Source organism: Salmo salar, chromosome ssa01 (assembly GCF_905237065.1).
Source record: "Salmo salar chromosome ssa01, Ssal_v3.1, whole genome shotgun sequence".
Lineage (NCBI taxonomy): Eukaryota > Metazoa > Chordata > Actinopteri > Salmoniformes > Salmonidae > Salmo > Salmo salar.
The window spans coordinates 39,518,321-39,590,409 of NC_059442.1; the positions used below are offsets into that span (position 1 = coordinate 39,518,321).

At 42.8% G+C, this 72,089-nt stretch overlaps 1 long non-coding RNA gene across 1 annotated transcript; it reads right to left on the bottom strand.

Moving 5' to 3' along the window:
• Positions 1-27,336: 27,336 nt before the first annotated feature.
• On the bottom strand, positions 27,337-37,434 carry LOC123726742 (uncharacterized). The gene is made up of 3 exons (XR_006758866.1): positions 37,352-37,434; positions 28,243-28,376; positions 27,337-28,163 (listed from the first exon to the last, which is right to left on the bottom strand). It is a non-coding gene; the product is annotated as an uncharacterized lncRNA (long non-coding RNA).
• Positions 37,435-72,089: the final 34,655 nt, after the last annotated feature.

Genomic DNA, 72,089 nt, shown 5'->3' on the forward strand with positions numbered 1-72,089 from the left:
CCAGCCTCCCTCCCTCCCTCCAGCCCCCTGGTGAGAAAACAAATTGGTCTCTGTTCCTGTTCACATCAATTGATGTTCCATTAGAACCAGATGGCCTTGATAGGCACAAACCTGTCTTGCAGAAAATACATACACAATGTCCATCTCCTTTCATTCTCTCTCTCTTTCTCTCTCTTTACTCATGGGGGCCATTTTGCCATAGGCTGATGGCAAGCGCCCAAAAAGTAGGACTTTAGATCTTCTAGGACGGGTCTTCTTTCCTCCCGTCAAGGTTTTTTCTCTCTCTCTCTCTCATCCTATTGCTCTCTTTCAAAGTCATATTTCTGTCTGTCCCTTTCTATTATACACACATAGCCATGCGCACACACATGCACGCACGCACGCACGCACACACACACAGACACACACACACACACACACACACACACACACACACCCTATTCCCCATCTAGTGCACTACTTTTGACCAGAGCTTAATGGGTCCTGGTTAAAAGCATAGTGAACTACATAGGAAATTGGGTGCCATTTGAGACACATCCCTATAGCTATGAGAAAGAGTGAGCTATCGTCCAGAGGTATTTACCAGTGACTAGATAGAGACACCTGTGATGTGAGTAGAGCAGCATTGCAGTGGATTATACACCATACAACTAATCCTCTTCAAAATGCGGTCAGAGACCTAGAGCAGCGCTGTCCCCTCAAGAGCATAATATACAAGGAAATTCTCAAAGCTGCTAATGAGAACGTTGACGACCTTGTACCTAGCCGGTGGAGATTCCGGTGGGGTGCCCCCACCCAGGCAGTGGCAGTGCTGGCAACACTATCTGCAGTAACCCATGGGGAGGGGGTCACACTGGGAGATTCAGAGAGGGGGTATATTATTGTGGCCCTGGTGGCACAAAATCAAAAGTCTGACTGCATGGAGATGCATGGGAATATGGTCAATACGGGGGACCATGTGGTGGAGGTGTTTCAGGGAAAAGGTGTACATTTGACCTCCATCATCTAGGACGTGACAATGGTTAATAAAATCTCTCCATTTCGGCCCATTTTTTTTGCAGAGTCTTGCCGGCCTTCTCATACAGCTGCAGCTGTTTATGCATTCGTAAATCAAGACCTTTCTTGAGTTGGGCTCTGGGATGGTGCAGCTGTTGAGAATGTGAGCCTATGGTTGTGTGGGGGAAAGGGGTTGAGTGTGTATGAGTGTGTGGGTGTATGTGTGTATCCCACAACTGTTGCGAGGTAGTAAAAGATGTTGGGGACAATATAGGATGATTCACAATAATTGTTTGCTAATATAATAATTGCTTGCAATAATGTAATTTTGGTAATGGCAAGACTGGTGAGAGGTAAAATCATTTGCATAAATTGCCTACATTACTACAAATAATAATAGCTAATTATGGAAAATAAGATAAACAGGATTTAAAAAATATATATATTCTTTTTTGATGGTTATATATAATACAAATCGAGGTGAGGGCGATGGAAATGCATTTGGCGGTTGATCTACTTCTGTTCTGTGAGTGGCTGTCACGATCGTCGTAATAACTGGACCAAGGCACAGCATACGTAGAGTTCCACATGTTTAATCAATGAAACTCACACAAAAAACAATAAAGAATAAACGAAACGTGACGTCTGGAGTGCTCACAGGCAACTACACAAAAACAAGATCCCACAAACACAGGTGGGAAAAATAACTATTTAAATATGATCCCCAATTAGAGACAACAATTACCAGCTGCCTCTAATTGGGAATCATACAAAAACCCAATATAGAAAAAGAAACTAGAACACAACATAGACATAGATATACTAGATCACCCCCTAGTCACGCCCTGACCTACTACACCATAGAAAAACAATGGCTCTCTATGGTCAGGGCGTGACAGTACCCCCCAAAGGTGCGGACTCTGGCCGTAAAACCTGAAACCAAATGGGGAGGGGGGGTGATTAGTGTCTGTGGCGGCTCCGGTGCGGGCGAAGTACCCACTCAGCTCGCGGATCTGCCAGCATCGGTGGCGGCTCTGGTGCGAGCTGAAGAACCTGCTCATCCTGCGGATCCAGCCATGGACCCGGGCTGAACACTGTGCCTGGACTGACCTCGGTGTCAAGGAAGGTTCCTGCCATGGAGCGGGACTGGACGCAAGCCCTGGCCTGGACATCGGTGCCGATGAAGGTTCCTGCCATGGAGCGGGACTGGACACCAGCCCTGGCCTGGACATCGGTGCCGATGAAGGTTCCTGCCATGGAGCGGGACTGGACGCAAGCCCTGGCCTGGACATCGGTGCCGATGAAGGTTCCTGCCATGGAGCGGGACTGGACGCCGTATCTGGACTGAGCACCGGTGCAGAAGAAGACTCCAGCCATGGAGCGGGACTGGACGCCGTATCTGGACTGATCACCGGTGCAGAAGAAGACTCCGGCCATGGAGCAGGACTGGGCATCGGCGCAGGGGTAGGCTCCGGCCATGGAGCTGAGTTGGCCGCCGTGCCTGGACTGGGCACCGGCGCAGAGGAAGGCTCCAGCCTTGGAGCGGGACTGGACGCCGTGCCTGGACTGGACATCGGCGCAGAGGAAGGCTCCTGCCATGGAGCGTGCCTGGACGCCGTGCCTGGACTAGGCACTGGCGCAGAGGAAGGTTCTGGCCTTGGAGCTGGACTGGACGCTGTGCCTGGACTGGGCACCGGCGCAGCAGAAGGCTCCGGCCTTGGAGCTGGACTGGACACTGTGCCTGGACTGGGCACCGGCGCAGAGGAGGGCTCCGGCCTGTGGACCGTCGTAGGAGGTTCCGGACTGTCGTAGGAGGTTCCGTACCGTGGGCCGTCGCAGGAGGTTCCGGACTGTGGGCCGTCGCAGGAGGAAAGAGTGGCCAGACTGAAGCCACTCCTCAGTAAAAAGCACACGACAGCCCGCTTGGAGTTTGCCGAAAGGTTCCTAAAAAACTCTCAGACCATGATAAACAAGATTCTCTGGTCTGATGAAACCAAGATTGAACTCTTTGGCCTGAATACCAATCGTCACGTCTGGAGGAAACCTGGCACCATTCCTATGGTGAAGCATGGTGGTGGCAGCATCATGCTGTGAGAATGTTTTTCAGCAGCAGGCACTGGGAGACTAGTCAGGATCGAGGGAAAGATGAATGGAGCAAAGTACAGAGAGATCCTTGATGAAAACCTGCTCCAGAGAGCTCAGGACCTCAGACTGGGGCAAAAGTTCACCTTCCAACAGGACAAGAACTTAATCACACAGCCAAGACAAGGCATGAGTGGCTTCGGGACAAGTCTCTGAATGTCCTTGAGTGGCACAGCCAGAGTCCGGACTTGAACCCAATCGAACATCTCTGGAGAGACCTGAAAAAGCTGTGCATCGACACTCCCCATCCAACCTGACAGAGCTTGAGAGGATCTGCAGAGAAGAATGGGAGAAACTCTCCAAATACAGGTGTGCCAAGCTTGTAGAGTCATACCCAAGAAGACTTGAGGCAGTAATCACTGCCAAAGGTGCTTCAACAAAGTACTGAGTAAAAGGTCTGAATACTTACGTAAATATGATATTTCAGTTTTACCTTTTTAATACATTTGCAAAAATGTCTAAAAACCTGTTTTTGCTTTGTCATTATGGGATATTGTGTGTAGATTGATGAGTAAAAAAAACTATTTATACTGTTTTAGAATAAGGCTGTAACGTAACAAAATGTGGAAAAGGTCAGCGGGTCTGAACATGCGGCGTATATGTTTTCACATGTCCCCAGTTGAATAGCCCTGGGCTAAGAGGAGAAAACAGCAAACTAAATATAACACTGTATTTGTTGTCCCCTGCCTCTCTTCTGTGTAAGCTGTAGCCATGTGTTCCTGACCATGTCTTCCAAATTAAATAAAATCTAATTTTTTGTTGTCACATGCTTCGTAAACAACAGGTGTGGATGAACAGTGAAATGCTTACTTACGGGTCCTTCGCAACCATGCAGAGAGAAGGAAAAGAGTGAAATAATAGGAAAGTAAAACACATAATAATAAAAGTCATAATTGATCCACAATGAGTAACGATAACTTGGCTATATCCAAGGGGTACCAGTACCGAGTCGATGTGCAGTGGTACAACAAAGTAATTGAGGTAGATATGTACATATAACTAGGAAGAAAGTGACAGATGAATAACATTATCAGCAGCGTATGTGATGAGTCAAAAAAGTTTGTGCAAAAAGGGTCAATGCAGATAGCCCAGGTAGCTATATTTGTTTAACTATTTACCTAACTATTTAGCAGTCTTATGGGGGTAGAAGCTATTTCAGGATCCCATTAGTTCCAGACTTGGTGCATCGGTACCGCTTGCCGTGCGGTAGTAGAGAGAAAAGTCTATGACTTGGGTGGCTGGACTCTTTGACCATTTTTAGGGCCTTCCTCTGACACCGCCTGGTATAGAGGGCCGCCATACCAGGTGGTGATGCAACCATTCAAGATACTCTCAATGGTGCAGCTGTATAACATTTTGAGTACCTGCGAGCCCATGCTAAATCTTTTCAGCCTCCTGAGGAGGAAGAGGCGTTGTTGTGCCCTTTTAAAAACTGTGTTGGTGTGTTTGGGCCATGATAGATACTGAGTGATGTGGACACCGAGGAAATCAGCGTGACAGCGTTATTAAGATGATGAGCACGAATGTGTGTGCGTCTAAGTCTGTGATGGTGTTAAGATAATGAGCCCATTTTAATTAGTCTAATTTACAGCTGGATGAAGATGTGTCCGAGAGGTTAATGCTGTGGATTCCACAGGAGTCGATTGGCCTGCAGTATGTAAGCTAGCCAAGTGACAGAGGTATTGCATTCTTCCTCGAGGAGAAATCCAAACATTTGTAATTACCTAGTGCACTAAAGGGGTACATTTCCTCAGACCTTTTTATTAAGTTCGCAAATTGAGGTCAGGAATTGGAATGCTTCTAGGTATGCCACCAGGTCTGCACAGTATTTTTTACGGGGGAAAGCGTCTCAGCCTCTGCTTTAAAATGCATGCAGCTTATGCCTTCCGCAAACGTAAATCCATCTCAATTAAAATATAAAACCTCTTATTTATTTTTGTTCTCCTTTTCAAATCTCACTCAGACACATTCATGTTTTATTGTAGTAGCCTGCAATTATCCTGGGAACTCCCGGGGGTGGAGATCGGTGACGCTATCACCTGCCCTGATGGGTAACTCTTGCCATATCCCAAATGGCACCCCATTCCTTATATAGTGCACTACTTTTAACCAGAGCCCCATGGGATTCTCCCTCCCTGAGCCTAGCAGACTCCTTTTTCACCCACTACCCCTGCATAGATACAGTAAGAACAAGAAAAGGAACCAGCTATATTACTATAAAGAAAAAGCGTCAACTTATTTAAATTCCCCCCTTAAAATACATAATCAATAGTTTGCTCTGAGGGGAGCGACTGCATGGGGTTAGACCAAAATGACAGGGCAGGGTAAAACCAGGCCCCTGGTGAACAGGATGTTCTATGGGCTCTGCGGTGTGGTGCTGGCCACACACCACCTCTACTTAGCTTCATACAGCCCTCTGCTGTTTCATCTGGCTGCAGGGAAAGCCCTGCTAGGCCCCAGAGAAAACCTGTATCCTGTTACTAAACACCAGCTAAGTGACCACTGGCTCTGACCAGAGAGACTTCAGGGTAAATGACCAGGGAGCTGGGGATCTATTGACTCTCTGGGGGAAGATGAATGGGCTGACTCAGACAGAGCTGGGGAAACTGAGTGCTGGATGGATATGGATTGTGAGTTAATATTTGAGGGGGAAGGGGGGAGGGGATGACAAAGAGAGGATTGACATAAGTATCTTTGGAAATATAGCACATTATTCCAGGTTCAGATGAACCCCCTAAATATAATATTATGTCTGTTGTTCTCACTTTCCCCCCATTTACTGTTTTCATTCCACTCCGCTTTTACAATAAGTGCTGCTCCTAAGGTTTGCTCACCTTTTCAAACATTAATAATTCAAAAGGCTGTGGAGCAGCACATCCTTTCAAAACAGAGGTCAATAGTCACCACTCAAGAGTCTCTTCGCCCATTCCACGGTCACCTTGTGCTCACATGCCAAGGACCAGACTGCACTTCACCATTGGTTCTTTTGTTGAGGGAGACAGGAGGAAGAATCGTGTACTCCTCTGGCCCACTGTTGTCTGACGGGTTCTCTCTCTGTCTCTGACATGGACTGTCCTTCTCTCAACCTTTTCTGACTCTCTCTGGTTCTCTCTGTCTCTGACCTTCTCTCAACTTCTGTCTTTTTCTTCTTCTAGCTGTTCTCTCATCTGGCCTCCCCTTACACCTCCATCGCCCTTCTGTGGCTCCGCTCTGACTTTGCTCGGGCCATTATATCTGTTTTTTTTCTACCTCTCCATTGTCTCCGGCCTGGCACTATTGCAGTGCCCCCAATTGGCCCATATTTGTCACTTCCTCGGCTGCTATCTGGCCCAACCTTGGATTCTCTCTGGGCTTCTCTTCCCTCATCATTTCCCTCATCTCTATTTTGCTGTCTTTTCTCTCAATCTTATCTGTTACCCTTTCGGCCCTGCATAAGCCCTTCTCACTGGCCTTGCCCTGACATTTCCTATATATTGGCTGTCTTATTCACCATCTCTTCTTGTCTGTCTCTGGAATTCATTTTGGCCGTCATATAGCCTTCCTTTCGATCTCTCTTCTCTTGCTGTTCCATGGTTCCCTCCTGGTTGGTCCAGATCACCTGGTCCAGAAACCCAGAGGTTAAAGCAGCCAGCTTGTCCTATTTGTCAGAACCACTCGGACCTGTTCTGGAGGGTTTTATACTTCATAACTCACAGTGGCATACAGCTAGACCAGCACAGGGCCTGAGAGAGAGCGACTGAAACATTCTATCCTTCCCTCTCACCATCAAGAGAGGCGAGGCGGGGGCTTGTGGTGTTGTCCTAAGCCTGTGGTCAATGGAAAGTTCTTCAGCTCTTAAAGCAGCCACCCCCTCCTTCCCTCAACCCCCTCGCCCACTCCACCCTCCATCAATCGCCCACACCACCCTCACTCAACCCCCTTCTCCACACCACCCCCTCAGACCTTCATTACTCTCAGAGAAAAGTGGAGCCCTTTTACATTTAGATTTTGACCTTAGATGAGGCTTTAGAGAAGGGGAAGGAGAGAGAGAGCGAGAGAGAGAGAGAGCAAGCGAGAGGAAGACAGAAAAGACAGAGAGAAAGAAAGGGAGAGAGGGAGAGAGAGAGATACAGGACGTACAGACATCTAACTCCATTTGAGCAAGGTTCAGACTAACATAGTGAGGTGGAGGGGGGGCACCCAGGACCAGAATTGTGTGTTTCAATCTTGCTCATTGTATTTGATAAGCAAAAGCTCTTACCGTTTGCCAGAGAGAGCCTAGCAAAAACCTGTCCCAATATGTATATATTTTATTTAATGATAACATCTTTTCTTCCATTTCATTGTCTGAGCAGTGAATTATCATTACATATTTTTTCTTCTCTCTCCCTCCATCGCTTGGGCTTGCATATCTGCAATCTGGGCTTGCATATGTGCGTCAGCGAGATAAGTTGACCTTTTGAAAATCTGGGCTTGCGATCAGATTGAACGGTTATTGCAATATTCCCATGTAGGCAAGATTAAAAGAAAAAGGGCAGTTTGCGAATGCTTTGTGGTATTTGTACATACTTTACATGCTATCAAATGGAGAGTTCCCTCAAGCTTTTCTCTCTTTCTTTCTCCTTCCTTCCCTCTCTCTCTCTTGCTCTCTTTCTCTCCATCTCTCTTTCTCTCTCTATCCCTCTCTTTCTCTCCCCCTCTCTATCTCTCCCTCCCTCCCTCTCCCTCTTTCCCCTCTGTGCATGCCATTTGGTCTGATAGAAGCGACCACATTCCAGCGGAACAAGACCAGACAATGGTACCGTGATTTACAGGAGACTATCATTTCTGAAGGGGGAAATATTTGCTAGACAGGTTGGACACATTTCACAGGGATCTCTCTTTGTGTCTCAGTCTCTGTACTGTAAACTTATGGATGTGTCCAAAATGGCAGCATATTCCCTATATAGTGCACTACTTTTGACCCAAACCGTGCACTCTTAGAAAAAAGGGTTCCAAAAGGGTTCTTCGTCTGTCCCCATAGGAGAACCCTTTTGGATCCAGGTAGGACCCTTTTTGGTTCCAGGTAGAACTCTTTTTCATTCCATGTACTGCAGAACCCTCTGTGGAAAAGTTTTTACATGGAACCCAAAACGGGTCTTCCTGGAACCAAAAGCATTCTACCTGGAACCAAAAAGGGTTCTTCAAAGGGTTCTCCTAACCCTTTTAGATTCTAGATAACCACTTCTTTCTAAGCGTGCATGGGCAGTGTTCAAAAGGAGTGCACTACAAAGGGAATATGGTGCCATTTGGGACACAGTTTATGTCTTCTTGTTGGTTGAGAACAAACCATTTCCGGTGCTACTAAAGGATTAATAAATAAGCTATTTACTGTAATGCTTGAGAGACTCTTCTGCTATTTAAAGTGCCTACACATGTTCGCAAGTACTCATTCAATTGTTGCTAGTGGCTGCACTAACATTGCACAAGTTGCTTTTGTTTACAATGTGAACATAGTCAATGTAGCTAGCAAGCCAGCGTTTCTGCAAGCTAGCTTACTGACTTCGTGAAGTAAAATAACCAGTGGTGTATAGTCGAGGCTATATGCAAACAAAATCAACAAATTCACAAGATAGAATGAACAGGTGCGTCAGCCATAGAGAATTGAAGCGCGGCGATCCTTGAGCTTGGACGTGACACAACGCAAGCACACATGGGCAGTATAGCAGCTTTCATTGATTTCAAAGGAAATATTCTCTCAATGGCTGATGGCAATGCCAGATTGCTATAGTGTAGCAGGGCCGTTAGCCAAGTATTTTTCAGAAGACACCTTCACTGGCTAGTGTCATAGATAACATGTAATGGCATAACACAACAGATTCGATAAACTGGAACAACACTCTCACTCATGGCTGCACAAAAAGAGCTGTGATCAAACTACGCCCCAAAATATTCTAATGAGCCACCGCCCCTACAATAACACTTTTTTTGTACTGCAAAGAACCATTGAATGGCTCAAAGGTTTCTTTGGGTCAGTATTGTTCCATATAGAACCATCACCCTTTCCAAAAAACCCTTGAGAAACCCTCATTGTTCTGTGTGTACACCACAAAGAGAAAGTACAGTTAGTCAACCTTGAAGTATTGTCTGAGTATGAGGATGGATGATGTTCTGAAGATTGTATTCACTTAAAACATACATGTCAATTATCCTATAAACAAATAACATGTTTTTATGAACCAGAAGTACATTGAAAGAGCTTACACAATCCCGGGCCTGATGCACAGTTCACTCCTGAGACACAGTACAATCTCTGGTACACAGTAGAGTCCTGGGCATGTGAGGAGTTAACGCTGCAGCATCATGCCTGGCAGTGTGCAATATTAGGATCGGAATTATCTGACCTGCCCACGTCCACATCTGACAGGCATTCTATTCAAAACAGGCCACAAAAAAGAGAGGAAGACAGAAAGAGAGAGAGCGGGAGTGAAAGAGAGAGGTCAGAGCAACAGCCCAGATATTGGAAAGGAGGTTTACTCAAGTGCATCATTAGCCTCGCTAATAAAAGGCATCCCCCTGTCCACACCTCGCCTCCCTCTCTCTCATCCCTCCATCCCTCTATTAATATTCAGCCAGGCTGGCTGGCTGGGCTGCGACCTCCTTAGGAGACGTTTCCATGAGTCAGACCATCCCACAACGCACCGGGGTTCTGATCTTTCTCACGTAATTAGGGTGATAAATAGGCCTCCCTCCTCTACTCATTCTCTCCCTTTCTCCTTCTCTCTCTCTCTCTTGCTTACTTCTCCTTTCAGTGCTGTGATCTACCTCTTTGAATCATTACATGATCATGAAATTTGACACATGCTTATATATATATATACAGTACCAGTCAAAAGTTTGGACACGCCTACTCATTCAAGGGTTTTTCTTTATTTTTACTATTGTCTACATTGTAGAATAACAGCAAAGACATCAAAACTATGAAATAACATACATAGAATCATGTAGTAACCAAAAAAGTGTTAAAAAAATCTAAATCTATGTTAGATTTGAGATTCTTCAAAGTAGCCACCTTGATGACAGCTTTGCCTTGATGACAGCTTTGCACACTCTTAGCATTCTCTCAACCAGCTTCACCTGGAATGCTTTTCCAACAGTCTTGAAGGAGTTCCCACATATGCTGAGCACTTGTTGGCTGCTTTTCCTTCACTCTGCGCTTCAACTCATCCCAAACCATCTTAATTGGGTTGAGGTTGGGTGATTGTGGAGGCCAGGTCATCTGATGCGCACTCCATCACTCTCCATCGTGGTCAAATAGCCCTTACACAGGCTGGAGGTGTGTTGGGTCATTGCCCTGTTGAAAAACAAATTATAGTCCTACTAAGCGTAAACCAGATGGGATGGCGTATCGCTGCAGAATGCTGTGGTAGCCATGCTGGTTAAGTGTGCTTTAATTCTAAATAAATCAAATCAAATCAAGAAAAAATTGTCACATACACATGGTTAGCACATGTTAATGCGAGTGTAGCGAAATGCTTGTGCTGCTAGTTCCGACAATGCAGTAATATCCAACGAGTAATCTAACCTAACAATTTCACAACAATTACCTTATACACACAAGTGTAAAGGAATGAATAAGAATACGTACATAAAAAAATATATGAATGAGTGATGGTATAGAACGGCATAGGCAAGATGCAGTGGATGGTATAGAGTACAGCATATACATATGAGATGAGTAATGTAGGATATGTAAACATATAAAAGTGGCATTGTTTAAAGTGGCTAGTGATACATTACATCAAGATGGCAAGATGCAGTAGATGGTATAGAGTACAGTATATACATATGAGATGAGTAATGTAGGGTATGTAAACATTATATGAAGTGGCATTGTTTAAAGTGGCTAGTGATACATTTATTACATCAATCTAAAGTGGCTGGAGTTGAGTCAGTATGTTGGCAGCAGCCACTCAATGTTAGTGATGGCTGTTTAACAGTCTGATGGCCTTGAGATAGAAGCTGTTTTTCAGTCTCTCGGTCCCAGCTTTGATGCACCTGTCCTGACCTCGCCTTCTGGATGATAGCGGGGTGAAAAGGTAGTGGCTCGGGTGGTTGTTGTCCTTGATGATCTTTTTGGCCTTTCTGTGACATCGGGTGGTGTAGATGTCCTGGAGGGCAAGTAGTTTGCCCCCGGTGATGCGTTGTGCAGACCTCACTACCCTCTGGAGTGCCTTACGGTTATGGGTAGAGCAGTTGCCGTACCAGGCGGTGATACAGCCCGACAGGATGCGCTCAATTGTGCCAGGATGCTCCTGCGCTTTCTTCACCACGCTGTCTGTGTGGTTGGACCATTTCAGTTTGTCCGTGATGTGTACGCAGAGGAACTTAAAACTTTCTACCCTCTCCACTACTGTCCCGTTGATGTGGATAGGGGGGTGCTCCCTCTGCTGTTTCCTGAAGTCCACAATGAACGCACCCTTGTGGGGCCCCAGTGTTGAGGATCGGCGGGGTGGAGATGTTGTTACCTACCCTCACCACCTGGGGGCGGCCCGTCAGGAAGTCCAGGACCCAGCTGCACAGGGCGGGGTCGAGACCCAGGGTCTCGAGCTTGATGACGAGTTTGGAGGGTACTATGGTGTTAAATGCTGAGCTGTAGACAATGAACAGCATTCTCACATAGGTATTCCTCTTGTCCAGATGGGTTAGGGCAGTGTGCAGTGTGATTGCGATTGCGTCGTCTGTGGACCTATTGGGGCAGTAAGCAAATTGGAGTGGGTCTAGAGTGTCAGGTAGGGTGGAGGTGATATGGTCCTTGACTAGGCTTTCAAAGCACTTCATGATGACGGAAGTGAGTGCTACGGGGCGGTAGTCATTTAGCTCAGTTACCTTAGCTTTCTTGGGAACAGGAACAATGGTGGCCCTCTTGAAGCATGTGGGGACAGCAGACTGGGATAAGGATTGATAGAATATGTTCGTAAACACATCTTGACACACCAGCCAGCTGGTCTGCGCATGCTCTGAGGACGCGGCTGGGTATGCCGTCTGGGCCTGCAGCCTTGCGAGGGTTGACACGTTGGAATTTTTTGCTCACGGCTGCAGTAAAGGAGAGCCCACAGGTTTTGGTAGCGGGTCGTGTCAGTGGCACTGTATTGTCCTCAAAGCGAGCAAAGAAGTTGGTTAGTCTGTCTCGGAGCAAGACATTGTGGTCCGCGACGGGGCTGGTTTTCCTTTTGTAGTCCGTGATTGACTGTAGACCCTGCCACATACCTCTTGTGTCTGAGCCGTTGAATTACGACTCTACTTTGTCTCTATACTGACGCTTAGCTTGTTTGATTGCCTTGCGGAGGGAATAGCTACACTGTTTGTATTCGGTCATGCTTCCGGTCACCTTGCCCTGATTAAAAGCAGTGGTTCGCGCTTTCAGTTTTGCACGAATGCTGCCATCAATCCACGGTTTCTGGTTTGGGAATGTTTTAATAGACGCTGTGGGTACGACATTGCCGACGCACTTGCTAATAAACCCGCTCACCGAATCAGCGTATTCATCAATGTTGTTGTTCGCCGCAATGCGGAACATATCCCAGTCCACGTGATCGGAGCAATCTTGAAGCGTGGAATCCGATTGGTCGGACCAGCGTTGAACAGACCTGAGCGCGGGAGCTTCCTGTTTAAGTTTCTGTCTATAGGCTGGAAGCAACAAAATGGAGTCGTGGTCAGATTTGCCAAAAGGAGGGCGAGGGAGGGCCTTATATGCATCGCGGAAGTTAGAATAACAATGATCTAGGGTTTTGCCAGCCCTGGTAGCGCAATCGATATGCTGATAGAATTTAGGGAGCCTTGTTTTCAGATTAGCCTTGTTAAAATCCCCAGCTACAATAAATGCAGCCTCAGGATATGTGGTTTCCAGTTTACATAGAGTCAAATGAAGTTCGTTCAGGGCCATCGATGTGTCTGCTTGGGGGGATATATGCGGCTGTGATTATAATCGAAGAGAATTCTCTAGGTAGAGAATGCGGTCGGCATTTGATTGTGAGGATTTCTAAGTCAGGTGAACAGAAGGACTTGAGTTCCTGTATGTTGTTATGATCACACCACGTCTCGTTAATCATAAGGCATACACCCCCGCCCTTCTTCTTACCAGAAAGATGCTTGTTTCTGTCAGCGCGATGCGTCAAGAAACCAGCTGGCTGTACCGACTCCGATAGCGTGTCTCGAGTGAGCCATGTTTCTGTGAAACAAAGAACGTTACAGTCTCTGATGTCTCTCTGGAAGGCTACCCTTGCACAGATTTCATCTACCTTGTTGTCAAGAGACTGGACATTGGCGAGTAGTATGCTCGGGAGCGGTGCGCGATGTGCTCGTCTATGGAGCCTGACCAGAAGACCGCTCCGTCTCCCCCTTCTACGGCGTCGTTGTTTTGGGTTCGCCGGGTGGGATCCGATCCATTATCCTGGGTGGTGGGCAAAACAGAGGATCCGCTTCGGGAAAGTCGTATTCCTGGTCGTAATGTTGGTGAGTTGACGTTGCTCTTATATCCAATAGTTCCTCCCGACTGTATGTAATAAAACCTAAGATTACCTGGGGTACCAATGTAACAAATAACACATAAAAAAACAAAATACTGCATAGCTTCCTATGAACACGAAGCGAGGCGGCCATCTCTGTCGGCGCCGGAAGTTGTTATATCACAGACAGTGTTACCAGCAAAGCACCATCACACCATCTCCTCCTCCATGCTTCACCGTGGGAACCACACATGCGGAGATCATCCGTTCATCTACCCTGTGTCTCACAAAGACACGGCAGTTGGAACCAAAAATCTAAAATTTGAACTCATCAGATCAAAGGACATATTTCCACCGGTCTAAGGTCCATTTCTTGACCCAAGAAAGTTGCTTCTTCTTATTGGTGTCCTTTAGTCGTGGTTTCTTTGCAGCAATTTGACCATGGTCTGATTCACGCAGTCTCCTCTGAACAGTTGATGTTGAGATGTGTCTGTTACTTGAACTCTGTGAAGCATTTATTTGGGCTGCAATTTCAGAGGCTGGTAACTCTAATGAAGTTATCCTCAGCAGCAGAGGTAACTCTGGGTCTTCCTTTCCTGTGGCGCTTGATGGTTGTTGCGACTGCACTTGAAGAAACTTTAAAAGTTCTTGAAATATTCTGTATTGACTGATCTTCATGTCTTAAAGTAATGATGGACTGTCATTTCTCTGCCTATTTGAGCTGTTCTTGCCATAAAATGGACTTGGTCTTTTACCAAATAGGGCTATCTTCTGTATACCACCCCTATCTTGCCACAACACAACTGATTGGCACAAACACATATAGAAGGAAAGAAATTCCCCAAATTAATTTTTAACAAGGCACACCTGTTAACTGAAATGCACTCCAGTTGACTACCTCATGAAGCTGGTTGAGAGAATGCAGAGTATACAAAGCTGTGAATATATATATATATATACAGTGCATTCGGGAAAGTATTCAGACCCCTTGACTTTTTCCATATTTTGTTGTTTAAATAAAATAAATCCTCATCAATCTACACACAATACTCCATAATGACAAAGTGAAAACAGGTTTTCAGAAATTTTTGCAAATGTATTCAAAATAAAAACTGAAATACCTATTGAGACCCTTTATAATGAGACTCAAAATTGAGCTCAGGTGCATCCTGTTTCCATTTGATCATCATTGAGATGTTTCTACAACTTGATTGGAACCCACCTGTGTTACATTCAATTGATTGGACATGATTTGGAAAGGCACACACCTATCTATGTAAGATCCCACAGTTGACCGTGCATGTCAGAGCAAAACCAAGCCATGAGGTCGAAAGAATTGTCTGTAGAGCTCTGAGACAGGATTGTGTCAAGGCACAGATCTGGGGAAGGGTACCAAAACATTTCTGCAGCATTGAAGGTCCCCACAACACAGTGGCCTCCATCAGTCTTAAATGGAAGAAGTTTGAAACCACCAATACTCTTCCTAGAGCTGGCCGAATGGCCAAACTGAGCAATTGGGGGATGAAGGGCCTTGGTCAGGGAGGTGACCAAGAACCTGATGGTCACTCTGACAGAGCTCCAGAGTTTAAAAAAAATAATATTTTTTTTAATTTGCAAACATTTCTTAAAACTTGTTTTTGCTTTATTGTTATGGGGTATTGTGTGTAGATTGATGAGGGGGAAAAAACAATGTCATCCATTTTAGAATAAAGCTGTAATGTAACAAAATGTGAATGAAGTCAAGGGATCTGAATACTTTCCGAATGAACTGTATATTGGACACGTCTTTCGAAATATGTATACACTGAACAAAATATAAACGCAACATGTAGTGTTGGTCTCTTTTTAAACCATCAACCCAACAGGTGTGGCATATCAAGAAGCTGATTAAACAACAATATCATTAAAAGGTGCACCTTGTGCTGGGGACAAAAAAGGCCACTCTAAAATGTGCAGCTTTGTCACACAACACAATACCACAGATGTCTTATCTTTTGAGGGAGCATGCAATTGGCATGCTAACTGCAGGAATGTCCACCAGAGCTGTTGCCAGAGAATTAAATGTTAATTTCTCTACCATAAGCCATATGCCAATGTCGTTTTTGAGAATTTGTCAGTACGTCCAACTGGCCTCACAACCGCAGACCACATGTAACCACGTGTAACCACATCTGAAAAGGGCCTTGGTCAGGGAGGTGACCAAGAACCCGATGGTCACTCTGACAGAGCTCCAGAGTTCCTCTGTGGAGACGGGAGAACCTTCCAGAAGGACAAACATCTCTGCAGCACTCCACCAATCAGACCTTTATGGTAGAATGGCCAGATGGAAGCCACTCCTCAGTAAATGGCACATGACAGCCCGCTTGGAGTTTGCCAAAAGGCACCTAAAGTCTCTCAGACCATGAGAAACAAGATTTTCTGGTCTGATGAAACCAAGATTGAACTCTTTGGCCTGAATGCTGAGCGTGACGTCTAGAGGAAACCTGACACCATCCCTACAGTGAAGCATGGTGGTGGCAGCATCATGCTGTGGGGATGTTTTTCAGCAGCAGAGAATGGGAGATTAGTCAGGATCGAGGGAAAGATGAACAGAGCAAAGATGAACAGTGGCCCAGCCAGAGTCCAGACTTAAACCCAATCTAACATCTCTGGAGAGACCTGAAAATAGCTGTTCAACAATGCTCCCCATCCACCTGACAGAGCTTGAGAGGATCTGCAGAGATGAATGCGAGAAACTCCCAAATACAGTGTAAGGAATATGTTTGGAGAAGTATCGGAGTCAGGCGCAGGACACAGGGATGAGTGCAAACAAAACGTGTTTACTCAAAACCACAATAAACTTCTCCCACAGCAAAATAACAGGGTTGGGAGAAACACCTCCAACAACCACAAAACATGAACAATCACAGACGAGACAAACAGGGAAGCCAGAGGGTTAAATAATGAACATAATCAGGGAATCATAAACAGGTGTGTATAATAAAGACAAAACCAAACGAACAGGGAAACATAGATCGGTGGCAACTAGTAAGCCGGTGACGTCGACCGCCGAACGCCGCCCGAACAAGGAGAGGGGCCAACTTCGGCGGAAGTCGTGACATACAGGTGTGCCAAGCTTTTAGCGTCATACCCAAGAAGACTCAAGGCTGTAGTCGCTGCCAAAGGTACTTCAACAAAGTACTGAGTAAAGGGTCTGAATACTTATGTAAATGTGATATTTCCGTTTTTTATTACAAATTAGCAAAAATGTATAAAAACCTGTTTTTGCTGTGTCATTATGGGGTATTGTGTGTAGATTGCTGAGGAAAAACAAAAAATTAATCCATTTTAGAATAAGGCTGTAACGTAACAAAATGTGTAAAAAGTCAAGTGGTCTGAATACTCTCCGAAGGCACTGTATATATATCTTTCGGTATATAGTTTTTGTTTAAAATTATTATTTCATTGTTATAATTATTAGACAGTTGCTACCATATTCTTCTTGTTACTAAGTATTATTTGTTTATTTTAATTTGTACATTTGGACACTCTTGAAAATGAAAATCTGAAGAGGTTTCAACCTGCAAAATGTCAAAATTTGTTTGTTACGTCCTGTTTTTTAAAATGTCATAAAAGAGCCAAATTGTTGGGATAGTGTAATGAGACCCCTGAAATCTGGAATCTGCTCTCATCAAGTGTAGACTTGTTTAATTATGACTTTATTCCATAACCTGATCTCTCTGCACGCCACAGCATTGTTTTTGGCAAGTGTATGATGGTGTGTGTGTGTGTGTGTGTGTGTGTGTGTGTGTGTGTGTGTGTGTGTGTGTGTGTGTGTGTGTGTGTGTGTGTGTGTGTGTGTGTGTGTGTGTGTGTGTGTGTGTGTGTGTGTGTGTGTGTTTGTGGTATCATCGCCTGAGAGGTTTCAAACTCATGTGTTAGACATGCAAAAGAAGTGGTATTATGATTTGCATGCATAGTAGTAAATCCTGCAAGCCATGTCCCTGAGAGAACTGTGTATCTGCCAGATAGAGAGACAGGGAGGGAGGGAGAGAGACAGAGACAAACAGAGACAAATATAAGACAGAGAGATAGAGAAACACACAGAGAGAGAGAGAGAGAGAGACAGAGAGAGAGAGAGAGAGACAGAGACAAATATAACATCTACATAGACAGGGAGGTTTTCATAGCATTATTGTTGCATTTGTCTTTGTCCTCTACTCGTTGTCCTGGAAGTTACTCTAAGAGGTTTTTGTTCCTCGCCAGCTCTCTTTTTGGGAAGCCACACATCCTCCGAGGCAGATCTGATATCGCTGTCTGAGTGGTGGATAACATCTAGGAGCAGTATGTCTGTCTGTACCAAGCCCTTCCCTCCCTGGGGTGGAACTGCCTGCCTGCCAGTGCCAAACTCAGCATTAAAATATGATTTTGATGGCCATTATTAAGATAATGATCTTGTGCATCTGGCAGCAGATTACATTGATACCACGGAAAACTAGGCCTGCATCCTAAATGGCACCATATTCCCTATGTAGTGCACTACTTTTGACCAGAAAAAGTAGTGCACTATGTGAGGAATAGCGTGCCATTTGTGATGCAGCCTGGGAACAACTGTCCTTTCTAGTGACTCTCCACACATTCAAAGTGACTGATTAAAAGAGTTGCTCTTGCCCAGGCAAGTGTTATGATCCGGCGGGCATGGCTGTATTCCAAGTGGTACTCTGTTCCCTACATAGTGCACTACTTTTGACCAGGACCCATAGGGTTTGGTCAAAAGTAGTGCACTATGTAGGGAATACAGTGCCATTTGCAGACCCGGCACCTGGATAAAGTGACTAAGGGGGAAGTTGAAATCAGCGAGGGGGCTACATCAGCAAGGGGGTTCTTGCTTTGGAATTATATTGAATTCTGCTTATATCACGCTATACCACAATAAACATGAATTTCAAGTGCAGAGACACCGAGATCATTGAGTACTTTTGGAGTGAATGGTTGGGAGAAATATGTAGCCGATCTCAGCTCCCCTGTATCCAGTGCTTGACTTGTCCCGGAGCTGTCCGGAGATTGCGCAGATTGAAAATGCGTCTGCCTGAATGCGCCTGATGCATGATTTCAAGTTGTCAAATTAGGGGTCATAAGGTAATTAAAAACAAAGCAATTCATGAAGGCACATTTTTAAATATTATCAACCACTTACAAATCTACATTATAGACATAATCAGAATGACGCTTCAGTGTGTGTATGTGTGTGCTTCGTATGTGCTAGTGCTAGGTGGGCCGTTGCTGAGTGGGCCGTTGCTGAGTGGGCCATTGCCCAAAGAGAGAGAGCATGATATTTCAGCAGCAGGTATAAAAGAATGACAGACTAACTAGATAGCCAACTCAAAACATAACTCGCTAGTTAACTATAGTTAACTAAGCATTCATGTTGTTGTTGCCTTTCCACCGGTACTGTAGACAGCCTAAATTAATCTGCACCTTTGGGAAGCTGGGATTCCCCTCTATTAAACACTGGCCATGTCATTGCATAATTGACAAATTTACATTTACATTTTAGTCACTTAGCAGACGCTCTTATCCAGAGCGACTTACAGTAGTGAATGCATACATTTCATTTCATGCATTTTTTTTTATTTCCTTTTTTTTTTTTTTTTTTTTTACTTGCATAGATGTCCCCTGAAACATTAATATTAGAGCCTTATATATAAACATGTTTAGGTAGATACCTTGCTTTGAATAGCCTACCTTATTCATTTCATCCCTGATTCATTTTATAAAGACACAAGTATTTGGTTGTAATATTTTGGTGGCAACCATCCTTCAGGCTAGCTACTGGTCTAACCACATTGTAGCCTAAACATTAGCTGCTCAACAGGAACTTGATAAGCAGACTTGGGTATTTCAGGGCTGTACAAAAAGCAACGCCTGCACATCCAGGAGCTCTCCAGATGGAGGGTAGACCACATGATCATAACATGAGACTAACAGTGTAGTTCTACTTTGTGTATGTGTGTGTGTGTGTGTGTGTGTGTGTAGGCTATAATACTAGTCATGACAATGTTGTTAAAAGTCATGGAGAAGTCATGGAAATGTGTATGAACCCTTTATAGCATAATGTAATTTGTGAATTTTGGTGAACATAGTCTAATGGGATGATTTGGAAAAAGACAGCTCCTGCAATTCTTTCGTTCAGTCAAGCACTGGCTGTATTCAGTGTAAATGATGGTCCTTCTAGCAGTCTTAAGGACAAAGATTGAGCAGGAGGCAGGCAGGTAGAGGTACAAATGAGTGTTGGATTTATTTACACAGCGCAGGTGTTTCAAAGATGACAGTGATATTTACAAATATATACTGTATAGATAGTTCTGACTTTAAAATGTTTTTGTACTTTTACCCCCCAATTGGTAGTTACAGTCTTGTCCCATTGCTGCAACTCCGCTAAGGACATCAGAGAGGCAAAGGTTGAGAGCCATGCATCCTCCGAAACACGACCCTGCCAAGCCGCACTGGATCTTGACACACTGCTCCTTAACCCAGAAGCCAGCCGCACCAATGTGTCCGAGGAAACACCATCCAACTGGCGACTGCAGTCAGCTAGAGCACAATGGGACAAGGAAATCTAGGCTGGCCAATCCCTCTCCTAACCCAGACAATGCTGGGCCAATTGTGCGATGACTCATGGGTCTCCCGGTCACGGCCAGCTGTGACACAGCCTGGGATTGAACCCGGGTCTGTAGTTACACCTCAAGACCTTAGACCACTGCGCCACTCGGTAGGCATTTGCAAAACCTGTCTAAACCAATAAAGCACAGGTGTGGTCTACCAGACTCAGATACAGCCTCCCTTTGAGTTACCCAAAAAGTGGACTAACAAGAACATCCCCAAACGGGAACTTAAATACATTTTGGCCATACCTATTCTTGGTGCTCAGGCCATGTATATCTATACACACTGAAGCGGGCACGTTCACGCAACATTAAAGATTATGAACAGTTAAAATCCTGTTTTTCATGAAATTGGATGATTTTTGGATGAAACCAGATCAAAGTATGATGACCAAAGTATTAAAAATTAATTTTGCTTCTACATTGATAAAGTTTTATCATAAAGTTACTGATCCCTCCCCCATGTCAAATGCTTGGATTCAGAAGATGGGAATATTAATATTAAGGTGATAGGGTGATATCACCCTAACTCTCATTGTAATACACCAATGGTAGCATGATGTTTTCTTACCTAATTTAAATAAGTACCGCCTTGTAATCAATATCAAAGAAGGCATGTTTTTTTTATTTCACCTTTATTAACCAGGTAGGCTAGTTGAGAACAAGTTCTCATTTACAACTGCGACCTGGCCAAGATAAAGCAAAGCAGTGCAACACAAACAACAACACAGAGTTACACATGGAATAAACAAACATACAGTCAATAACACAATAGAAAAAGTCTATATACAGTGTGTGCAAATGAGGTAAGGGAGGTAAGGCAATAAAAAGGTCATAGTGGCAAAATAATTACAATTGAGCAATTAAACGCTGGAGTGATAGATGTGCAGAAGATTAATGTGCAAGTAGAGATACTGGGATGCAAAGGAGCAAAGATAAATAAATAAATAACAGTATGGGGATGAGGTCGTTGGATGGGCTATTTACAGATGTGCTATGTACAGGTGCAGTGATCTGTGAGCTTCTCTGACAGCTGGTGCTTAAAGTTAGTGAGGGAGATATGAGTCTCCAGCTTCAGTGATTTTTGCAATTTGTTCCAGTCATTAGCAGCAGAGAACTGGAAGGAAAGGCGGCCAAAGGAGGAATTGGCTTTGGGGGTGACCAGTGAGATATACCTGCTGGAGCACGTGCTACAGGTGGGTGCTGCTATGTTGACCAGTGAGCTGAGATAAGGCGGGGCTTTACCTAGCAAAGACTTATAGATGACCTGGAGCCAGTGGTTTTGGCGATGAATATGAAGCGAGGCCAGCCAACGAGAGCATACAGGTCGCAGTGAAGGGTAGTATATGGGGCTTTGGTGACAAAATGGATGGAACTGTGATAGACTGCATCCAATTTGCTGAGTAGTGTTGGAGGCTATTTTGTAAATGACATAGGATAGTCAGTTTTACGAGGGTATGTTTGGCAGCATGAGTGAAGGATGCTTTGTTGCGAAATAGGAAGCCGATTCTAGATTTAATTTTGGATTGGAGATGCTTAATGTGAGTCTGGAAGGAGAGTTTACAGTCTAGCCAGACACCTACGTATTGTGTATTTCATGCTTGTCCACATATTCTAAGTCAGTTTGCTTAGGGGCGTGGTTTATATAGCTAAATAGCTACTCTACTGGTGCCAAAATTTTACTGCAGGGTGTCAGAAAATATTATATTATATTAAAGTTTCACTATTTACCTACAGCAAAGATACTTATAGGTCTCCCCTTTCATCTGTGTCTGGTATTAGCTAGCTACTGGATAGCTACTGTAGGTCTTCAGCTAGCATGGAACAAAAGGATGGGAAGGGTCGTTCAAAACTCTGATGCAGTTGTCATGTCAACACACCCGTCAGTGTTGCGTAAACCACATCACAAGAGACATGCTAAATGGGAGATGTATAAAAAAACGTATGCAATTTCAATACTGTTTGAGTTGGTTTGTGTATCACCAAATTAGCTTGAGATGATTTTACTGCAACACTGCTCGTTGCATCCAAGTTTCTTGACATACAGAACTATAGTTTTGGCAAGGTGGTTAGGACATCTACTTTGTGCACGACAAGTAATTTTTCCAACAATTGTTTACAGACAGATTATTTCACTTATAATTCACTGTATCACAATTCCAGTGGGTCAGAAGTTTACATACACTAAATTGACTGTGCCTTTAAACAGCTTGGAAAATTCCCGAAAATAATGTCATGGATTTATAAGCTTCTGATAGGCTTATTGATCTAATTTGAGTCAATTGGAGGTGTACCTGTTGATGTATTTCAAGGCCTACCTTCAAACTCAGTGCCTCTTTGCTTGACATCATGGGAAAATCAAAAGAAATCAGCCAAGACCTCTGGTTCATCCTTGGGAAAAATTTCCAAATGCCTGAAGGTACCACATTCATCTGTACAAACAATAGTATGCAAGGATATACACCATGGGACCACGCAGCCATCATACCGCTCAGGAAGGAAATGCGTTCTGTCTCCTAGAGATGAACGTACTTTGGTGCAAAAAGTGCAAATCAATCCCAGAACAACAGCAAAGGACCTTATGAAGATGCTGGAGGTAACAGGTACAAAAGTATCTATAGCCACAGTAAAACAAGTCCTATATCGACATAACCTGAAAGGCCGCTCAGCAAGGAAGAAGCCACTGCTCAAAAATCGCCATAAAAAAGACAGACTACGGTTTGCAACTGCACATGGGGACAAAGATCGTACTTTTTGGAGAAATGTCCTCTGGTCTGAAGAAACAAAAATAGAACTGTTTGGCCATAATAACCATCGTTGTTTGGAGGAAAAGGGGGACGCTTGCAAGTCGAAGAACACCATACTAACCGTGAAGCACGGGGTGGCAGCATCATGTTGTGGGGGTGCTTTGCTGCAGGAGGGACTGGTGAACTGCACAAAATAGATGGCATCATGATGTAGGAAAATGATGTGGATATATTGAAGAAACATCTCAAGACATCAGTCAGGAAGTTAAAGCTTGGTCACAAATGGGTCTTCCAAATGGACAATGACCCCAAGCATACTCCCAAAGTTGTGAAAAATGGCTTAAGAACAACAAAGTCAAGGTATTGGAGTGGCCATTATAAATTCTGTCCACCAATTGACAAACAACAAACAACAAACCCGACTCAGTTACACCAGCTCTGTCAGGAGGAATGGGCCAAAATTCACCCAACTTATTGTGGGAAGCTTGTGGAAGGCTACCCGAAACATTTGACCCAAGTTAAACAATTTAAAGGCAATGCTACCAAATACTAATTGAGTGTATGTAAACTTCTGTCCCACTGGGAATGTGATGAAAGAAATAAAAGCTGAAATAAATCATTCTCTATACTATTATTCTGACATTTCAAATTCTAAAATAAAGTGGTGATCCTAACTGACCTAAGACAGGGAATTTTTACTAGGATTAAATGTCAGGAATTGTGAAAAACTGAGTTTAAATGTATTTGGCTAAGGTGTTTGTAAACCTCCGATTTCAACTGTATGTGTTTCAAAGAGCTGTTTGTCTAGGTGAGCTCATTAAGCTTCCCGCTCACTCAGCCTGTCTTTTCAAACTTCCTGTTAGTTAGCCATGAGAGAAATAAAAAAGTATATATCCACCAAAAATGTTATGGGTGGTATTTGAATCACTCATAAGGCTATTTTACAGAGGAATCAGAATGACTGTTCGGGACCTTTAACCGGACTCATGCTCTCCAGACAAAGACAATGAAGAAATTGACAGTAAACTGGTAAATATAATTAAATAAACCAAAAGTTCGTGAGCAGTTTGTGAGATCTCCAAACAACGTTTCCACTTGGAGAATGAGAATGATATGAATGTATATTGTATTTAATGAATGATCAAAATGTCCATAATCAAACATCCTAAATTATTGGGGGAGTATGTTGGGATTAACAGTAAATTCACTGATGAACATATATTTCATGGGGCATTGATAAACACTGACAAACAATTGACACAATTGACACATGTGCAAAAGTCCCCTTATTCTGGTCATTCTAATCACAAACGTTCTCAGAACGTAGCAGTGGTCATTTTTCCTTCAACTGAAATCATTATGGTTCAGTATTTCTAACCATCCCCTTTAAAGAACGGCACATTCCAAACGAGCAGTGGGCACATGATACATATTGACCAACATGGCATGCCTATTTGGTGAATGAAGATTGGGGAGCAAAGAAAGGAACATCATAGCAGTTGCCCCGAGGCAGATGAACACTTTGACCAGGCCCTAAACACTGTCCACTAACTTTTTGGCGATGCGGGGGCACACACTCCCCGGTATGGGCCTTTGTTGAAGCAGGTAAGGGAGCATTCTCTCCTGAACAATGCACAGTGGACACTGGTTGTCTGCAGACCCCTAAGCAGCAACACAACTTCCGTGCCACACCCTGGAACATTTTGTGGCACAGTCATTTTCTCTCCAAGCCCTGCGAAAGGATCAGAGAACACCCTCTCTCGTCTCCAGGCTTTGAAGAGAGTTCGGTCATAATCAATTAAGAGTCAGTCAATGTCGGGATGAAAACCTCACATACCCCATCATAGAGCAGACACTCCTGCAGAGCGCCTCCCAAAGGAACAGCAGAGGAGCAGGAAGGAGACAGTTTGGCCTCCAACACGGCGTCCTCACCATGGCCCCGACTGGTAAACTTGACCCCACCCTTATAAATCGAAATAAAATATTACAGGCGCAAGAGTATCACATTATTCACTTATTGTGCCACAGAGATGAGAAGTGTTTTATTTCCTGCTTTTTACGTAAACCCAAAAGAGTCATTTCCATAACCCCCCTAAACACACCGCCGTGTGCTCTGTCCATTGTGCGGACACAGCACAGAGGAGATACCGATTTTTTTGGTGCCAAACTGTCACTCAATCCTTCTACATAAAACTAAAACTGAGGGGGTTTAAACTGAGAGCGCTAAGCCCCCTTTAGCCACCTCGTGGAACCGGATACTGTCATTGGCACACAACCCATGTGTGGCCACAGCTACATCCATGCATGTCACAATAGTTATTTGTTCATTCAATGTGACGCGTCTCACAGAAGTATAAGTAATATAGTGTAATAGGAGATCACATAACATAGTCACACAGAAAAATATGTACAATATGATGATATAAGAACAATAGCTAATAGAATTATATCTGTTCCAGATTACTGCTCCGAGCTGACTGTTCCTAGGCGTATCACGTGGCAAAGGCACGTTACTTAGCAATTTCGTCACTTGAAAACGGGCACACTGGCCTGGGCAGGGATGGCAATATTTGAGGTGTGTCTTTAAAAACAAGCGCAAAAGTGACAATTTCATGCAGCGCGACTGGGAAGTTTTAAGACCTACCAAAAGCAGGTCTTAACGGTAACGCAGTTGGGAATGGCATGAATTTGGAGAGCGGAAGCGCAGCCTATCCAGTCATGACGCACAGTGCCCACGGAACGAGAGATGTGCATTTCGTGCCTGTGAATCTCGTATTTAGAAACATTAAAAAAACAATTGGTTTCCCCCATTCCGTTTCATTCGATTAAAAATCAAGCATAACCTACCCTCCCCTTTATCAAGGCTGGATTAGCAGCTTCACATAGGTGCACCTTTTTATTCTGGCTGTGCATTAGCAATTTAGACATATTGTCATTGTTTTAAAAAACAGATTGCTTGTTTTTGTTTCATTTGATTAAAAAAATAAAACTTCACCGTCCTTCCGAATGCTATGTTTAACAATATATTTCCATATTGAAGCAACACTGTAAAAAAATAAAGTTGATTCAACGTACAATTGTAAGGCATCCAGGTGCAATAGGATTGTGAGTTCGCTCTACATTTGAGCATATAGCTGAACCAACATACAATCCATTCTGAAGTTGAATTGTACATTCACTCCAATTGGAATTTTAGGTTAAGTGAACATCCAATTTGCATATTTCCCTGTGTTATTAAACTCTTTATGACAATGCATTACATATATCCGAATGCCTTTCTTTGAGGGATTAGTTCAACCGTAATGCAGTGGTCTGAAACTCCTGGTTTACTGAACGTACAATTGTAAGGTAACCAGCTGCAATAGGATTGTGAGGTTATTCAAAATTTGGCCATAAAGCTGAACCAACATATGGTGTGGCCTTCCAAAGGCAAACATGAATTTGGAATTTTAAGCATTTTCAAGTTCAGCTCACTTCGAGCAGAGTTTTGTTAAGTGAACAAACTTTAACACATTAGCTCAAATTCTTGTCCATTTTAAGTCCACTCAACTCACACTGATTAAAGAATGACTGAACTTTCTGATTTGGCCTTGTTTTGAAGCTTGGTAATAAAGAAATGCTAGAGGCCATGACTGAAGCAATACGAGAGTTGTCTTGGGTGTGTGGTTTGATGTGGGTGTTTCTTGGGTATTTCTTTGCCATTCAATCACATCAAACTATAGCAGTAGTGAGTACAGCCAGGTAAGCTAAGCTAACTTTGCTATGGAGAGAACAACGTTTTGAAGTTGAGGACTTCTCCCTTTGACTGACTCGCCATCTCAAGATTGTCAGCTAATTCAGTTCTATGTGTAGGCTAAAGCCTGTGCTGACCTTGTGTTTAGTCAAGCTGAAAGCAGCTAGCTAGCATAGTTTGAGGATAGCTGCAGCTGGCTAGACTAGCTGATATTTATCTGTCAAACCAGTTATGGCAAGATATGAGCCAGTGTCTAATGTGTTTCATAAGACACCTGTTCTGAAACACTTTGTTATGAAAGTAGCTTATAACTTATTTTCAAAGTTTCATTACCTCATGTAAAGACATGTTACCGTAGAAACAGTATCAACTGCGAGTTGAAAACACAATATTCTATAACTGGCTAGTTTAGTCTCTTCTCGTTTCTCCTTATGTCCATTGTTATATCTTTCCCGGGGGACAAATTCGAGAACTACTAATATCCCTACAGGTGTTGGATACATGTTAACATTGCACAAACATTGCCCAGCTTGAATGTAGATACATTTATCAACTAAAAATGTATGTGTGTGTTTGTGTTACAAAGACAAAACATTTTATGCTGTAAATATCATGTTTATGTGCTTATAAGTATGCCTACAGTTAACTAGCAAACACAAATAATTTGCGAGTAGAGTACAATTTCAGCTGTCTAACCAGAACAAGAATGGGGTTATATTTGTCTATATGGCCAAATCCAAGGATTTGGCTGTCTAACCACACACTAACATGCACAGCTCTCTGGGCGAGGTTTTGTCTTCAAGTTCCCAGTGGTTGATGAAGTCCCTTCCATCTATGTAATGTATTACAGGTTATGGACAGGTGCAGTCAGTTGGCAAGAGGGGTGGGGTGCATGACACTCCATCCTGGAAATGATAGGGTTTGCTTCAACCCAGGCAGAGTTCAATTACTACAGGCAGATGTGAGATGCAGGAGGATGGCACTCTGTAGGCTACTCCAGGAGGAAGCTTTTCATCGGTCAGTAGCCCACAGAGTAATATGAGAAGAGTGCAATTGCTGGACTTATGTAGATATCAAAACATTTTGTTTGGCCTAATGTTCAAGCGTAACAGCTCCATGTAGAATAAACCATACTTCACATAATACTGTAGAACCAGGGTTCTGCTAATATAACAATGTGCAAATATTATACTTCCCATGTATGGGGTCCCATATAAGACAGGAGTACCCTGACGTGTTTGAAGAATACACAGCCCCCCCACATCCAATTGATAGTACCATTCGATTCAATAATAACAAAAAATCATAAAAAGTTAAAGATGTGTCTTGTATTATTTTAATGCAGAGTTCAATGCCTCTCCCAATTCAGACATCAGGAGGAACCCGTCTTTCAGTAATTGGACTCCATTTCAAAAGCATCTCTTCTGTCCTGCATCTGTTGAAAAGCGAGGAAGAGTTGATGAGTGACATGTATTGTACGGGTGATATTATTAAACTGTATTATTAGTAATCACCTTTTGTCCCTTCTGAGGTGTTGGCTAATGCCTGATGGGCATGGCAGCATAGACCAGCTCCATGCCTCTCTAATCACAGATACTGGTTATGAAGGAGCCCGACTTCAGCTCCTACAGTATATCTGACCCAGCTCCTATATCACAGAGGGAAAGAGAGAGAGAAATACTGTCACCATACAGTCATGGAAGCCAACAGTAAATATACGGTTGAACATAGCCAATCACAGATCCTGATTCACAGCTAATTCACAAGGGAAATGTGCCAACATGGCACTGACTGGTTGGCATTATTCACTCCGCCAGGGGTAGTCCATTGGCAAAGTGGAAAGGGGCAACTTCTTAGAACATAAAAGACACACAGCATTGATTACATTTTCAATGGTGGTTAGGTCAATTCCATGAGAGATAGTATTTTGACCATTAACTAGATCAAATGTGATCAACCTGATTCAAGTGTCCCCCATCACCCTGAAATAGGACTGGTGTCTGGCCACTGCCTCAGCCTTCTGTAACAGCTCCACATATGGGGGTTCCCACGATGCTGCTGAACAACAAATCCACCAGGTGTATGTGAATTAAATAAAATATCATCACTCAATAAACATATAGCGAGAAAAATTACTTTCTATGGTTTGGAAGTAATGTATATGCTAATAGAGGGACTGTAACTACAGAATAGATTCAGGCTGGTGATGCTGTTACTATGGAACTAGCTGTGTACATTGTTGAATGCTTGCTGATGCGTTTTGCTATTTGCTGCTGGAGCCATAGCTATCTATATTTGTAATAGACAAGCACAATACTTCATTTTATTTTTGCCCTAGAAAATACACTATAAACCTTTATGAGAACAGGCATGGTGTTTTGGGTTAGCAGACGAAGCCACCGAATGCTCGCTGGTTAAGTTAACTAAGCAAATTAGATAGCTATCAAAATCTTTGTCCAAGTTGAAATTATTTGGCTAGGTAGCTAGCCAGTTCGAGTTCTAACATTATTGAAAGCAAGCTGGCTACATTCTATGATTAGCTAGCAAGCTAGTATCCAAAGCCTGCCCTGTATTGACCCTAAATGCAAAAAGGGATTCAGTTAGCGGTTGTTAGCAAGGTAGCTAGCTAATGTGGTTCTCTGATGCTACATAACATTACACATTAGCTTCATGTATTTAGTTACTTAGCAAATTGGCCAGTGTTACCTAGTGTTTTTTTGTGTGTTTTTTTTCCATTTCTACTGCTGATTCAGGTGTTAAATGAACTCTGTAACTGTTACATTAACACTTGTTTGTGTAAAAGAACCCCAGTGTTGGTGTAAATAACTATTGATGGGAAAACAATGCTTTCCGATGGCTTCGGAGCTTTCACCAAATTCTGCCGGTTCACAATGGACATTAATGACATCTCCTGGTCAGCAATAAATAGCAGTGTTTGATTGTCAGCAGTTTTTTTCTCCACTGTTTTCAGCAAAACTCCGTAGTGCAGCGGTAAGTCGTTGACTTTAGTAGTCAACAATTAGTTGGAATATCAGGATTGCATCTTACATCATGCCTTCCTTTTTTGCCATCAACATTTTTTTTTAACTGTTAATCTATGGAACTATTTGGGATGCTTAAGACAAACGATTATACTATACTAAATAAAATGAATTATTTGAACAACAATGTGCAGAAAGTGCGATTTCACATTAAACAATTTTCAAAATAGTTTTCCTTCACCGCAATTCAACTTCATACCTTCAAAATCCTAACTATATTTGTAAGTACGGTGTCCAGTAGAGTTCTGTATTTGAAAGCAGCTTGGAATTGAAGAATGCACCGGAACCAGAACACTGAGCCAATCACAGTGCAACTGGAGAAGACTACCAACCCCTACGCTCTGTATTTTCTTCTGGCTGCACCTGCCCCACAGAAAGCACTGAGCTAGGCTGAAACACCTGCATTTTGGAGCTGCCTTAAGAAAGCAAAAAAAAGAGAACATGTTTGTATGCGGCTTTATTAACTCAATACATATATATTTTTTACATTGTTTGCAAACTGATATGCGACACGTATTAGTGCCAAAATAATATGCAAAACAGGCAAAAACAAAAATAATCTTGTGGCTCTGCCCCACCTGCCCTGAGTGACGGGTCACCACTGATTAGCAGGCTACTGGCATTACACAATTGGCTAAAAGACTACTTGTCACGTCCGTCGTAAGAATGAGATCAAGGTGCAGCGTGGTAAGCGTATATCTTACTTTATTTGATGAACACCAACAAAAACAACAAAATACAAAACCCGAACGTAACGTTCTGCAGGGCTAAATACAGCGCAATGCAAAAACTAGATCCCACAAAAAACCCAGTGGGAAAAGACTGCCTAAATATGATCCTCAATCAGAGACAACGAAAGACAGCTGCCTCTGATTGGGAACCATATCAGGACAACATAGAAATACATAAGGTAGAATGTCCACCCAAATCACACCCTGACCTAACCAAATAGAGAAATAAAAAGTCTTTCTACGGTCAGGGCGTGACAGTACCTCCCCCCAAAGGTGCGGACTCCGGACGCAAAATCTGACTCAATAGGGGAGGGTCCGGGTGGGAATTTAGCCTCGGTGGTGACTCTATTTCGTTCGGTCGTCGCCGAAAGCTCCGGACCGTGGATCGTCGCCGGAGGACCCGGACCGTGGATCGTCGCCGGAGGACCCGGACCGTGGATCATCGCCGGAGGAACCGGACCGTGGATTGTCGCCGGAGGCTCCGGACCGTGGATTGTCGCCGGAGGCTCCGGACCGTAGATCGTCGCCGGAGGCTCTGAACTGGGAACCCCCGCCGGAGGCTCTGAACTAGCAACCGTCGCTGGAGGCTCTGGACTGCCGACCGCCACTGGAGACGCTGGACTGCAGACTGCCCCTGGAGACTCTGTACTGCGGACCGCCGCTGGAGACGCTGTACTGCGGACCGCCGCTGGAGACTCTGGACTGCAGACTGCCGCTGGAGGCTCAGGACTGCGGTCGTCGTTGAAGACTCTAGACTGGGGACCGTCGCTGGAGGCTCCGGACTGGGGACCGTCGATGGAGGCTCTGGACTGGGAACTGTCGCTGCAGGCTCCGGACAGGGGACCCTCGCTGCAGGCTCCGTGCCATGGATCATCACTACAGGCTCCGGGCCATGGATCATCACTGGAGGCTTCGTGCCATGGATTATCACTGGAGGCTCCGGGCCATGGATTATCACGGGAGGCTTCGTGCCATGGATCATCACTACAGGCTCCGGGCCACGGATCATCACTGGAGGCTTCATGCCATGGATTATCACTGGAGGCTCCGGGCCATGGATTATCACTGGAGGCTTCGTGCCATGGATCATCACTACAGGCTCCGGGCCATGGATCATCACTGGAGGCTTCGTGCCATTGATTATCACTGGAGACTCCGGGCCACGGATTATCACGGGAGGCTTCGGGCCACGGATCATCACAACAGGCTCCGGGCCATGGATCATCACTGGAGGCTTCGTGCCATGGATTATCACTGGAGGCTCCGTGCCATGGATCATGATTTCAGGCTCCGGGCCATGGATCATCACTGGAGGCTTCGTGCCATGGATTATCACTGGAGGCTTCGTGCCATGGATTATCACTGGAGGCTTCGGGCCATGGATTATCATGGGAGGCTTCGTGCCATGGATCATCACTACAGGCTCCGGGCCATGGATCATCACTGGAGGCTTCATGCCATGGATTATCACTGGAGGCTCCGGGCCATGGATTATCACTGGAGGCTTTGTGCCATGGATCATCACTACAGGCTCCGGGCCATGGATCATCACTTGAGGCTCCGGGCCATGGATTATCACTGGAGGCTTCGTGCCATGGATCATCACTACAGGCTCCGGGCCACGGATCATCACTGGACAGAGGAGACTACTGGCAGCCTGGTGCGTGGAGCTGGTACATGGAGCCGGAACAGGTCTCACCGGACTGGGGAGATGCACTGGAAACCTGGTGCATGGAGCAGGCACAGGGTTTACCAGGCTGGTGAGACGCACTGGAGGCCGGGTGCGTGGAGCAGGCACAGGATATACTGGGCCGTGGAGGCGCACTGGAGGTCTGGAGCATAGGGCTGGCACAACCCATCCTGGCTGGATGCTCACTTTAGCCCGGCAAGTGCGGGGCGCTGGCACAGGACGCACTGGCCTGTGAAGGCGCACTGGCGACACAGTGCGTAGAGCCGGTGCAGGATATCCTGGACCGAGGAGGCGTACTGGAGACCAGGAGTGCTGAGCCGGCACAACCCGTCCTGGCTGAATGCCCACTCTAGCCCGGCAAATGCGGGGCGCAGGCACAGAGCGCACCGGGCTATGAATGCGCACTGGAGCTACAGTGCGCATCACCGCATAACACAGTGCCTGACTGGTCACACGCTCCCCACGGTAAGCACGGGAGTTGGCTCAAGTCTACACCCTGACTCCACCAATCTCCCCGTGTGCCCCCCCCCCCCAATTTTTTGGGGGGCTTCCTCTCGGGCTTCCGTCGTTGCTGTGACTCCCGATCTCGTCGCTGTTCCTCCCTTGCTGCTTCCACCTGTTCCCATGGGAAGCGATCCCATCCGGCCTGGATCTCCTAGCATGTCCAGGATCCTTTGCCGTCCATGATGTCCTCCCATGTCCACTCCTCCTGGCCACGCTGCTTGGTCCGTTTTTGGTGGGATCTTCTGTCACGTCTGTCGTAAGAATGAGACCAAGGTGCAGCGTGGTAAGCGTATATCTTACTTTATTTGATGAACACCAACAAAATCAACAAAATACAAAAACCAAACGTAACGTCCTGCAGGGCTAAATACAGCGCAATGCAAAAACAAGATCCCACAAAAAACCCAGTGGGAAAAGGCTGCCTAAATATGGTCCCCAATCAGAGACAATGAAAGACAGCTTCCTCTAATTAGGAACCATATCAGGCCAACATAGAAATACATAAGGTAGAATGCCCACCCAAATCACACCCTGACCTAACCAAATAGAGAAATAAAACGGCTCTCTACGGTCAGGGCGTGACATTACTGTAGCTCTGTTGGTGTAACTTTTGTAGATAATGTTCAGAGTGTCTATGTTCAGAGTCGCATTCCTGTAAAGTGTAGAGTATCTCCTGTCAAATGCTGTTGAAGTAATATGGCTACAGGTTCAAATCAAACTTTATTCGTCACATGTGCCGAATACAACAAGTGTAGACCTTACCGTGAAATGCGTACTTACAAGCCCTTAACCAACAGTGCCTCACCTAAAGCTGCTATAGACCACCAAGTGCTAACAGTCAGTATCTGGATAATATGTGTGAAATGCTTGATAATGTATGTGATATCAACAGGTATATTTTACAGGTGACCTAAATATTGACTGGCTTTCATCAAGCTGCCCACTCAAGAAAAAGCTTCAAACAATAACCAATGCCTGCAACCTGGTTCAGGTTATCAGTCAACCTACCAGGATATTTACAAACAGCACAGGAATTAAATCCTCCACATGTATTAATCACATCTTTACTAATGCTGCAGAAATATTGTCTAAAGCAGTATCCAAATCCCTTGGATGTAATGATCATAATACAGTAGCCATTTGTAGGAAAACCAAAGTTCCAAAGGCTGGGCCTAATATAGTGTATAAGAGGTTATACAATACGTTTTGTAGTGATTCCTATGTTGAAGATGTAAATAATATTTGTTGGTCTGTGGTGTGTAAGGAGGAGCAACCAGATGCTGCACTTGACACATTTATCAAATTGCTTATTCCAGTTACTTATAAGCATGTACCCATTAAGAAAATTACAGTAAAACGTTTAAATCACTTTGGATTGATGAGGAATTAAAACATTTGGATGAGGCAAAATGAATGGCAAATAAGTCTCGCTGCACAGCCGATAGGCAAATAGATTGTAAATTGAGAAGCCATGTCACTAAACTGAACAAAAAGAAGAAGAAACTGTACTATGAAACAAAGATAAATGATAAAGAAAAAAGATTGGCTGCGACTTAAATGCAATTTTGGGCAAAAAGGCAAACTTGGCCCCATCAGTCATTAAATCAGATGGCTGATTCATCACAAAACCCACTGATATTGCCAACTACTTTAGTGAAACTTAGGCGTGACATGCCAACAACCAGTAAAGTGTATTCATGGCGGCTAAGGGAAGTCAGACTTTGACAAATATGTGATAAAAAATAAATATACAGTACCAGTCAAAAGTTTGGACACACCTACTCATTCAAGGGTTTTTCTTTATTTTGACTTGTGGTTTTGACTTTATTCTCTGTACAGGCCAATGATTATGACAACGATTCTGATCTAACCATCAATTAATGTTGTGCCACTGGCCTGAGACATTTGAAGTTCAATATGTAGCCTAAAGTAGGCTTACGTTAACTAGCTATGTAACATAGCTGGTTCATTGTTGCCCATGCGAATAAGTTAGGTTAGCAAGCATTTTAGCTAGGTAGCCTATGACAAACTAAAAGTGTACTGTATGACAGTGTCATAGACCGTTTTCCAACATGAAAGGGAGGAGGATGGCATTGGTGTTCAACTAGTCCACATGCACACACACGACAGACAGAAATCAGTACCATGGACAGCCACATGGTATTTAGCAACATTGATTGGACTAAATAGCTTTTGGTATCTTTAAGTTTGTTTTCAGTGTACTAAACTAGCATATATAGCTTTGTTGATTTAATGACGTTTAAATGTTTATGTTGAAATGGTGCTGGAGTAGCAGAGGCAGTGCTCCTGTTGTCTTTGTGCTGACTTGCGGTAACTATGTGGTTCTAAAATCAGTAGTAGTTCAGTAAACTGTCAAAAACCTTAACTTGCTTGCTCATGCTGCAGGTTATTGAACTGTTTGTTACATGCAATATGTGACCCGTTTCAGGAAACTAGCCGTATATCGCGGGTCACTACTTCACAGGAGAGCCGCTTGAACGTAAACTTTGTTTTTCATCAAAACACGTTTTTTTGGCAGGAATGCCTTCTCGGACATGTGAACTTTCATATGCCTTAATAACAAACTTGAATGCCATATGTAAATACGAATACAATTGTTAAATTATGAGCCTAGTTGGTTTAGCCAAAGAAAAAGTCAGCAACCTTCCTGCTAGCCATGATTGGCTGAGATAATGAGTGGGCTGGACATGCCGAGAGACGATTTGGGATTGGTCAACCATATAGCACATTTCTATCTATTTGAGCTGGTCAGTGTGTCTAGGTAATCCTAATTTTGACAGAAAGAGCCATTTGCTTGGCTAGCTATAGCCTAATGTTAGCTAGCTAACATTGAACCTGGTTGGTTAGCTACCTGCAGATTCATGCTGGGTAGTAATGTCATGAGTTGTGATTATGGTTGATTGTTTACCTTGCTAGCTAGCTAACATTAGCTGACTGGCTCGCTAGCTAACGTTATGTGTATGACCTTATTATTTGTATCTCAGAGCCATTTGCTTAGCTAGCTGTAGCCTAATGTTAGCTAGCTAACATTGAAACTGGTTGGTTAGCTACCTGCAGATTCGTGCCGGGTAGTAACTTCATGAGTTGGGATTATGCTTCATTATTTACCTAGTTAGCTAGCTACATGTCTAAACAAAATACTCCAATATGCAAGTAACCATTTCAGGTGCGTTTGTAAATTCAGTCTGGCCAGCTACTCCGATTTCAGAGCTCTCTTGTCTGAGAGTGAATGGGTGTAGACAAAGAAGGGCTCTCCAGTAGTAGTACCAAAACATTCAAAGGCCATTTTCTCAAAAGTGAATTTTCCAGTTGATCAACATTCAAAGCAAAATTCCTTTCCCATTGTTCATCAACTGTAGTGTATGATCTACCATTTTGTAGCTTTCAGTCTCTACTTTTATCCAATGTAAAAAACAATTTAAAATTTTGCTACATAAGACAGATTTGAGCCGGTCGGTCACATATGGACTGAAATCATGTTCAACAGACAGTATTTAGCAAAGATGGGATATGCCTACATACATTTTGTTTCTAAAGGCTATTAACAAATGAGGTTATAACAGACTAACAGTCGAATTGGAGTTGATGACAATGTAATATATAAAAGACTGTAAATGCACAACTTGAAGCAACCAAATATTTATCCAAGGAGCACGTTCAGATTGGCCAGTGAGGGGTCAAGCCTCAACACACCACCAATTTTATTCATCAAAACCCAGCCATTTAGCGCCACCACCAACTACTGCGCCCATAATTCCGGTTGTGATAATAGCAAACATATTTCAGACACACCCACAAACCTATAGTGCTACCGCCAGTGCTAAGATTTACAATTGCATTAGGTTTGTTAAAATAGAACCCACAGAGTTAAAATCACCTGCATCATATGTGGTTGTTTGCACTAAAAGCTCTCACAGTCTCACGTCAGAAATAGACATTTCTCAAATGTTTAATTTCGAAGTTGTTCCAAATGTAAAATCTCGAAGTGTTTAATGTTACATTTAGGCATTAACTCCAAATGTTTAAGGTTAGGTTAAGTTTAGGCATTAACTCAAAGGTATTAACGTTAGAAATGAACTCTGAATGGTTATGGTAAGGGTTAAGGTTTGGCATAGGCTTAAAACAGAAATATGAAAAACAACCTGTCGCCAGGCGTGGGTACAACCACTGGGGAAGCCACGCCAGGAAAAAAATGCCATATTACTAACTATGTGTTTTGATAATGGCTTTGTTTGCTCTGTAACCTGTCAGTTCATATGCCTTGCCACCGTGATATGGAGTCCACAAAGCATATTGCATGTTACAAACAGTTACATGACCTACAGCATGGTTAATCAAGTTAATGTTTCCGACATCGGACTACTAAACAACTATTAATTTAGAACACCGGAGTGTTACCACAAGTCACAAAGAAAACAGGAGCTGCCTCCACTATTCCAGCAACATTTGAATTTCAGCCTTTCAACATCAAATCACCTATGCTTAGTCTAATACAGTGACAAATAAATATTCCAAAAACAATTTAGTCCAATCAACGTAAGCTAAAAATTATGTAGCTGTCCATGGTACGGATTTCTCTTTGTGCGTGTGTGTCTGTGTATGTGTGCGTAAGTAGAAAAAAACCACATTGACTCACCCTACTTGAAGAGAAACTACAACCTTCCTCTCTTTCATGTTGCCGAAACGATCTATAACTATGTCATACAGTATGCTTGCTCGCTAGCCTAACTTCCTTTCATAGGCAATGATTAGCCAGCAGGTTAATGATTAGCAATGATCAGCCTACTACATCTAGCAACATATTTAAATTCCATCCTCTCAGGCCAGAGGCACAATGTATGAATTTATGATTGGATCAGAATCGCTGTTATCCAAATTCCTATCTCCATCCATGGCTAATTTAAGAAAGGGACAATTCTAGCTAGCCATCGGATGACAGCACAACAATTCAATATTTTTTCTATCAAATTATGTTTGGCTTGATGTCATGTGATTGGTGTGAAGCCAAATCCAAACTGTCTTCCCTTGACATTTTTTTTGGGTGCGCCAAGACCATTCACAGTTGAGCTCACTCAATTTAGCTCAACGCTGATTGGCTATTATTGTGTTTTTTTTTTTTAATCAACTGTTAATCAAGGCCAAATGTTCACTGGCTTCCCTTGCGTTCCTTGCTATGGGGCGGCAACAATATTATACTCTTTTTGACAGCATCAGATAGATGGGCTACACATACTAAGACAGAGGGCTGTTTCGCTTTCTCGGATGCTTCCTCCGGTGAGATACATTCAACCTCTTGCGACCTGAAGGAAAATGATCAACCGCTGAGAGACGAAAGATACATTATTTAATGGGTTTTTTTGGGGGAAGCCTGGCTTCCCTTGGCATCCATGAATACACACCACTGTCTATTGCTGGATTCAAACCTGCAACCGTTGGAATCAGATGTTTATGCCCAGCCGCCATCCCCGTCCACAACATTGACACCTACTTGAATGTGACAGCCCTCGCCGGTTCCCACGCCATTTCCTGACGTCCTCAGACATGGATGGATGTCGAATACTGACTTGTATCACAGGTGACCTGCTTGTGTTTGCAAATCTTGTGTCTGTCACCACAGCAGATCTCACCAGTCCTGATAGCAGCAAAGTTGTTAAAGTCACAAAGAAGCTGCTGTTTTCTGGCACATAAACTGTTGCCATGATGCCGGTGTTGTGAGGTGTTGATTGACTTGGTACGAAATGTCAGGAAGAAAGGGACAAAGACTTATAGAGGAAGATGAAAACAAAGCTACACACAAGTCTACGTCACAAATGACACCCTATTCCCTATATAGTGCACTACTTCTGATCCCTATATAGGGAACAGGGTGCCATTTGAGACGCAGACACCGTTGCTCATTAAGCAGGTAGAAAGGTACGATGAGACACTAGAGTTCTTAACCAGACCTACTACAAGGCTTTTCTTCCTTCGGATGCAGAATGTGAGTTTTAGTGCGAAAATTAACATAGAGGATTTGGAACTGCTAAAGATGTTAGTGAAATTTCCTGTTTAATGCAACACAACATACAACACTAAATGTCACATCAGCACTTCTTACTTTCCTTATTTACTGGTTTGTTAATTGTGCTCTCTACGAGGGGCGGCAGGTAGCCTAGTGGTTAGAGCATTGGGCCAGTAACCGAAAGGTTGCTGGATTGACTCTCCGAGCTGACAAGGTAAAAATCTGTCGTTCTGCCACTGAACAAGGCAGTTAACCCACTGTTCCCCGGTAGGCCGCCATTGTAAATAAGAATTTGTTCTTAACTGACTTGCCTAGTGAAATTTAAAATATCCCTATCATTGAACTGCAAAACTGTAGTGTTAACTATGTTGTTGCTTCATCGGCTTCTTTTAAAATCCAATGAAATGTATTACCAAAATGTACACACAATAGGACTAAATACAGAGGGATTTTAAAGTCTTGTGCCTCCATAGAATTACATTATTGTTACGTGAACTCCATGACATTTTTTTCACGCTATTTGCTCACTCAACCCTATTAGCTGACTGGGTAATGTAAACCCATTCACTGTGAATCCACATCTCCCAAAAATCGCTTTTAATACATGTTAACACACCATAGAGAAGTAATAGTCGAGGACAGCATTATCCAAATCTAACCTCATGAATAATGTAAATACATGTAGGACGCTTGCTTTGTCGTTGCCATGCTAAAAGGTCCTTTTGAACGGCGAACTCTCTCCGCTCCTACAGATTAATCTAGAACGCATTTGAATGAGCATGGATGTAAATCATGTAAATATTCTGTCTCTTTCTGTCGTTGTGCAAAAGAAAAGGAAAAAAAAAGTAAAGTCAGAACGAACAAACGGGTCATTTGAATATCACGGATACCTGATGACATGCTGTTATGGCTTTTAAATTGCTTAAGTAAATACACCTTATGGAGGCTTGAATTAATTCACGGATATAGCAATTATTCCCCGAGGCATATCCTGCTTCCGCTCTACAGTCATAATAATCGTTAATGGACCCCTGCATTTGTAAGCTGCAAATTAGTAATCATGACAGCACATATCTTTCTGTTAGCGTGGTGTTTGTGTGTTCATGTGTTCAACTACACAATAAAGTCCACAGGTCTCTTAAAACATGTGAATCTACAGGTTTAACATGATCGCCATATCTATCTAGGATAAAGAGTTGTAAGGGTGGATGGAGGGCCCCTTACTTGCCCTGGATGGTTTGAGCTGTCTATTGGTGAGCAAGCAGAGGCAGGAAGCAGAAGATCCAGTGCAAGGTTTTTATTTTAAGGCTCTTGGAAACAGGTGGAGGTATTTACAACATATACAAATCATCCAACAAGATGCTGGACCAAGCTCAAAGTAAATAATAAACGGATAAAAAACAAAACAGTCAAATGAATATAAAGACTGAAGATCAGTCTGACTAGCCCGTAGGGCTTAGAACAAGCCTAACTAACACCTGCAGACACAGGCAGCCATTTTCCTTTCCCATAAATCTCTGCACCTGAGCATTTATAACGTCCCAGAGAACAAGTGACAGGAAACAGGAAACGCTTTTAATTGAAAGCACTTTGTCAAACTAAGCCAATTAACACTTAACAAAGTAAACAACTCTACAATAACAGTTGAAATACTATAACCTATACGATAATGAAATACATATAATACTTTAAAAGAGCTGGACTAGAGCAGAAACTCTTAACCCTCAATTAGTAATGGAGTGTGCCTTCTTAATGAGCAGATCACGGTCACCTATGTGCTTGGTGGCCACGCCCCTCCGCATGTTACAAGACACATCACACACACAAACATTTTTAAGTACTGCTTTAGACTAGCAACATAACTAACAAAGTTATCAGAGTCATTGCTTATGTCCTCTGTCCTTTATGTTCAATGTTTAGAAATGATTTAGGATGCATCAAACACAGGTAACACACTCAACCAAAATGAATAATTTGTGAGGTGACCAAGCAATTATATCAGCGTGTATACTGTGAAAGGGGACTAGTGAGGAAGCCGGGATAGCTTTCTCAGAAGGGATATTTAGGATGGGATAGATATGTGGTACATACATTAGAAGGATATTACTATTACTATTACTATTACTATTACTATTAAGGGTGTAGATCGGCTGTTGTCCATAAGGTTCTCCATATGGACCTCTCTCTGTATTTGTGTGTATTTGTGTGTGTGTGTGTGTGTGTGTGTTGGTGTGTGTTTGCTCTCGTGTGAGAAAAAGGAGGTCAGCCTCCTCGGCCATCCTTTCACCTGCACATTCTGACAGATGGACAGAGAGAGAGAAAGGGGATCAAGAGAGAAGGAGAGAGAGAAAGAAGGAAGGGGGGGCTTTAGCACTAATTGCCCTTTACTGCTTTGTGTGGCGCTCTGGTCCTCAGGTTCACTCTAATTAGTGGGCTCCGAGTGTGATCTCCGGGCATCTGGCCACTGCCTCCACCATTGCAGCGCCAAACAACACCAGGGCTGGGGCGACAATGATAGCCACTTATCCCCTTTATTCACAATGAGGGAGCCTTAGCGGGTAATCATTAACGTGGATGATGGACGGAGGGATGGAGGGATGGAGGGATGGAGGGGGCAGTGTCTGACGGAACAGTCTAGAATGGTGGGGTCTGTGTGGGGGAATGCCAGGCAGGGTTTGGGCCTGGGAAAGGTAATGGGGAAGTCTCACTGCTGTAGGCAGTATCAGTGAGGAGAGAGCACGGGGAGTCGTGTGTGTTAAGGGGTTCAGTAATAGTATGGTCTGAAACCCCAGAAGAAAGAGACTGCTGTTGTGAATCAGCATGCACTACCATCCAGGCATGATGGTGCATTCAATTGCTCCGTATTTATGGTGTGGATTTTAAATGTATGTACACATGCGGGAGAGACTAAGGAACCATGCACAGAATGTGTCTGGGATAAGTTAAGACACCTTAGTAAAACCTTGTGACCTTGAATGGGGAAGTAAACTCAATGTACTTCCGAGCAAGCGCACAAAACATGGCTACCAAGAATCCACTCTGGTGTCACCCACATTTCTCAGAACAAAGACACTAGAGGGAAAATATTTTCTCTGTAAACAGTAAAAAAAAAAAAACTCTCCTTTTCTGTCTCTCATCACTCTCTCTATCCTTCCTTACCCTCTCTTTTTCTCTCCTCTCTTTCTCTCGTTGCTCGTTCGGCAGGCAGGCAGGCTGAGAGCGATAATCTTTTTCTTCTTATTTTAACCATGATCAAGGCCCTGTGTTTGCTTATGTAATACACAGGCAAATGTTAATCTGGTTTAAAGGTGCCCTCCATCCTGGCCCGTCTCTGATAACAAAATTAAAGTAGTGACACTGTCATGGCGACAAGCCTGGCAGTGATTAACAGACAGGGCTATGCCAGCTGAGGATAGGGAAACACTTTCAAATGAAATATACACTCACACACACACACACACACACACACACACACACACACACACACACACACACACACACACACACACACACACACACACACACACACACACAACCTTCATATTTTAGGAACATTTTCTGAACCACCACGTTTCCTCCCCTACGCAAGCCATATCCGCTTCCCACCAACACCAATGGAAGACAAACAATGTATCTAGCCAATGTTGTTTACCTTGCGGTTGTTTGTTCATGGTCCTGCAGCGACAACAGAGGGTACAAGGTGGTTAATCAATAAGGAGGGGTCTGTGTGTGTGTGTGTGTGTAGAGCGGGTGTGGGATACCTGGATGAGTTATGGGATGAGATGCGGCTCAGAGTGCCATAACGGACCGGTTCCTAATTTGCTTAATAGCACAGCATGTAAGAGTGTGTGTTTGAGAAAGGGAGTGCGTGTGTGTGTGTGTGTGAGAGAGAGGGAGAGAGCTGTGTGTGTAGGAGCATGGCACAGAGGTAAAGAGATAACAGTCACTGGAGATGAGAACCGTTGACCTCCTGTGATAGATTGGCATTAAGAGAGTGAGAAAGAGAGCGAGAGGATTAAAAAAAAAAGTTCTGACAGGAAACAGCTCGTTTTAGAGTCAGCAAGGTCATCACGGTGACCCGGGTTGCGTTCCAAATGACACCCCATGAGCCCTGATCAAAAATAGTTCACTATATGTTGAGTAGGGTGCCATTTGAGATGCAAACCAGGAAGTAGGGATAGACATGGCGACAGTCGCCCAAGGAGCATACAAGGGCTTATTTGATTAATGAGTCACTGAATCATCTCCGAGTCAAAACTGTAAAACACAACAACAGTCAGGCAGGCACTATGGTCTGGAGCAACTGAGGCCTGCAGGTTGGATCCCTTCTGACATGACACACCTGTTGGAGCAGGTGAGCCCTGCAGGTTAAACTGTACCTGCTTGGACTGCCTCCAGCATCCTATGACCGTAGGGTGCAAGGGTTGAAGGGAATCAGCTGCCAAATGTTTCTGTATGAATGTGCCCAAATATGTGTCCCACCCAAGATCCCATAGATCAGGGATGGGCAACTTTGATGGAGTTGCGGGCCACATAAAACCGAAACGCATCGTAAGGGGCAGTACTGGCTTGTGGGTCTGTGTAACTCATTTCATGTAATTCTACTCATTTTGACATAGGGCAGAGAGAAAATATGGCAGTTTTACAGCTAATTTCCCGCTATTCTACACATTTTGCCATAGGGTGGAGGCAAATGTTTGCAGTTTTTAATATGATAACTGATGATCAATGGGCCCCACCCTGGTTGGTAATTCAACCATGCTAACTACAAGTTTAGATAGCTGGCCGCCTAGACTAACTTACCAAAAAAAAAGAAAAGAAAAGCTGACATTGGACTAATTAAGTGACTGCTGATGCACAACCAAATTTTGAAATTGCCCCTTGTGTATTCTATTATTCAAACTCTCAGCAGTAAGCTGAGACCCTGACTGAGTCCAACCCCCCCCCCTCCACCACCACCACCAAAATAATAGGATTCGCAGGTCTACAAAAGGTCCCCAGCTGCCCCTCCCTGCCATACATAGATAACAGCCATGGTGGATTTTATTAAGTAAATATATCTCAGTGATAATCTGCTGCCATCAAGATAGCGTAACATGTATGACATAATGATTGATAGAATGCTAGATTTTGATCTGTGGTCGTTGAGTTGCACAACTGGCTCGAAAAATGTCTCTGGCCTTCAACCAGTAAGTAGTAAAGTCTTCACTAATCTAACGATACCGAACATCTCACTGATTACATGATAATACTATGCTATATTTGCCATTTAGAAAACACTTTTATCCGAAGTGATTTCAGTCCCACGTGCATACGTTCCCGTTTTTATCAAGTTTCTATAACTGCTAACTCTACTCTCTCCAAGATACGGTCAGTGTTGGTTGGTTGCGAGAATGTTGGCTGTTGATGGATATCATGATTAAGGCTGGCTAATCTTCCATTCCAATCACACTCACAGTAGGACGTGTCTTATATTTCTATACTTAGGTGACCTGTTCACTTTCTTCCTGCATGTTCAGTTCCAGCAGATCATTGGCAAATCAGAGGAGATGTACTGTATGTATGCAGCAGCCCAGATTGGATTGCATGGCTTCTTAAACGAAAGCAAGTCATTTCATGGCTAATGCGCTTAATTTGAGAAAATAATTCAAGATTTTCACAGTTGTTACTTGCCATATAATTTATACAGTGGGGTTGCCACTTTTAAGCAGGATTTCTTAAAAAAATGTTTTGCTATTCATCAAATTTACCCAATGTAAAATTAGAAAGCAGATAAATATTTGTCTGTTTCAACGTTGGACTACAAAGCGGGTTACGTTTTTTTTTTGCCTTTTTTTTTTGAATGTGTTCAAGTGACAAGTTGTATGCCACTTTACTTTGACCAAATGTTCTTTGTAGTTACTAAAACACAGCATTTACACTTTCAAATTGAGATAGTTTTGTTTATACTTCATCCGAGAACAAAAAAACATCTAAACTTAACTCAAGTTATTTCCCCCAAAGCTATCTACATGAGCAACAAAACAGGTCGACTGACGTGCATAACAGCAATTTGATTGCAAGCAATGTACGATTAAGCGAGCGCACGTAACACAAAGTGCATAGACTTCAATTGTTAAATAAATAAATAAATAGTTATGTATATAATTAAATAATGAATAAATAAATCAGGACTATAAAAGCTGATTGATGTCCAGGAAGGGCTCGTCTCTAATGGAAGCTGGTTGACAGTGATTGCGAAGGCCCATTTAACAGCTGATGTTTTGTTATGATTGGACATGTCACTCTTCTTCTGCTGATTAAAAAGGGAACAGAAAAAGCTCAAATGCACCCCTGCCTGTGTCCTCTCCTTTATGTTCCTTTTTTTCCCTCTCAGGCAAAAGCGATGGGTGCATATTATTTCGTCAGTTAGAACGTACGTGTGACATTCAGGGGGTTGCAACGACACAGACTGCCCTTTCCTCTCTTGCTTGGAAAAAAAGCAACTTCTCTTCCAAGAAGTTAGTTACTAAATAGATGCTTGTGGTCTCCAGTGGGATACAAGACAGTGGATTTGAAATGGTTTGTTCAGTGTCACTCTACTTAGAAATACTTGCAAACTGGAGTACTGAAGTACTCATCTCTCTCTATGCTATGTACTTGAGGTCATCAGTAATTTGAGGTGTTATCTTCCTATGAAGTAAGACATTGTGCATTGTGACTTTACACCTCTGAAGTTGGAAAAGTAACAATAAGCCAGCCATATTTCACATCCTGACTTACTTAACCAATTTTTGGTTTGAAGAAAATATTGAAGAAATTGAAGAAAATACAACGCATACGATTGGACCGTTTGCTAACAAGATTTGGAAGACATTATAGCTAACTTCAGAGTAAGCATCGTTCTGTGTGTCTTTCCTTAGCATGGGAAGAACCCAACAGGGATTTGAGACAAAGCTTTCACTGTACTTACCGTCCCCATAGAGCCTCTGCCAAGTGGTGCCTGCCGGTGGACGCTCTATGTCGGCAGACAAACACCAGCGAGCGGCTCCTTCACTGCCTTTTAAAAAATATATATATTTCACCTTTATTTAACCAGGTAGGCTAGTTGAGAACAAGTACCTGCCATATGGGTGGAGAGTGAGACGACAAAAACACATCAGGTTCTCTCTTTGTTCTCCTCACCTCTAACGCTCTCACAGGCTGCCTAAATGGGCTGGCTAAAGTCCCAGAAAGTTTTAGCGGCGCCTTCTTCGTTGACCTTTGGGTTCAGATCCTCTGTTGAGAAATATTGTAGGGAGCGCTAATGCTAAGGAAGTGTAGATGGGTGCTAACAGATGGAGGCCTGGAGGGGTCAGTTTCTCTGGAACGGCTATTAGTGTAGAGTACAGTATGGAATACACACTGTGTTACATTCAGGCTTTAGAGACTTCCATGGTGAATTAATTGATTTCACCAGACTGCTACTGTTAAAGTTCAATATGTACCAACACATGGTCAAACTATTCAAAGTTTGACAGGATGCGAGTGTTTAACATAATTTAAGTTTTAAAAAGCATTAACATACTGTACTGCCCTACAAAGGCAAAACACAGTAACTACACTTTTGGTAAGAATTTAATTAAGACTGAAATTAGGCTTTGTAGTATGTGTTTTATCTTGTGACAAAGTGTCCTGGTTCTATTATGTTCAGTTTCAGAGAAAATGCAGTGTGAAATTTGCAGTTACTACAAAATAAAAAGTAAAAACCAAGGCAAACAGCAGTAACTGGGGCGGCAGGTAGCCTAGTGGTTAGAGCGTTGGGCCAGTAACCAAAAGGTTGCTAGATTGAATCCCCGAGCTGACAAGGTAAAAATCTATCGTTCTGCCTCTGAACAAGGCCCGCCCACTGTTCCTAGGCCGTCATTGTAAATAAGAATTTGTTCTTAACTGACTTGCCTAGTTATATAAATTAAACTGAAGTTCCTGCATTAGGCTTTGTTCCAGTGTGTTTTGACTGCAGTTACCCACTCTGCCATACAAAGACAAAGAGCAGCAACTAAGCAAACAGCTACATTTCTTGTAGGTAGATAAGTGATAATTCACTGATGTATTATCTTATTATGAAGTAATTTTTTAAAATGTATATCAACCATGACCACTGATTTGACCTATGACCCCTAAGTCAAATAAATGGCCATACAACGTCAAACAGAAAAACAACAAGAGTTGGATAAACACATTTAGATTGTAGATACTGCACAAAGTAATTTTATTTTTTAAGTATAAACATTCTGCATGATAAAATAGTCTTTACCTTATGGTGAGAAAATGCTTGAGGATTACGCAAATGGAAACATTTAGAACATGAAAATATAATTATAAAAACAAGGATCGGACCCTTTTTTTAAAAAAGAATCCTAAAATGACATACCCAAATCTAACTGCCTGTAGCTCAGGCCCTGAAGCAAGGATATGCATATTTTTGATACCATTTGAAAGGAAACACTTTGAAGTTTGTGGAAATTTGAAAGGAATGTAGGAGAATATAACGCATTAGATCTGGTAAAAGATAATACAAAGAGAAAAAAAAACGTTATTTATTTTTTTTTTTTAAATTTTTTTTTGTACCGTCATCTTTGAAATGCAAGAGAAAGGCCATACTGTATTATTCCAGCCCAGGTGCAATTTAGATTCTGGCCACTAGGTGGCAGCACTGTATGTGCAAAGTTAACTATATAAAACACTTACATACAGTTTAAATATAGTTAGAATTCGCAAACTTTTCATCAAACAGAAAAACAACAAGAAAGTTGGTTAAACACATTTAGATTGTAGATACGGCACTTTGCCGTTGCATTACCCATATAGTTGTGTAAGGTCATACAAAGACAAAGTGCTGTATCTGCGTTTTAGGAGTCATAGGTCAAATGAGTGGTCGTGGTTGATATGCATAAAAATGACTTCATAATAAGATGATACATCAGTGAATTAAACTTTTCTACGTACAACATATTTGACAGTTTCACTGTTGGCATAGTTACTGCGTTTTTCCTTGTAGTTCTCAACAGTTTAATAGCAAAGCAGTGAATCAACATTCTTCCTCAAGTGAATAACCAAGAAAGGTTGAATCATTTCGTTGTAGCCTATGGTCAACATCGGAAGAAGGACTGAATTTAGCAAACCAAATAAATTCTTATTTTGCACACATTTGTCTACTTTTGTCAAGGTCAGAAGAGTAATGGACCACTGGAACTCAGAAATGATGACACCCACCCTCCTTGTATCTCTATTGTGGACATGACACCTGGGCTCTGGTCAAAATAAGTGCACTATATAGGGAATAGGGTGCCATTTTGGAGGCATCCGTAGTGTGGTAGTAATTCCCTTGCAGATACACTCTTAAAAAAAGGGATCCAGTTCCCATAGGAGAACCCTTTGTGGTTCCAGGTAGAACCCTCTGTGGAAAGGGTTCCATGTAGGGCTCTTCAAAGGGTTATCCTATGGGGGCAGCTGAAGAACCCTTTAGCACCTTTTTCCCCCTAAGAGTGTAGAGAGAGAACTGGCAACCTAAAGGCGATTAACAACTCGCTAATTCAAGATCAATGGGGCGTCTGTTTAACGTGATTTGTTTAATGGATTTACTGGGCACACACCGTCCATAAACCACCGCATTGAGCAATGTCACCACAAAGTGATGGGATTTCGATATCATACCTCCTTCCCACCTCGACACCCTCCCTGTTTTTTCTCTTCCTCTCTTAAGACGCTATCTTAAATGGGAAGACCGGACCTAATGTACTTTCTGTATTTTTCTTGCCACAATTGAAAGCAGAACGGGTCTATAGACTGTCTTAGTGGCCTCTTAGTAAAGATAAGGTCATCACAAGCCACTGCATAGTGACACAGAGAGCAGTCTTTCTGTCTGTCCTGTCACTATAAAAGCATCATTTATGGTATAAAAGGATGAAAAAACCCTCTGTAATTCACTGCCTGACACTGCCTGTTAGGCTGGGCCAACTAATAAATAAACCAGACTTTGGTATAGCTGCACAATGGACCCTGGTCAAAAGTAGTGGACTATATAGAGAATAGGGTATTGTTTAGGACACACTCAATGTCTTTCTGGCACACGTTCAGGCGTTTTAATGTACTGTTATAATCAGGCAACGACGGGCGCTAAAGGGCTTATGCTAGATACATTTCCCCACGTTTCAGGGATTTGTGAGGGGGCAGTAAGCCACAGACAGAGCCCCCCATCTCTCCTTATTATTCCCATTCTTATTCCCCGTATCAAAATCTCATGCCCCCCCCCCAACCCCACCAGTACAGTATTCATCCCTCATCCCATCCCATGTTCACCACCAGCCACCAGCGGCCCAGTTACATTTCATTTCTTTCTCCCCTCTTCTTTTTCTGAAATAAAAAGACAAATGCCACACGTTGTGGGGGCAATAAGAGAGGCTTTGATGGGAAATGATGTGCAAGTCCCCCATTTTACCGGCTTTATCCCGTTATAAAAACCTTTGTGCTGTACCGTGCGACTGGCGGGCGGGGTGGTGAGCGGGCGAGGTGTGAGTTCATGCGGAGCAGGCAGGAACAGAGAATAAAGGCATGCAGAGTCTGAGCCTGAGCCAGGCAGAAGTTGGGTGTTAATACGGAGATTGGCCGGAGATTATACCAGGTTCTGGAAGATTCAGTCACAAGATTTAACTCTCGGCTTTTCTCCGCCGGTAACCATGCCAACCTTACTAGGAAGCTATTACACGGCTCTGCATCTCAAAATAGGAGAATTTTCAAAAAGCCAAAATGATGGTAGTCTACACTATATCAGTCCCACACCTGGATTAGACACTTATCAGTTAGGGAACACGGCATGCTTACTGGACAAAGTACTTCTCAGAGGAGAGGATTTTGACACGGAGACTCATTTTCATACATATTGTTTCCCCCTAACTTTTATTTGATTAAGTTTTGATAGTAGTTTGATATGAAAATGGTCTGAGAACATGTATCGAGAATAACTTTTACTGTTCTAAGTTCAATTGAAATAACTCTCATATAAAAATCATTTTTAACAGCCATGTCAGTTAACAATTTGTTTTTTATTTTTTGATATTCAAAAGACAAATGCAAACTGCTAAACTGAGTGCCACTGGATAACTCTCCAACGATACATTTACAATGGAAAGCAATGACAGATTATACAAAGAGAAGTTTATGCCTCTGACATACGACAAAACCTGTCTTTCTTTCTCTCTCTCTCTCTCTCTCTCTCTCTCTCTCTCGCTTTCTCTCTCACACCATCCATCTCCTGACTCCCTGAGAAAAAAAAGGGAATCCACACTCCAACCTGAAAAGAACCCTAACCCATCTCTCTCTCCTCCGCTTCTCCTTTCATTTCCACCACATTGTAAACGACAAAACAAAAACACAAACTAAATGGTGGTGGAGGTGGCTTGCTGAGGTTTTCTCTTACACCCAGACCAGTGTTTAGCTGACAAGAGGCCTGAGCCTTCTCCTCTCTTCCTTTCTATCCCCTGATCAAAAAGCAAGGCAACAGATGTCAGCCTTTAGAATTCCCTCTTGGAACGTGACCTCTGGGGGTCAAGGCCCTATACATCCCCCCTGGTGCCCCAGGGCCCCATGCTGGGCCGAGGCTGGGCGGAGGGAGGGTTAGGATGGATAGGAGGGAGGGTAACCCTGGGTAGGAGGGCCAGAACAGCCAACCATCCAAGGGACTAAGGCTTTATCCTTTCTCAGGATGTTTTCTCCCACCCAGCTCATCCTTGTGCCACCATAAGTTATATCTTACATCTCCCCTGTCCTGAGACAGAGAGCTGGAGAGGGAGAGGGGGAGGAGCAGAGAGAGATTTCCATCTCTTAAACAACCCCATTCCCCACATCCTTGATCATTGTTGTTACTGATTGTCCTGTTTGTGACAATATTGACTATCATTATTGTTAACAATGTTGTTATTGATATTGTTATTGAATAATTTCCAAAGTACGCTTTGGCAATTTGTACATTGGTATATCATGCCAATAAAGCAATTGAAATTGGAATTGAGAAAGAGAGAGAGAGGCAGCGAGAGAGGGAAAGACAAAGAGAGCGAGAGAGAAACAGTAAGTGTACGGAGGGAGTGAGGGGGGCAGGGGAAAGTGGAGAGGTGGTGGTAGTGTGACGAGCATGGCTAAAGCAGTTCTCTCGCTCCCTGGGAACAGAAACATCAATAGAGTGGGGTTATTAGCAAAACTGAGGCATAGGTTAGGCAGGAATTAATGAACTTTCAGTCCGACTCCTTCTCCCTGTATTGACAAGATGAAGTTGGAAAGCCTCTCCGGCTCTGAGTGGTGAACTGAGGAGGAGAGGAAAGGAGAGGGGAAAGAGGAGGAGGAGAAGGGAAAGGGAGAGGAGGAGGAGGGAAAGGGAGAGGAGGAGGAGGGGGTGACTCTGGAGAAGAGTGGAGAGTTTCCTGAAATGAAAAAGGGAGGTCTTATCTCTGAGACAGGTTGTAAGATCAGCAGCCGAACAAGGCAGCTGCGGATGCACACACACACACACACACACACACACACACACACACACACACACACACACACACACACACACACACACACACACACACACACACACACACACACACACACACACACACACACACACACACACACACACAAAATAAATATGTAAGTGAGAGAGCATTGACCCCAGTGTTCAGCCACTGACCACAGTGTTCAGAACACTTGCCTGTGACCAGAGCTACACTAAAATACCTGGACTCAGACCAGATAAAAACACAGGAAGAAACATCCTTATTGAGGTAGAGAGAGAGGCCGTAAGAAGGGAGGGAAGAGTAGAGGGAGAGAGGTAGAAAGGGAGGGAGTTAGAAGTGAGGCAAAGCCTATCTCTTTTAAAAACAAACACACTTTTGATGTGTGTGCGGGTGTCTGTGTGTTTGCGTGTGTATCTGTGAGTCTCCGTGTCTGTGTCTGTGTGTGCCAAACAGGGTTCTGATTAATTTGTGAGTTGTGTCTCTGCCCAAACTCGTAAGAAGAGCGTTGACTTCATGGGGCTCTTTTGATATATGGTTGTTTAAATAAGAGTTAATCCTTTATGTTACTGCTGCTCCAAATAGCAATGAAGATCAGACAGTAGTCTACAGTGGGAAATAACAGCTTCAATCTTAACGACAGAACAACATTTTGATCAATGTAATCTACCTGCCTTCCAAAGTAGAAACTACATTAAAAGATCCAATGTTTGTCTGTTCTTGATATCATAATCACTCACTGAACTTTGAACTCAAGTCTGTTTTTCTATTTGGCTAATTGTACTCTGTGTTTATGAATGACAAAACCTACGTGATTGTAATGAGACGGTGAGCGTGTCATCCCACCCAACTTCAAAGCCGGTTCCCTCTCAATCTTTTTGTATATTGAATGCCTGGAAAAGGAAAAAAAAGTATTTATTTTTATGCTAGCAAGGAGAAAATAAAATCCCTGACCTCTTCTTAATTAAGAGGAATCTTCAGAGTCGCAGGGAAATGCTTTACATGTCTTGTGTGATCCGTCGCCCACTGCCAAATATTAAGACTTTTGAATGAATAAATTAGTGAGTGGATTGAGGCAGCAGCCAAATCCTGCCTTTGTGATTAAGGAGGAGACTCCATCAGATTCCTGCAATGCTCTTTGTAAAGGAAAACGTGTTGCAAAAATCCCAAAATGGCTTTCTTTTTTGGAGCACCCCTCCCAACACACACACGCAAATGCAGGCATGGGCACACATGCATAGAGTTGCACACACACACGCACGCACACACACACACACACACACACACACACACACACACACACACACACACACACACACACACACACACACACACACACACACACACACACACACACACACACACACACACACACACACACACACACACACACACACACACACACACATTGTCCTACCCCCTGCCGTCACATACACACATATTCATGCTTCCTCAAATCTCTCACCACCCCACCTACAAACCCCTCTCTTAATTCAACACAATGAGACCTATCTAGTTGAACTAAACACATCCATCCATCCCAGACCATTTTAGTTATTCTGTCCATCTCCCACTGACTGCATTATACTCCACAGATTAACCCCTCTTCTATTAAAGAAGAAATAAAGAAGACATAAAAGAATAAAGGTATTCACATATACAGTCTCTTTTATCAGTTTATGGCTGATGAGAATTTTTAACGAGTCTCTCTCTCTCTCTCTTCTCTCTCCCTCTCTTTCTCTGTCTCATAATGGGTTTAAAGTCTTTGTTTTCCAGTGATGGCTTCATTTTAATTAGACCCATTGGAAGGCTCTAAATTCTGCTTTTGTAATCTCAAACATATCTGGTCTTCTTGATGAGATTGTCTGTTTAATAGGTGGTAATATTTCAATTGCCAAAACGTGATTATGCTCTTTGTTGGTATCGCCGTCTGTGCTCTGTGCCTTAGGAGTCACACGCGGAATCTCTGAAATTAGGTTGTTATGAAAATGGTTCAATATCTACGTGCCGCAATGATCAAATAACATACTTTTAAAAACAGAGATGTGTAAATGTTTTCAACATTGTCATGATTGTTGCGCTCATATCATCTGGAGCCTAAGATAATAGTATGTATCAAATTGAAAAGATATTTAAACAAATTAAACAAAACATCCCATATCTACAATATTTCAGATTAGTAGTTTCAGCACAAGTGTTTAAAATCTGCGTGTGCTTTTGCGTTTAATATGAACATTTTTGTGTCAGTATAAATGTGGGTGGGTGAAGTGTTTTGTTTTATACGATGTTTACTATTAATTACATCATATTATCTCTCTAGAGAATACCCAGCTAGCACATTTGGTTCCTTGGTAGTTTTTTTGGTATCCCATTGGTTCTGGGAATGAAGCCATACGTTTCCTGGCCGGTAAAAACAAAGTTTTTGAGAATTTCGCCTGTTCTGTTTTAAGTTGCAGGGAGGTTCTGAGAATGTTTTACTATGGTTCCCTGAAAGTTTTCCTGGAAGGTTTAATTAACGTTCTGAGAACATGTTTCAATAAGACTTTTAATAATACTGCTAACTTAGGTTAACTGTTTTTAACTCCAAGTACAAATATGTCACGTGGAAATTCATTTGTTAAAAGCATTAATTATGCAAAACACATACTTTTTTTGTATTGTGACATGGCATCACTTTGATTCAAACCTATGATTCTGGTCTCTATTCATGGAATTAGTTCACTGCACCACCAGGATGGAGCTAGCGTGCCATGTTGGTTTTTTAACTCATAAAAAGCTGTTCATTGTAGTCTATTCAAACAGACCCCATTTTAAAGGAAACAATCACTCATTATGATCTGGTGTGGCCACACTTAAGAGGACAGAGAGAGTTTTGTCGATGCTGAGAACGGAATGTACAAGTTTTTAAATAACATTATTAGACCGGTCTTTGAATGTTACTAATGTTTCCTTGTGTTTTTATTTACGGAACATTTTCTTAATGTTCAGAGAACATGAGGAAACTGGCCAGAAAACGTTACGCTGAAGTACTGAAGTTCCCACAGAATAACGTTCTCTGAATGTTCTAAGAACATGACTTTAAATAGCAGCCAGGTCACCCATGATACCAGTCAGTATTCGATGTCCATCCATGTCTGAGAATGTCGTGAGATGACATGGAAACTGGCAACAGTGAGCGCTGTTACCTTCAAGAAGGCTTCAGTTATGTTAGAGCCTTGTGGACGGGATGGTGGATTGGCATAAGCATCTGATTCCAAAGGTTACAAGTTCAAATCCAGCGATATAAAGTTTTTTTTTTTATATTTTGGTTTTAAGCCAATCCCAAACCTTAACACTTACAGTGAGGGAAAAAAGTATTTGATTCCCTGCTGATTTCGTACGTTTGCCCACTGACAAAGAAATTATCAGTCTATAATTTTAATGGTAGGTTTATTTGAACAGTGAGAGACAGAATAACAACAACAAAAAATCCTGAAAAACGCATGTCAATAATGTTATAAAATGATTTGCATTTTAATGAGGGAAATAAGTATTTGACCCCTCTGCAAAACATGACTTAGTACTTGGTGGCAAAACCCTTGTTGGCAATCACAGAGGTCAGATGTTTCTTGTAGTTGGCCACCAGGTTTGCACACATCTCTGGAGGGATTTTGTCCCACTCCTCTTTGCAGATCTTCTCCAAGTCATTAAGGTTTCGAGGCTGACGTTTGGCAACTCGAACCTTCAGCTCCCTCCACAGATTTTCTATGGCATTAAGGTCTGGAGACTGGCTAGGCCACTCCAGGACCTTAATGTGCTTCTTCTTGAGCCACTCCTTTGTTGCCTTGGCCGTGTGTTTTGGGTCATTGTCATGCTGGAATACCCATCCACGACCCATTTTCAATGCCCTGGCTGAGGGAAGGAGGTTCTCACCCAAGATTTGACGTTACATGGCTCCGTCCATCGTCCCTTTGATGCGGTGAAGTTGTCCTGTCCCCTTAGCAGAAAAACATCCCCAAAGCATAATGTTTCCACCTCCATGTTTGACAGTGGGGATGGTGTTCTTGGGATCATAGGCAGCATTCCTCCTCCTCCAAACACGGCGAGTTGAGTTGATGCCAAAGAGCTCCATTTTGGTCTCATCTGACACAACACTTTCACCCAGTTGTCCTCTGAATCATTCAGATGTTCATTGGCAAACTTCAGACGGGCATGTATATGTGCTTTCTTGAGCAGGGGGACCTTGCGGGCGCTGCAGGATTTCAGTCCTTCACGGCGTAGTGTGTTACCAATTGTTTTCTTGGTGACTATGGTCCCAGCTGCCTTGAGATCATTGACAAGATCCTCCCGTGTAGTTCTGGGCTGATTCCTCACCGTTCTCATGATCATTGCAACTCCACGAGGTGAGATCTTGCATGGAGCCCTAGGCTGAGGGAGATTGACAGTTCTTTTGTGTTTCTTCCATTTGCAAATAATCGCACCAACTGTTGTCACCTTCTCACCAAGCTGCTTGGCGATGGTCTTGTAGCCCATTCCAGCCTTGTGTAGGTCTACAATCTTGTCCCTGACATCCTTGGAGATCTCTTTGGTCTTGGCCATGGTGGAGAGTTTGGAATCTGATTGATTGATTGCTTCTGTGGACAGGTGTCTTTTATACAGGTAACAAACTGAGATTAGGAGCACTCCCTTTAAGAGTGTGCTCCTAATCTCAGCTCGTTACCTGTATAAAAGACACCTGGGAGCCAGAAATCTTTTTGATTGAGAGGGGGTCAAATACTTATTTCCCTCATTAAAATGCAAATCAATTTATAACATTTTTGACATGCGTTTTTAAGGATTTATTTTGTTGTTATTCTGTCTCTCACTGTTCAAATAAACCTACCATTAAAATTATAGACTGATCATTTCTATGTCAGTGGGCAAACATACAAAATCAGCAGGGGATCAAATACTTTTTTCCCTCACTGTACCTTAACCATTCAGTATTAATGCCTAAACTGAGGAATTTGGAGTTAATGCCTGAACTTAACCCTGCCCTTAAAAAGTGAATGCCTAAACCTGATCTTAAACACTTCTAAATTGGACGTTGGACAATTTTTGAAATTTGATGTTTGAGAACCATGGATGAACGTCTAATTCTGACGTGAGGCTGTGAGAGCTGGTTGTTAAATAGAACCATGAGGAAACCTGCAGAAAACGTTATGCTGAAGTACAAGATCACTACAGAAAAACGTTGTTTCTTAACATTCTCTGAACATTCTGAGAACATGAGTTTAAATAGAACCATGAGGAAACATGTAGTACATTTTATGCAGAAGGACTGAAATTCCCACCTGAGAAACATATGGTTCTCAGAACGTTATGTGCTGGAAGGGTATCCTGCACCATTCCTAGAACGTTGTGGGAAGGTTGTATGCAAAATAACCATGGGACAACCACGCTCTCACCAAGCTCTAAGAAACATATGGTTCTCAGAACAATATGTGCTAGCTGGGTAGTCTCTCTCTTCACCCACACCTTGAGTGACAGGTGACATGGTGAAATTAACAAAACTGTTGAGCACTTCAGAAATACAATTGCTCATATAGTGAGTAATAGAGACAAAGGGGGTGAGGGAGGGAGAGAGGGAGAAAGAGAAAGAGTGAACATGGGAGAAATAAATATAGTGTGTACCACACCAGGTGCGTCTAAACGGAGGGTTGCCATATAGAGGTGACAACCCCCACGTGTGTGTGTGCACTTCGGCAGATGAAAGTTAAAGTCGTCACGCAGAATGGAAGAGGAAAAGCAGGAGAGAAGGAAGGATAAAGATAAATGCCTTTGGTCATGAAAAGTCATCCCATCCCTCCATTTATCAGCCTCTTTCTCTCCCTCTCTTTCTCTCCCTCTCTCTCTCCCCCCCTCTCGCTGTCCCTCTCTCTCTCTCTCACTCTTTCTCTCATTCCTATTCTCCACTTGCAATTTTTGCCTGTCGCTTCCAAGCTAAGCCTTGTTGTAGCCGCACGAAGAGGCGATGCCTGCTAAATGCCAGCTTCCACCTCCATTTGTCTTTTTTCTAAATGTCTTTTTATCTACCTTTTGTATAGAGAGTGTGTTGTGATGATGCAGAATTATTCAAATCCCTGCATCAGGGCTCTTTATGTGTGTGCATCCGGCAACCACGCCGCTGCAAATGAAACAATTAGGCACAGACTTGACTCCAACGCCCTCGGGAGTTAGTGGTGTGTGTGTGTGTGTGTGTGTGTGTGTGTGTATGTGTATGTGCATGTGTCAGTGTGTGTTCATGTGTGTGTGTGTGTGTGTGTGTGTGTGTGTGTGGGCCTACACAGTTCCACCTTAAAGCTCCACTGTTCGTCCCACCCTGTTTTGCTTGTCTTAGAGCTGACAACCAGAGAGGAGGAAGAATAGGAGAATGAAGAGGAGGAGCAAGAGGAAGAGGAGGAGCAAGAGGAAGAAAAGTAGAACTGCCCAGACGTACCTTTAACGTGTCCCCTCTGAGGTTCCTCTGGATCTGTCAGCTAGTGAGTAGATGCGGAGTGGAACCCGAAGACTATACAGTAGTGGCAGGTCATCCCTTGGCCGTGGATTGGTAGGACTGGACTACAGCTGGAGGTAAGGAGGGTAGAGGTTAAAGTCAGAGGTTGTGTCTGTACAGGGTTATCTCCAGAACTGGTCCACTCCTCAATATAATCAGGCATAATATAATCCGTCTCTCACTAAGTGAACAGAAGAGAGAAATAGAGTGGGCAAAGGCAAAAGGCAGCCTGATATAGATCATGTATCACACTGTGTTCAACTATTCATAATCCTGTCTCATCTAAAGAAATCACCCTTGACATTACACATTCCCTCCCACCCCTCACTACCAACCCCCAGACCTAGTCTGTTAGACAGTATTGGGAGTATTTGCTAGACTTTGAGCCCTTAATGAAGAGAGCTAGTGTGTCCCCTGTGACAAAACCTCGCTAGTTTCTCTCTCTCTGTGTGTGTGTGTGTGTGTGTGTGTGTGTGTGTGTGTGAGTGAGTCTGCCTGCCTGCCTGCCTGCCTGCCTGCCTGTCTGTCTGTCTGTCTGTCTGTCTGTCTGTCTGTCTGTCTGTCTGTCTGTCTGTCTGTCTGTCTGTCTGTCTGTCTGTCTGTCTGTCTGTCTGTCTGTCTGTCTGTCTGTCTGTCTGTCTGTCTGTCTGTCTGTCTGTCTGTCTGTCTGTCTGTCTGTCTGTCTGTCTGTCTGTCTGTCTGTCTGTGTGTCTGTGTGTGAGTCTGCCTGTCTGTCTGTCTGTCTGCCTGCCTGCCTGCCTGCCTGCCTGCCTGCCTGCCTGCCTGCCTGCCTGCCTGCCTGCCTGCCTGCCTGCCTGCCTGCCTGCCTGCCCTCTCCAGAGAGCTGGCCTGGATAGAGGCCAGTCTTAATGGTGGTGTGAAGGAGCAGTGGAGAGCCTGGTCTGACAGTCCACAGCGCTGGGAGGTGGTGGAAATAGGAAGGGCGGCTCCGAAAGGGAATCGTGGCTAATGACATGGGCCGGACATCTGGGAGATGTTAATTAAGAATGTGAGTATGTCAGGGTTTGTGTGTGTGTGAGAGTGGTTAGAGAGGATGAGGATGGAGGGGTTGAATAATATCATTGAGCATTTGTAGAGCGCTGGTGTGTAGACTGGTCTCTCTGTGTTATCAGCCAAGGACAAGGTGCTGGCCACTTCAGGCTTCATGTCTGAGCGGGTTTGTGTCTTCCAAACTTAATGAGCCTAGCTGCTTCAATTAATTATTTATCTGTAGGAGCCAGTAGGAGCATCCTCACGGAGGGCTGAGAGGCACAAGAAACATTCAGGAACACAGCAGAAGCCAGCATTCAAATAATAGGCAATACATGGGCCCAAGTTTGGACCCGTGAAAGCAATATAACTATTTAACCATACAGATACACGTAGGAATGTAGGATGTAAGAATGCATGTTAAAACTAACTGAACTGGGCCACGGACAAGAAGATCAGGAAGCATAATGAACACCGCTGGATGATTGTCCCAAATGGCATCCTATATTCCTACTAAAGTGCACTACTATTGACCAGAGGCCAAGGGCCCCCACATAAAAACTCACCAGTAGTATATTGTATGTCTATCAACTTGAGAGCAGAAATGACAGCAGGAAAACTAGTTACAACAGAGATATCACTAATCAACTGTTAGAGAAACTCGCTCACCCTCAAAGTTTGTTGTCAGTTTTTAGCGTGACACTGTCACGTCCTGACCATAGAAAGCTTTTATTTTCTATGGTAGAGTAGGTCAGGGCGTGACAGGGGGTTTTGTCTAGTTTATTTATTTCTATGTTGGTTCTAGTTTATTTTTTCTATGTTGGGTTTTGTCTAGTTTATGTATTTCTATGTTGGTTCTAGTTTCTTTTTTCTATGTTGGGGTTTTTGTATGATTAGGCAGCTGGTTATTGTTGTCTCTAATTGGGGATCATATTTAAGTTGTTGTTTTTCCCACTAGGTTTTGTGAGAGATTATTTTGAGTTAGTGTATGTTGCACCTCTTCCTCACTGTTTGTTGTTTTTGTTTATTCGTTTATTGTATGTCTTGCATAGTTTCACAGTTAAATAAAGATGTGGAAGGACACACGCTGCGCCTTGGTCTCCATCATACGACAATCGTGACAGACACAATTCGCATTCTGCAGAATTGCTAGCTAAGACCTTTCAGAAGGCCAGAAATGTGGGGCAAGCATGCAAAACAGTAGAGATTTAGATTAGACTTAATCTGTTGACACCCAAACTAAGTTATTAAGACACACGTTTTGCTTGCACGTCTCAAGAAAACAAAACTGTTGGTTAAAAAGAACCAAACACACATCAGGTTAGTTTAACCTAGCCAGTTAGGTCACAAACATCCCATTGTCTTATCAAAGTTGGGAAAATAATTGCACTGTACCTAAGACGAACATGAATGACATTTTCACTCAAGGGTGGCCAAAAATGACAGCATGAAGCCACGCCCCCAATAAGCCACGACTTTGGATTAACCAAACATGGGTTAATTTAACCATCAATTGTTTTTATATTCACTTTCATGCTGGGTTGGCCCAGCAGATTGGTATTTTTTTTAATATAATCCATAGGTTAGTTTCATGAGGCCTGTCCTATTGGGGGCTTGGCTTTCACATAGGTATTTCTGGCCCCCCGTAAGAGTAAATATCATTCCTGTTCCTGTTTATTATGTTATGTTTGTAAATTGCAAATTCAAACGTCATTTTAATATTTTGCATGTTATATGATTTTTATATACAATTAATAAAGTTAAAGATGAACCCCTGAAGAGAATTCCTGGTGTGATTGGTGCCAGGTGTCTGACCTGCTGGGTGAATGGGGAAAATCGAATATCGGTCAATCGAATCTCCGATGTGGAGGTGATTAAAATAATGTCAAATTAGTGAGCAGTTGCTCTTGCATCACTGTCACAAAGCCACACCGCCCCACTCACGTTAGAAGTTCAGAACGAGAAAGTGTAGTCTGTAGAGACATAATTACGCTGAAATAGAAAAATGTGACATGCGCGCTCATGCAATCATCAGCGTAACGTTTACGCGAGTGCGGTGCTGTTAGGGTCAGTGCTTTTTGGGATCCATGGGATGTACCCTAATCTTAACCCCTACTCTTACCTTAACCCTTCTTAAGCCCTACCCTACCCTTACCTTAAACCTAACCACAACCCTTACCTTAACGATTTAAAATGTAAACTTCAATGGGGTAGAGTTAACAGGTGTTCTATCTAAATGTTAGAGCTGAATGATGTTCACAGGCAGTGGTGCCAGTAGTATTCTGGATTTCTGAATCTGAGGTAAGTTTCACCTCAGGCCCAGTCAAAAGTACTGCACTATATAGCTGATAGGGTGCTACTAAAAGGGTGTTACTACTGCTACTTTTGACCAGGGTTCTATGGTGAATAGGGTGGTATTTGGGACACCCACCAGCTCCAGAGTACCTGCTGTCTGCTTGACACATAGAGTGGCGTCGACAGCTCTTAGAGGTAGTGATAGACACATACCGACCTGCTCTGTCTTATACAAAAGACCCCAGAACGCCATGTTAATGCCAGAAAATGGACCACTATGCTAAGATTGAGGAGAGAGAGAGAGAGAGAGAGAGAGAGAGAGAGAGAGAGAGAGAGAGAGAGAGAGAGAGAGAGAGAGAGAGAGAGAGAGAGAGAGAGAGAGGTCTCATATCCATTTTCCACTTATGCACTTCCTTTCTCTTACCCCCAATTTTCCATCTACTCCTGGCCTCCCCCTTTCTCCTCCTAGCATCCCCAGCCACCACTGCCAGCAGAATTAGGGTGCAATTAATGTCATGGCTGATGGCAGTGGTTATGCTAAACTAACTGACTCCTGTCCTGACTGTCTGACTCCTCAGTTTAAGCACATTTATTCCATTATTCATTAAGGCTGCAGAACGGAACTCAGAGCTGGATTTACTGTCAGATGAAGAAACCGGTGTCAGGCAGAAATGGCCGGGCTGTCCAGAGAACCCTAGATACTGTAGTCCTAGATACTGTAGGTACGGTTTGATGTGTGTGTGTGTTTGTGTATGTGTGTGTTTGTGTGTGCATGTGTGCGTATGTACTGGAAATCCCCTTTAGTGCCTTACAGATGTTTAGCATTGGGGATAGATATGTCCCTTGGGCCAATTGAGATATCACGTACGACTAATAAATGTCAGCAAATTACAATAGCTCCCGCCTTGGGCCAATCAGTTTAATTTTGGCAGGATGCATCATTCACCCAGGTTTAGTCAAAATCGTCCCAGTGCCGTCTGAAAAATTGCGTGTGAATAATGTACGAATGAACGTATGGAAGGAGATTGCCCCCCCCGATGAAATCTGTACTTAGTGCTGACGCTGTTACACTTTGTCAGTATTATGCAATAACACTTTATATAGTATTTTTAACAATAGGAAGTGTATATAGTTTACACCAATGATGTTATGCAATAACACCTTATATAGTATTTTTAACACTGGGAAGTGTACACTGAGTGTACAAAACATTACGAACACCTGCAATTTCCATGGCAGACTGACCAGGTGATTCCAGGTGAAAGCTATGATCTCTTATTGATGTTAAATCCACTTCAATCATTTTAGATGAAGGGGAGGAGACAGATTAAAGAAGGATTTTCAAGCCTTGAGACAATTGAGACATGGATTGTGTATGTGAACGATTCAGATGGTAAATGAGAAAGACAAAATATTTTAGTGCCTTTGAACGGGGTATGGTACCGGCTTGAGTGTGTTCAAGAACTGTAAGGCTGCTGGCTTTTTCACACTCAACAGTTTCCCGTGTGTGTCAAGAGGACATCGGCCAACTTGACACAACTGTTGGAAGCATTGGAGTTAACATTGGCCAGGATCCCTGCTGAACACTTTTGACACTGTGTTGTCCAATTTAGGTTGTTCTGAGGTCAGATATGGGGTCTGTGCAACTCAATATTAGGATGGTGTTTCTAATGTTTGGTGCACTTAGTGTACAGTTTGCAATAATAGTGTTATGCACTAACACATCATATAGTACTTTTAAGCATTACACCAAGAGGTCTGCATTACTCTACAAGGTCACTCATAGCTGGGTTAAGGACATTACAATAGAATTCCAGTCTTTATCAACTTAATCGCTTAGGTAAGCATTTAGAGACTTCAGAATTGGCAGTAGACATGCTCAACCTCTAACATGCTCAATCTCTATACCACTTAAACTGGTACACTTCCTCTCACGGGTGGCCAACAATAACTAATTGAAAACCACAGCCCCACTAAGCCACGCCTCCATTAAAATGTTATTTTCGAGTGAATTGTAGAGCTCCCACCCATTACATTACTTATTAGTGACAGAGACATGGTTGTTGAATTCGTTGATTTTCTTTTCTGTGGACTTTACCAAGTACGTTCCTACTGTAAGCTAATATTATAATTAAATATATCATAAGACCTTAGTTTGACGGCCAAGTTTTACACGAACACAGTGGTGTTAGGAACATCCTGTTTACAGGGTACATCGGGCCTGGAAGTCACATTATGGTGGCTTGCAAGCGATGTGTAATTCCTATTGGAATCCAGTCAGAGTTAGGATATCCAACAATTAGACTTTATATTCACCCACAACCTGTATTCAGAATGACTGTCAGGGTTAGAAACATTGATGAAGGAGACTACCTTAACCATTTAAACTTGACCAACCATTTCAGTAACAGGTGCAATAAATCGAACTAACTGATTGGATTAGTTTAGAAAAATGTATGTTATTATTTATCTTTCTGTAGCATAAGATTAATCAATCATTTCATGTACACGACATGACCAAAAGTATGTGGACACCGGCTCGTCAAACATCTCATTCCAAAATCATGGGCATTAATATGGAGTTGGTCCCCCCTGTGCTGCTATAACAACCTCCACTCTTCTGGGAAGGCTTTCCACTAGATGTTGGAACATTGCTGCGGGGACTTGCTTCCATTCAACCGCAAGAGCATTAGTGAGGTCGGACACTGATGTTGGCGATTAGGACTCGCTTGAATTTGGCGTTCCAATTCATCCCAAAGGTGTTCGATGGGGTTGAGGTCAGGATTCTGAGAATTGTCTAGAATGTCATTGTATGCTGTAGCGTAAACATTTTCCTTCACTGTAACTAAGGGGCCGAGCACCAACCATGAAAAACAGACCCATTATTCCTCCTCCACCAAAATGTACAGTTGGCACTATGCATTGGAGAAGGTAGTGTATGCTTGGGGTCATTGTTCATTTGGAAGACCCATTTGTGACCAAGCATTAACTTCCTGACTGATGTCTTGAGATGTTGCTTCAATATATCCACATACTTTTCCCTTCCTCACGATGCCATCTATTTTGTGAAGTGCACCAGTCCCTCCTGCAGCAAAGCACACCCACAACATGATGCTGCCACCCCTTGCTTCATGGTTGGGATGGTGTTCTTTGGCTTGCAAGCCTCCACCTTTTCCTCCAAACATAATGATGGTTATTATGGCCAAACAGTTATATTTTTGTTTCTTCAGACCAGAGGACATTTCTCCAAAAAGTACGATCTTCATCCCCATGTGCAGTTGCAAACCATAGTCTGGCTTTTTATGGCAGTTTTGGAGCAGTGGCTTCTTCCTTGCTGAGCGGCCTTTCAGGTTATGTCAATATAGGTCTTGTTTTACTGTGGATATAGATACTTTTGCACCTGTTTCCTCCAGCATCTTCACAAGGTCCTTTGCTGTTGTTCTGGGATTGATTTGCACTTTTTGCACCAAAGTACGTTCAACTCTAGGAGACAGAACGCGTCTCCTTCCGAGCGGTATGACGGCTGCGTGGTCCCATGGTGTTTATACTTGTTTTTACAGATGAACGTGGTACCTTCAGGTGTTTGGAAATTGCTCCCAAGGATGATCCAGACTTGTGGAGGTGTACATTTTTTTTCTAAGGTCTTGGCTGATTTCTTTTGATTTTCCAATGATGTCAACCAAAGAGGCACTGAGTTTGAAGGTAGGCCTTGAAATACATCCACAGGTCCACCTCCAATTGACTCAAATTATGTCAATTAGCCTATCAGAAGCTTATAAAGCCATGACATTTTTTTCTGGAATTTTCCGAGATGTTTAAAGGCACAGTCAACTTAGTGTATGTAAACTTCTGACCCGCTGGAGTTGTGATACAGTGAATTATAAGTGAAATAACCTGTCTGTGAACAATTGTTGAAAAAATTATCTGTGTCATGCACAAAGTAGATGTCCTAACCGACTTGCCAAAACTGTAGTTTGTTAACAAGAAATTTGTGGAGTGGTTAAAAATCGAGTTTTAATGACTCCAACCTAAGTGTATGTTAACTTCCGACTTCAATTGTATTTCCACCTGCGTCTCAAAGCTGAGTCAGCTGTAAATGAACATGCCCCTCTGGCCCAGTAGTGTGTGTGTGTGTGTGTTAGAGAGAGACAGAGAAAAACTTGTTTCACTGACTGTAAATATACTGTAACCTCTGTACAGTGGTGAGCTCAAATGACAAAACAGCCTAAAGATCAATGTATCAAAAATAAATATGACACTTTCGTAAACACAAAACCACTTTTGAAAGTAGCCCGGTCGAATAGCAACAACGTTCTCAGTAACGGTTACAGAAACATATTACTTGCTATAATTGTGATATGTCACTCTGGATAAGAGCGTCTGCTAAATGACCAAAATGTAAATGTATATTTGAAAAATAACAACTGCTAAGGACACTAGGTATTGTTATTGACCTTGTTTTCTGGCAGAGCTAATTAGAGTAATACCCAGCATGCTCTGCAATTGTTCATATTTACATATACACTACCGTTCAAATGTTTGGGGTCACTTAGAAATGTCCTTGTTTTTGAAAGAAAAGTACATTTTTTGCCCGTTAAAATAACATCAAATACATCAGAAATACAGTGTAGACATTGTTCATGTTGTAAATGACAATTTTAGTTGGAAACGGAAGATTTTTTTATGGAATATCTACATAGGCGTACAGAGGCCCATTATCAGCAACCATCACTCCTGTGTTCCAATGTCACGTTGTGTTAGCTAATCCAAGTTTATCATTTTAAAAGGCTAACTGATCATTAGAAAACCCTTTTGCAATTATGTTAGCACAGCTGAAAACTGTCGTTCTGATTAAAGAACAAATAAAACGGGCCTTCTTTAGACTAGTTGAGTATCTGGAGCATCAGCATTTGTGGGTTCGAATACAGGCTCAAAATGGCCAGAAACAAAGACTTTTCTTCTGAAACTTGTACGTCTATTCTTGTTCTGAGAAATGAAGGCTATTCCATGCGCGAAATTGCCAAGAAACTGAAGATCTCGTACAACGCTGTGCACTACTCCCTTCACAGAACAGCACAAACTGTCTCTAACCAGAATAGAAAGAGCAGTGGGAGGCCACGGTGCACAACTGAGCAAGAGGACAAGTACATTAGAGTTTGAGAAACAGCCTCACAAGTCCTCAACTGGCAGCCTCATTAAATAGTACTCGCAAAACACCAGTCTCAATGTCAACAGTGAAGAGGCGACCCTGGGATGCTGGCCAGTTTGCACTGTTCTGTGAAGGGAGTAGTTCACAGCGTTGTACGAGATCTTCAGTTTCTTGGCAATTGTTTCTGGCCATTTTGAGCCTGTAATCGAACCCACAAATGCTTATGCTCCAGATACTCAGCTAGTCTAAAGAAGGCCAGTTTTATTGCTTCTTTGATCAGAACGACAGTTTCCAGCTGTGCTAACATAATTGCAAAAGGGTTTTCTAATGATCAGTTAGCCTTTTAAAATGATAAACTTGGATTAGCTAACACAACGTGCCATTGGAACACAGGAGTGATGGTTGCTGATAAATGGGCCTCTGTACGCCTATGTAGATATTCCATGAAAAATCTGCAGTTTACAGCTACAATAGTCATTTACAACATGAACAATGTCTACACTGTATTTCTGATGTATTTGATGTTTTTTTAATGGGCAGAAAATGTGCTTTTCTTTCAAAAACGAGGACATTTCTAAGTGACCCCAAACTTTTGAACGGTAGTGTACATTTACATTGAGTTCATTTAGTAGACACTCTTATCACACCATAGTTCCATCAGTCTTTTGATACCAATGTAGGGTGAAAGGGGTCACAATATTGGGAACAACTATAAAGAAATGGTATCTAAAAGTATTTTGAATTTTGTTTATACAAATTATAGCTTTTGAAAGTATATTGTTACAAAATACATTGGAGTGTACATCAGCCCAGTGTAATACAACATACAAAATACTCAGAAGTAATTCAAATACGTATTTCGATCAGAAATATTGCCCATATCTGCCTCTGTATACACAACCCAGTGAGTCTATTCACTTCCATTCACCACACAATGTCTGATCCATTCAGAGGCTTGCTGAGGTTTCCCAGGCCAGGCTGGTTTTGATGGCAATACAGAGGGCTCAGTACAGAGGCCTCCTCTAGGTCTCATTTGGCTGCTGTTGTGTCCGCTAGGCTTACACACTCTTTCTGTGGCCAACATTTACAAGCATTGGTTTTCACTGAGAGGAAGAGACGGGTAAAAGATAAGGAAAGGAAATAAATGGATTTAATTAATTGTAGATAAAACAAAAGGCTTACATTTTCCTCCAGCTCCATTTTCTTTTCAGGATGACTGCTGGGAGACCCTGGGTCTCAGTTGCTGCTGTTGCAGGCCAGCAAATTATAAATATATATATATATATATATAGAGAGAGAGGATCAGAAGCATGGCTTTGTAGGGGCATGGTTTTCAGACAGTGTTTTTTTGGCTACCCATGAGAGTAATCTTAAACTAACAAACTACTACATTTATATTAAAATACTTAATTATCAAAAATATTAAAGAACGCCTAAATTCTTAACATTTTAGTGCTAGCTGGATATGCATAGGCACTTAAGACAGACATTCTTCTGTGTAAGCCTTAGTATAGCTACAACAGTGTCAGAGCACCCCTGAACATGTGTTGACAATACAGCAGAACACATTAGCTGGAATGACGTTTGCTCTCAAGGTCGGACAAAAGTAACTCAGTGAAAAACACGCCCCTACTAAGCCACGCCTCCAGTCTTCTGATCTGACCCGGTGGATCATAGCTCAATAACCCAGCATCAACCACCCAACTTAAAGAAAACTATGGGTTGTTTGTGACCCAACTGGCTGGGTCAAAAATAACCCAACATGTGTTCTGTCCAATATTTACCCAAATTGGGATATTTTTAACCCAGCATTTTTTTTCCCAGAGAGAGCTCACGGCACACGCCAAACCGTTTCAAGCAAATCAGAAAATAAATCTATTTAAAGGGGAAGGGAGCCACATGGCTCTGCCTCTAGAGTGGCACAGCGCTGGAAGCCAATCATTAAGGTGATATGTGCCAAGGTCTGCTCTAACAAAGGCCTCTAATGTGCCTGTCGCCAAGGCACACACACACACACACACACACACACACGAGCCGAGCCTGTTTGTGATGTCACTCATTGCGATACTGCTAGTTCCAGGAGGAGCGTCACACAGCACGTGCCTCGTGTCGGGAGACCTGGGGTCCAGGAGAGGGTGTGTGTGTGTTTGCTTATCACTGTGATGGGGCTGGAGGTTTGTGTGGTCCCTCTCTGTTATACTTGTCTCTTTCAGTTACTTCTGCTTTTTAGATTGATACAGTAGGGGGCACCCTGGCATCCACATCGTGGCGGCGTCTTTGTTGGCTTGCTGGTTTTATACCGTACAATGGCATGAGAAGGGGCACTCTTTGTTTGTTGGTTGTTTTGCTGTGTGTTGCCACTGCTCTCTCTCTCTCTCTCTCTCTCTCTCTCTCTCTCTCTCTCTCTCTCTCTTCTGCATCATCCTGGACAAGCTCCGCTGATGCCAACCAAGGAGGCTTAGAGGTACCTTGTTCAATCTTTCCCTCTGAACACACAATCGTCCTAGCGTAGCTACATTATAGTATCTGGGCAGGCATGTGTTGTGGGGATGAGACCTGGGGATTTACGAGAACAATGCAGTGTAAGTGCTGCTGAACAGAGGCAGGGAGCTTGTGCCACCGTTCCGATAGCAGCCAAACACCCATTGTAAGCACACACGTTGAAAGCTGCCCCAAACTATTCTCAAGATGGTGACATGCCATTGTTACCTTCCCAGATTTGTTTTCAGTCCCCCCCCCAAAATGCACATATATGAGACACAAAGCAGTAAATGGCTTAAGATGTTACTTTTATCTCAAATAAATTAAGCATCATGTACAGAGTGAGAGCCAAAACGATATGTGTATTGTTTTAGTGTGTCTGTGTGCTCAAAAATATGTGAATTGGTGTGCATTTTGATGTCTTATGTATCTGTGTACTTGTCTGTGTGAGCGTGTGTGTGAGCTCGCATCTGTGTGTGTGTGCAAAAGTAGGAAACTACCCTAAAAAAAGATGATGGGTTCAAAAGAATGCTTAAGAGTCTATTGACGCACCCATACGTCAATCTAAGTAACATAATACATGTATCCCAATAAAAATGTGTCAGTTTAAGCTAGAGATATCTGTTTTTATGCATAGGCTGTGTCTCAATCCACATCATCCATATGTTGCCCTTCCGCATCTATGACAAGATCAGTCTTCTCACAAACACGTCTGAGCAGTTTGGCCTGCAAACTAATATGACCCTTCTATGGAAAGATGAGACTCTCACGAATTTGATGGTTTGCTCTGAAGGCAACCCATACAAATTAATGGAAGTATTGAGGGAGTTTTGTGCCAACAAAAATAAGGGGTTAAATATGTATCCAAAAGTACAAAAATCTTTCCTGAGCTTTCCTGTAACGCCCAGATATAGGACAGTCACTTCAAAACCTTATTCTTCATTACTTTTTTGCCATTTTCTAAATGTGCTATTCAATGTAGATAGTCATAAAGGCCAAATTTGATATTTAATCAAATTATTTTTGCTTAAATATTTTTACACATTATTTATTATAATGTAAAACTGTATTATTAAAATATTATAACAAAGTGGCAACTGTCCCAGAATTGGGATATGCATAGGCACTTAAGGAGCTCATGGTCTTGAGTAAGCCTCATTAAAACCACAAAAGTATCAGTGCTCAACCTTTACATATGTTGACAATACAACAGAACAAATTAACCGGATTGACATTTACTCTCACGGGTTATCATAAAGAACTAGCCAAAAGCCATGCCCCTACTAAGCCACACCTCCAGTTCTCTGATCTGACCTGGTGGATCACAGCCAGGGATGGGACATAAATGACAAATTACAACTACAAAATATCCTAAAGGTCAATGTATAAAAATAAAACAAGCTACTTTTGCTAAGTATTGTATATCATTAAAATACATTTATTTAGTATTTTAATGAAAGACAGAAATGAATTTGCAACTAGCTGGGCGAACAGCATCAATATTCTCAGTAATGGTTAGAGAAACATCTTGCTCTGACTGTGATATGTTGTTGTTTATCTACCTTAGTTGAATGCACTGTCACTCTGGATAAGTGCATCCGCAAAATGACTTAAAGTAAATGTATATGTTAAAATTAACAACTGCAATGCACACTGGGTATTATCATTGGCCTTGTTTTGGGGTGGAGATCAATAGAGTAATACTCAGCATGCTGTGCAATTGTTAATTTTTACATATACATATACTGTACATGTACAATTAGTTTATTTAGCAGACACTCTTATCACAGCATAGTGCCATCAAACGTTTGATACCAATCTAGGGTGAAAGAGGGCCACAAAATGGTGAACCAGTATAACAAAAATTGTAAATAAAAGTATTTTGTATTTAAAAAAAACACAAATGACAATTTTCGAAAGTACTGTATCTTGTTACAAAATGCATTGGAGGGTAGTTCAGCCCAGTGTAATACAACAAACAAAATACTCAGGAGTAATTCAAACACGTATTTCAAATACATGTAACAGAAATACTGCCCATCTCTGACCGTAGCGCAATAACTCAACATCAACATCCATACCTGGCTCTGGCGGTAGGTTATTAAGCGACCCGACTGTTCGGTCAAAATAACCGAACATGTGTACTGTCTAATATTTACCCAAATTGAGTTGTTTTTAACCCATCATTTTTTTAGTGTAGGGGAGCATGAGACACTGTGAGCTTTCTGCTCAATTAAGCAGTAAGGCTAGAGGAGGTGGGAGTTTGATATCCATTGGGCTCACAAGTGATTGTGACAGGAATTGAGGCAGGAAGAAAGAAAAACATGAAAGAATTTGCTTAGCTCTCACTAATACGTGGCAGTAGGTCTGTAGCCAAATAGAAGGACCTGAATGAGGAATAGAAGATTGTTTCACGTCCCGGCTCTAAATATGATGTGATTGTGTTGATGAATTGTGTGATTGTGGAAGAAGAAATTGTATCCTTCTCAAGTTAAATGTCTTAAATGGAAGGGAGTCTGTTTGTGGTTCATTGTTCCGTAGTTGCGTTTTGTCTAAAATAAGGAATTTATTGGGTATTATAAACTGGGTGTTTTGAGCCCTGAATTCTGATTGGCTGAAAGTCATGGTATATCAGACTGTATACCACGGTTATGACAAAACATTTATTTTTACTGCTCTAATTATGTTGGTAACCAGTTTATAATAGCAATAAGGCACCTCGGGGGTTTGTGGTATATGGCCAATATACCACGGCTATGGGCTGTGTCCAGTTGCTGAACAGCCCTGAGCCGTGGTATATTGGCCATATACCACACCTCCTCGGGCTTTATTGCTTAAATCGAGTTGACTAATGCTTGGCTGTTGCAGCCTGGTTTGATTGTTGTTTACTGTGAGATGTGTAGGTGTAATAGTAGAATAGCTGTTATTCACACTAAAGCTTTGTCATAACACACAACCCACTCAGATCAGCTGTTGTCATATTCCACATTATTATCTTTTGTTCTATTTCTACCTTTTAGAGTCCTGCCTTTATGCCGTTTCACAATCATGACCACAAAGCGACAAATTACAGGGCCTGCGTCCCAAATGGCACCCTATCCCCCATACAGCGCACTACTTATGACCAGAGCTGGTCGTTATAGCATTTGTTATCCTACTAAGGATAATGACAAGTTTAGAAAAGTCATTCAAATGGAACATCAACATGGTAATTACTAGACTCGATTAAAATGGCATAAATGTAAATTACTACTGTACATAGGCTGCCTTTACCATGTCCTTATCATGGAGAAAATCTCGGAGACTCAGTGTTGTGGTTTGGTAAGCATAGAGCACGTGGGAGAGAACAATAGGTGTACTACAGGGTCTGTGCAAACATTGGCCTACAACCAATCAGGTCTATTGAGGATGATGATGATGCGTATGTGTGCT